This window comes from Parasteatoda tepidariorum, chromosome 6 (genome assembly GCF_982258835.1).
Source record: "Parasteatoda tepidariorum strain Cologne lab strain chromosome 6, Ptep-v5.0, whole genome shotgun sequence".
NCBI lineage: Eukaryota > Metazoa > Arthropoda > Arachnida > Araneae > Theridiidae > Parasteatoda > Parasteatoda tepidariorum.
The window spans coordinates 68849206-68921294 of NC_141760.1; positions in this window are offsets into that span (position 1 = coordinate 68849206).

Here is a 72089-nt window from a genome sequence, read left to right on the forward strand (position 1 = left end):
AAATATGGTTTTACAATATGAGATAAACTTCGGTGAATGTAGTAAAATTAAACGATTTTAACATGTATTAAAGCATGACGTAAAAAAACAAAAATGCGGTAATTAGAAGTATAATTTTGAAAATCAGAATTTCTGGTCTATGATTCAAAAAAGGATGATTTTAATACCGTATAGTTTGGTTCTTTATACCAAAATTATAATATTTTCTTACCAGAAATATCATTATTATACAATACGGTAATTTTACCAGATATTTTTTTCTCCATGTACTTTGTATAATTTTTTTGAACATTTTATAAAAATGTACAGTCATAAAATTGTTTTTACTTCAGATTACACAGACAAATGTTAAATTGAGTTGTAATGAGCTTTGAAGTTTTTGGCACAACTTTTCCATGTTCCAAAATTACATAATAACGTTTACTTTTAATGCAATATTGAAGATATTGCTTTCCATGCAGTTATGCTCCATTATCTACTTCATTCATATAACTAATGAAGTAATTCATTGCAAATTTCTTACGAACGTACAATAAAATCTCGAGTAAATTATTTTTGCTATACTAAAACTTCATCATCATGAAATTTAAAAATGTATCCCTGACACTGTATTATCATATTCATACAACTTCTAACCAAAACACATACATTATAATTATGATAATGATTTTTATGATACTTATGTAACAAATATTCTTTTCGAACATTTTTTCTCTGTATTTAACATTGAAGAAGCTCACAATCTCTTTAATTTTGCAAAGAAACTGCTCAATTTATTCTCTTGAAGAAATCTTTTAATAAGTTGATTGAAAACTTCCGTAGTACAAAAACTATTTTAAAATAAATTATAATTTTAGCAACTATCAATTTCCATTTAAAATTTTTAATAGTTTTTAAAGTTATATAATGATACATATTTTCAGTTTCTTGGAATATTAAGATATGAATTTATATCAGTATAAGGGACAGAAAGAAATTAAAAATATTTTCAGAAAAAGCGTACAACTTAAGCGTTGTAAATTTCAAATGCATAATAATAATAGTCAATCAAAGAATTAGTTAAGAATATATATAATTTCTGTCTATTTTCTTTTCTTCAATTGAGCAATGAAAAGCCGTTCAAGATTATTGCACTTTTTTGAAAAAAAGTGATAAATGCACCATCTGAATCTAACAGTTCGATATTTTGTCACAATTGAAATAGGGATGGAAAATGTTTACTACACTTCAACGTTTTCTTGAATCAAATAGAAAATAGAACAAATATCCGAAAAGGTAAAATAAAATAGAATCAGTTCAGTGGATTCTTTTAGATATATTGCTATGTAATATTTTTACCAAAAAACTTCACCAGTCTCATTCAAAAGTTTTCAGTTATATTAACTCTCTTTATATATTATACTACTGTTTCAAAATAAAAGTACTAGTCAAAAATTTTATTATTTTTGAAATTCTGCACTCTATTTAAATCTTTCGTATTTTATTCCTAAAGTTTAGGGATATATCGAATGTGCAAATTTGTATTTCCTAAGTGTCTGTATTACATATCCTTTCTAAACGCATACAGTTGAATTTTGATGTTTTTAATAAGACTAATTTTTAAAGTCACAAAAATGAGTCTTATTTTTTATAAAATCATAATAGTCATTAAGATAACTTTTTTCAAACATATCAAGCGAAGAATTCTATCGGTTTTCCTTGAATATTATGCAATGGAGTAACTGTATGTTTGACATAAAATAATTAAATATGTATTTATACCAAAACCGAAAATATGAACGAATTAAGATAATTTTCTGCGTATTCATAAATTAACTATGCGTAAAATTAGATTTCTTGTTTGACACATGCACGTGTAATTATCTTAATAATTTAGAATATTTCATTTTTAATGTCTTCGATTGGGTTAATCAAATCTCTTTTTATGATCATTTGAAATGACATTAATAATTTTTGGTAACCTTTTCCATGATTTTAAAAAACTCATTTTAGGTACCTAAATTAAGCTATTGATTTGTATATTTAATATATATTTTTAATAAATATAACAATCATAATCCAATACTTTTATTTTTCCACTATTATTAGATAGTTCATAATTTTGTTATTCAAAATTTTCTCTTATATTTTACAGCTGGATGTTAATTAGATTGCATGATGAGATACTTAAAAAAATTATGTTTCCATATCTAAAATTTCGCCGATCGACCTAGATAGGGGTCATTGAACTGGCTTTGTATCAGAAAGATTGTTGGTTCGAATCCCGGGCAGGGCATAGATGTTCTGTCATTCTCTGTACTATCTATCCTTACTGTGGAAACGAAGTTGACCCATCTAATATGGCCCCCCTGAAAGAGTGGCCGACTTATCTGCTCGTCAGATGGCTGTATGACGAAGGGTCATTCTCCAGGTGGGCATTGGAAGAAATATATCTAAAATTTCAAGATTCCAAATATTTTTATACATTCTGCGAAAGGGACAGTTATAATTTTTTTTATTTATTAAAATTTTTTGGTAAATAATTATGTCTTCACATACGGTAATTCAGGCTATATACATTTTCAAAAATACTTTTTTAGGGAAATACAACTATATTCTATCTCAAATTGTCAAAATAATGGAATTGCTCTCTGAATGCTGATCTGTTTAAGGAATTGCATAGATTTAATTAATTGCATTAATTAATCGTATAGTAAAATTTTTATAGACCAAGATCTGAAAGAGTTTAAGCAAGCACGGAAAAATTTTATTCCTGACAACTTTATGGGTAAAATAGATAAATAGTGAAAAATAAAACCGATGTGACCGTCACAGAACGTGGTCACGAGGTTCGTAGTGTTTAAGCCACTAATTGGTGCAGTGCTTTAGAAATTAAAAACCGTAAATAATATGTGATCAGAATTATTTTAAAAATCTCATATTTGTTCTAAACTTAGTGAAATTAGATAAAAGTTACCCATTATCTGCACCCTTTAAAATATCTCCTGTTTTTATTTGAAGCCATAGAAGTAGGTAGAGTAGTGAGGAAATTTTTAAATTCTTTTACAACTTTTACTTTTTAAAAAAAGTATTGATCTAAATCTTCAGGGCAACCCTAACTCCTGTGTTCTAAAAATTGTTGAAATGTTCAGTGCATGGGATATAGTATACTAAAATGATCATTATTTACGAATTAATTTTGATAAAGCCATGGAAAAAAATCATCTCAAAGAGGAAAATAAGAACTTTTTTAAAACGAATAGTGATTACACATATGTTGTAGTTTTATTGTTTGACGAATCCTTACTAGATCTTTCATAAAATATTGTTTAATTCGTCAGATTGACCAGATATAGAAGGTGGTAGAACAAGCATGAAATAAAACAGTTTTATTTTTCTGTTGTTACGCGCACTATAATAGTATTAAAACCCATGTCGTCAACCCCCTTCTCACGATAGAAGCTCACGAATTGGAGAGAATATGAGCTTCAAACAATCAGCTAAATACAAAAAAAATAAGAAAAAATGGGGAGAATTGGTAATAAATTCTAGAAAAACCTCCTTCAAGAAGTTACTTGGAAGAAGAAGTACGTTAAAGGTATTATGTCTTTTGTATTTTTAACATTTATTAAATTAGATAAAACCAAATGGATAAAAATAAGAATTAAATGAAAATTATCGCTGTTCAGAAGTAAAATATTGTGAATCAAATAAGTAAAATATAGAAAAATACAGATTTCGACTTATACCTAATTAGGCTTCTGATATCTCTACCCATGTAAATGAATCGTAATTTCCTATGTACTCCTGTTATTTTAAGGGAAATAGAAATATTTAAGTATAAAATTAAAGTTTCAAGTATCCTAATAACCTGTTTTTATTATTATTGCTTGTTTTAATTAACTATATGTGACATTGCAAAAATTCATTTCAACAAAAAAAAGCATTATAAATGTAGATGTATTTCTTTCACAAATATGAGGTCAAAATTTTTTTAATAAACAACACTTCCTGCAGCATTTAAAAAAATTATTTAAATGGAACCATTTATAAATTGAAGAGGAAACAAACACTGCCTACAGGGTAATAAGTTAAGAAAACACAGAGTGAAACCGTCACAGTTTTCAGAAAATATAAACTTCTTAAGGATAATTCTAGACTGAACCAGTTGCAAATTTGAGAGTTTTACCTCTCAAATTTACTACTGATTATAACTGGTTACTGAATGCTACTGGTTTAAAAATACAGAGTGAAGCCCGTTGCAATTTTATGAAGAAAAAACAGACTGCTTGAAGAAAAATATAGAATGGACCAGTTGCAAATTTGAGAGTTTTACCTCTCAAATTTACTACTGATTATAACTGGTTACTGAATGCTACTGGTTTAAAAATACAGAGTGAAGCCCGTTACAATTTTATGAAGAAAAAACAGACTACTTGTAGAAAAATATAGAATGGACCAGTAGCAAATTTGAGAGTTTTACCTCTCAAATTTACTACAGATTATAACTGGTTACTGAATGCTACTGGTTTAAAAATACTAGAGTGAAGCCCGTTACAATTTTATGAAGAAAAAACAGACTGCTTGTAGAAAAATATAGAATGAACCAGTAGCAAATTTATGAGGTAAGAAGAAAAAAAACACAGTCTACAAGTTAACAAAAAGAGTGAAACATGTCAAAAATTTTATAAGTAAAAAAGCCACTACTTACAGAAAATTCCCGACTGAACCACTCACAAATTTGAGAGACAAAACGAAAAAACAGCACAGCCTACAAAAGAATAAAAAATTCGAGAATAAAACCAATTTGCAATCTATTCTCGGTCGTAATCATTAAAAGAGCTTCCCATAAAGAAGATCAAACTAAATCTACCAATCTCCTAAACCTTATTATAAATCCCCTTTGATCTTTTTCGTCTACCGCAACGTAAGCCGAGAAATAAATCGGATTACTAAGTGACCAGCAAATTTTTAAACTAGACTTTCTTCAAAAACATCTTTAAGTTTTAAGGTCCGTTTCACTATACGAAGAAATGAAATGGTTAGGTAACCTTTTAGGTTTAAAGCAATTAAAATTGTATTCTGCAGAAAATTGAAATAAGAATTTCTTGTAAACATTTTACATAAACAGCAAATGTTCTTAAGAGCTGACTTTAATGCGACTTGTTATTATCTTTAATGCGAATTGTTATTATCTTTAATGCGAATTGTTATTATTTTTTATTGAATATCGGGAGAATTATTAAATGTAGGCTAAAAGAGCTGTAATGTTCGTAAAACTTTCAAACTTTGGTGTTCAGAAAAATAGTGAGTAATTTCTTGTATCATATCGAACATATGGTATACCTAAAAACAAATTAATAGTTTTAAAATTTGCATGCTATAGCGAGAAATATCTGAAAAAATTTTAAAAAACAAACAATTGCATGCTAGGTTATAATATGGGCCCAATTTTACAGATCTGAAGGCTCTGTGCTCAAAGACACTTGGGGGACCTCTTAAAGGGTCAACAAGTTTCATTTATCATGCATAGTTTTTAATTACAATATTAAAAGTCAACTTTTTTGTATATATATATATATATATATATATATATATATATATATATATATATATAATGTGCATGCATTTATTTTTCTAGACTTCGCACTGACAGGATGAGCTACTAGAATCTTTATGTAATATTTGCATCTCTCTTTTTTTTTTTGGTTTTAGATAATATCTCTCTCGATATTTTTTGCAAATTTGTGCATTCGACGATACGTCAGAGTTTTTAATACTTCCTAACTCTTGATCAGTTATAGATATATCCTCGGAAAGTTTTTACTCATTTTCATTCTTTTTTATCCTTATCATTAAGAGTAGGTATTAAATCAGATACTTTAGCAAAGAATCTTTATTCAAAAAGGCCAATCTTCAAGTCGAATGACGAGACGCAATTAACTCCAAGGAGTTTTATTAAACCCATTTGTAATTCATTTCAGTCAACACTGTCAAACGCTTTAAAATCAAATTCGAAGCTATCAGTACATTTAATTTGATTTAGAAGCATCTTGCAAGTCACCGATTAATTACCGAACTAGTTGTTTAGTGTTTCATTCTATAAATGGTTGGCTAATTCTAGGATTCAAGTACTTAACTAGGATTCAAATATTTGAAAATTTCCATCTCAATTCTTACAATTTATGCTCCCATACTTCCTTTAACCAGCATTCTCGTCGTTTTCCCCTCCCACCATGATTATTGTAGTGACTTATGGGGGAAATTTCCTCTCATAGACAAAAGGAAAAGATGGAATAGAAAGAATTTTAAAGAAACTAATAGACAAGTCTCTTTAAAAAATGTACTGATCTGTTAGTAAAGCGTAAAAAGCGGAACCTTTTTCAAGAAGGATGACGTGAAATCAGGGTTAATTAAGCATTATCAAAGTAGGTAATTTTAACAGACCAGCATTAAATGACGTAGGAAACGGGATAAAGTACAAAACGGTCTACGCAAAGCGGGGTTTTACTGCTTATATATTTCATATGTAACTTGGGAGTGAGGGCCTTTCGCCAGTTGGAGACCTAGTGCGCTAGGCTCGACATAAAATAATAGTTTTATAAAAAAAAGCCTTTAATGTTTCGGAATTAAGGAAGAGGCATTTAGTTCTTCTTCTCTAAATAAAATTTAGTATTATTATCAACATTTGCAGAAGGCAATATCCATGTAAATATAATATGTTATCCATTTGCATAAGATTAATAAAAGAAAGCAAAACTACCTACAAGCATATTATTATTCCTGAAATTAATACAATGTATTAATATATATTTACCGAAGAGAAAGTAAATACCAGTGGCCAAAAATGAAAAGAAAAATATGCACGTGGTTATTTGAGATAAAACTTGTACAAACGATTTCAAAATTAATTAAGCGAAAAAGGCTGTTGTCGTAGAAAATGTAAAATGTCCTTTTACTGAAAGAGAATGCCATTAAAATGAAGTAATAACAAAAGTTTTTGAACTAACGTGTGCCATTAAGTTTAGGATAAAGATGTTGATAAGTTTCAGATTTACACGCAGTTATCCCTCCTTGAAAGCTGGTACAATAAATTTAAAATTTTCGCTGGGCTTTGAAGTGGAAATTAAAACATGAGTGCATACTTGTTTTAGAGCCCATAAAGTTTGTGAAACAAATAAAATCTAATTTAATGCTTTAAAAAACAATTAGTATACACTTATGTTAAATGACATTGTCTCGTTTCCGCACATGGAGCTAAAATATACTTTAGGATATTAGGACGTTATTTTTTTTAATAATAAATTGTTATTTATTTGCTATGAAGCAATATTGTATAGTAAAGAATTAATAACTAAAATAAACGAAACAGTATTTTAATTCGTTTGAAAAATCAATCATTTCTGTTTCTAAACTTTCGAATGTAAATATTTACGATTGCGTCTGATTTACTTGCTTAAAGTAGTTAATAATGCATAGTTATTTAATACAGTATAAGATTTATAATAGTAGATATTTTTAGCTTTAATTTGTATTTTATAAAATTCCAAGTTTAATATATTCTGAATAATTTATTTGGTACAGTTAAAACGTTTTTAGAACTATAGCGGAATTAATAAAATGTATTTTAATAATTATGTAATAGTTAATTCTGAAGAGTTTAGATATGTATAAGTTCCGTTTTTTCAAAATTTTCCGTTGAGTATTTTTATGATTAATGTCATGATTAATGTCATGACAAAACAATAAATAAGACTTTGATGCTAACTCTGCTATCTAGTGGACGCACCATAAGCCTCTAAAGTAGTTATGTGACAATAATAATAAGGAACTGCTTAATGAAAAAATATGGCACGTCATTACTTTGTTGCCTGCTGCAGGCTCTTTCGTACATGACTAAAAATTTCACCACTGAGGTTGCGTTTGAGTAAAACTATGTAGTGCTGCAGAGTTTCTTAAACTGGGGGTCGCGGGAATTACAGCAGGGGTGTCAAAACTTTTAGCAATTTTAATACTTCTTTAACTTGTTATAATAATTTTACGATTACCCAATAATTTCCACAATTCATCAGAAAATAGATAAAGTTAATACAGACAAACTAAAAATTAAAACGTTTAGACACATTATTTTTATTATAGAAATAAGTGAGTTTTCTCTCTTAGCCTTCTAAATGGCCGCACTTAATAGATAAAAAATATTAAAATAACTTTAATTAATCTTTAAATTAACCTAAGTGTTTTATTTCATTTTTATTATTTTACTACATTTTTAAGTTTCATACTTATTTAAAATATCCATATTCTTCGATGTCTTTAAGTTAAAAGTTTAAAAGTTACGTTAAAAGTTTTTGTATTAAAATTAAAAGATAATAAATTAAAACTGAAAAAGTATTTCACGGTACTAGTGAAAAGAACTGACAGTTTCACTCACGCTTGTGCCGAATTTATTCATTTTTTATGAGGTCCCATAAATTTTCGTAAATATTATGGAATCTTCAAGCTGTTAGAATTTCCATTCTGAAATTACTGTAAAATAACCGGTAACAATCTGTCTATACAATTAGCCTGGAGGTTACAGTAAAGAACATTTTTTACCGTTTACAACTAATATGGTTTTAATACCATGGATACAAAACTATAGCTTCTTTTACTGTTTACAACTAACATGAATTTTAAACCATAAAAAATAATTTTAATTGGATATTGTAACTTGGTTTTTCGTTAGGTCAAGGGAATTGGAGTTATTTTTATCATATATTGTGGTGTTAATGCTGGGATTCGAATAACCGTTCAGTCAGTCATGAAATTGACTGTTTAGCTCTTTTTTTGCCATAATGTCTACCCACCTAAAAGGAATCAAAATAGTTTCAGTAGGTGGGCCTAACTTATGCTATAGAATTCCAGTTATTTAACCGTAATAGGTGAAAGCAGTAAATAAATGTTTTTCTTACAGTTATCAATTTGAATACCAACTTATTTACGGTTATTTGACTGTTTTGTTTGAATATGGTAAAATAGAAATTAATTAAATTGTTACTTAACCATTTTTCCGGAAAAATTTCTTACAGTGCAACCCAAAAATGTTGAGAAATACCGTAATCATGTCAGTATTTTTATGAAGAAAGCGGTAGAAAAATAAACACTTAAGTCAAGTTAGTAATGTATTAACCGTCTTAGCTTAAAAAATATTGAAACTGCGTAATATCAAATCGAAAAAAAATTATATCTGACAGTAATAATCTATTTTGTTAAACTCGAATGTCCTTGTTTTATCGAAATAAATTTTAGAAATAAAATAACGGGTTAATAACTGGTTAATCTCTCTTTTTGAAAATAAAATAAAAACGTTCTTTAGAGAGCGAGAGTTTCTGTTGTACATGTGTAAAACGTCATGCAAAAGTGCATATTTAATTTTGATATTTAGAAACATGTAAATGTCTCAAAATCCAGCGAAAAATGTTGACCACTGATTTTTATGATTTATAATTAATTAATGATTCAAAAACGTTTGAATTTACATTAATATGCACAATTTATAATATTTCAAACACTTTTATCAAATACATTTATGATAAAACTATATTTGTTCCTGCAAATTGAGCTATATATATATATATATATATATATATATATATATATATATATATATATATATATATATATATATATATACATACAAAATTTAAACTTGTTACACAAAATCCTTAACTAAATTAGTACAATGAATAACTACACATTTAATACAAATTTTAATTGCTCAATTCTCCTCTGTCATCTATACTTAAAAGATATTACTGCTTAGTTATTTTTCGATGGCGTTGCAGAAGAACCAACCCCTAAGGGAATATATCTCAGTGATTGAGTAGAGTGATTGATCAAAGGAACAACTAACTCAGCAACATCTAATTGATTGGTAAGGGAAAGTTGCTTAGCAATTACTGCTTATACACGAAGCTAAGCCGCATTACCTGTTGCGTCTTTTAGAGGAATAATTACTTGTTCTTTTAATTATTTACTGTTCATACACATATTCTAAAATCATCCATGTACTTGATTGTATAATTAAGAATTAATTTTGTTTACGTGAGAAATAAATTTTTAGATACATGAAAGTGTTTATTATATATATATATATATATATATATATATATATATATATATATATATATATATATATATATATATATATATATATATATATGTGTGTGTGTGTGTGTGTGTGTGAAACGAAAGTAAGTTAATAAGTTATATATATATATATAACTTATAGATAATATCAAGCACTAAAGCTGCTTTAAATATGATCACTATAACATAGCACAAAAAAAACAAAGAAAATTAATAAATTAATAAGTTTCATTAACTGCGCATGAGCTGCAAGTATATAGAACTCATAAAATAAGCTAAAATATTAACAAAATATGGAAAATAACAACTTCTTTTTGCTGATATAATCATGTGGGCTGATGAATAGATTATATCTTTCCTTTCTTTTGTTTTGTTTTCCGGATAACTTTTTTTTAAGAAATCAAAAATTATATTTTCTTAAAAATACTTTTGAAAATTTTTTTTGATTGCTTTCTTCTCTTGTCTTTATTTTTTATTTTTATTATTTTCCATATTTTCTCAATATTTTAGCTTATTTCATGAGTTCTATATACTCAGCAGTTAATAAAACTTATTAATTTTATTCGTTTTTTTCCTTGTTTTTATTGTGATATATATATATATATATATATCACAATATAGTTCCATAGTAGCGCTATTAATAAATGTAAAAATTTCATCTTCATTTTTAACAGTTTTCAGCTCTATGTCTCTTGTTTGGAATTTTTTTGCAAAGAAATATTCTTCTTCATTAGAACAATATTTGAATAAATTTTTTGATCAAAGTTAAAATTCTTTATAAGCATTTAAAAAATGTAAAAATTCAATATCAAGAAATATAAAATATTGTTAACTTATTTTGTTATAAGAAAAAAATCAATCTTAAGTTACAGACTCAGTACTTGTTACTTCCTATAATCCTCAAAAGAAGGAAAACAGTCCCAAATCTCAGCAGCGTTGTGCTGGAATAACCTAGTTACGAATATATATATATGTTTCATGCCAGTCCTTTAATAATGAATCACAAGTTTAAAATAGATTTCTCATAGACAATTTTAAACGTAAAGAGCTATTCTTTTACAAAGAATCATAAATATTCAAGATTCCAAATAAATAGTCTAAATAGCGTCATGCATTTGAACAAATCAAGATTTCTAAATTTTTTGATTTCATGTTAAGGATATTCTTGCTAGTAGTTGCATTTAAAAATCGCTAATTAAAAAGTGTGAGCCTCTTAAAATACGTCGGTTTTTTTACGTAACTGCAAGCAAAACTGAACTAACTGGCCAAACCCCAAGACCCTGTCTGGGAAAACCTCTTCCATGAAGAATTTATTATTAGATGCTAGATGAAACTTAAAAGAAACCAAGTTTTTTATGTCTATGGAAATTTTCTCGTTTTCTTCATATAAGAATAAGGTGACTTTAATTATATTTCTAATAATGTAACCTGGAACACGTTTCAAATATTTTTGTGCAACAAAATCTCGCTTAAACTTTTTACAGCAGTCACTTTTTTAAAGCTGTAAGCATTTGTTTTTTGAAAATTCTGTTTTCTAAAAAAAAAACTAAATATTGCTCACATTAAAATTAAAATGTAATTTTCATAGCAAAAAAATAAATTTAGTGCTATTTTCCTAAATAAAAAAAACTCTTAAAAATCATTTTCAACAAAATCGTCTACATTGTTATTTACAAGTGTTTGCTGTTACTTTGATTGAAATAATATTATACAGCAATTTTATTATAAGGCAGTGCACTGAAATCACTATAATGTAAAATTCTAAACAAACTTTTAGTAAGTAATGATTTTATTGATGATTTCTCATAGTTGGCTTTTCCAATAGCACTTCCATCAAATGACGATATTATTCCATAGTTGATACCTCCATGAAATTATGTATAATTGTAATGAAAAATTTAAATTGCCTTTCTTAAAAAGAGTGAATGCGTATTTCTTTCTAAGAATTTAAGTACGCTAAATAATATGAATAGCAATATAGTGATTAATATGTATTATTCTTTAATGATACAGTTTCCTTACACTCTGCTTGCAATTTTTTAAAAATATAAATATCCAAATTTGAAGGTTTTAAGAATTTTAAGGTGCAATTGCTTTAATATGTATGGTTCTCATTATATTTCATTTCTCGTTACATTTTGAAATAACGGAAAATCTAATTTTTTTAAAATTTAGAATAAATTGAATCTTGAAATTCATAACAGAAAGCGTTATTAAAACAAAACTAAATGACTCTGCTCAAATTTAACAAAAAATGTTTTATTTATGTTCGTTATAAATAAATTAGTTGGCAATTATTAAGTAGATTCGTCTTCTAAACATTTGAATGTATCTACTAATCAGGATTTACTTTATTTAAAAAAAGTTCCATTGTGCTACAATTGAGTAAGAAAGAAGAAATACTTTATAATTATTTTCATTAAAAGGAAAAAAAAAACTTTATTTCTCAAGGAAATAATGAGCATCAAATTTAATATTTTTCTTTTGAAATTTTAATTACTTATGATGATAATATGGTTCGGTAAATTTTTCAACTGAATCTACGCAGCTGTTTTTATATGTAAAAAATGTATAAATGATTAAAATAAGAAAAAAAAATGAGTTCAAATGATTAATATACTTATTTATAAGAGAGTCTAATTGGGTATAGCGATCGTTTGAAAACGTAAGGAAAATAAGACAAAAGTAATTTCATCAAATAATTCAAAAAGGCTTGAGGAATGATATTTAATCCAGTTCCATTTCTGAGAGGCAGCTCAACACAGCTTATTCATATTCCGTAATGCTGCGAAAATTATTTGTGATAAATACTTTTTTTAAAAAAGGGCGCAACTATTTAGAACTGACTAGAAGCAAAAGCTTGATGTTTTTCGGGCAATAAATGCAAACTCTTTTTTCCATTGATTTAAAGTGAGTTCAGCTTAAAAGTTTATTAAATTTTCCTTAGAACTTTAATAATTGAACTTATACGAGAATTTATTAACTCGTAAAAAGCTTTACAAAACACAGATAATTTTTTAAATAAAAAAGATCAAAATACTGAATGAAAATATTGATATTCATATAATCTAAATGTTGAATGTAATGACAGACCAAAATTTAAGTTTATTTCATTTTGGTTTTAGAAATAAATTATTTTTTACTATTAAATTTGAGAAATTTGCTTTGAAAAAAACATGTAGTGATGGTGAAAAGTAACTTCAGTTTTTCAAAAGCCGTAAATATTTCTGAGAGGCAAATGGAAAGTAAAACAAAATTGAAAGAACAAAGTTGATTTAAGGTTCTTAGAATCTGGTATTAATGATGAAGAGAAAGTGGAAAAGCTAATTTCTTGTTCAAAAATGTGAAACGATGAATTCCTCAAAATGTTCTCATTTATTCTTTTATGTTATATAAGAGTTCATTTTTTCTTATTATTTTACGTTTTCAATGTACAAATCATTTGAGAATTTACATATTTTTCCAAAAACTATTGCAACTTTGTAAAATTAAATAAAAATTAAATCTATGATGCATCGTCGTTGGTAGTAACGCATCAATTATTTACATTGTTTTCATATCTATTATTTAGCATTGCTCAACCGTAATAATGCATCTTATATTTTGCTGTAGTTACAGAAATAGAAAGTACCAACTTCAACTAATCATTTTGCATATTTTAAATTATTTTGGCTTTAGCTTTATGTAATTAAATAAAAGTTGCAAATTGGTTTTCTTTCTTCTAGACATTAATAAATACATTTGAAAGAGAAAATAATTGAGATTATCATTTCCTTATCTCGACTAATTACTTCACAATTATTAATTAAATATACTGCAGAACTGGTAATTTTTAATTCATTGAGTCATTAGCATGTGTTATCAATTTAATATTCATTGATTCAGAATAATGTTGCTCCTCTTAAATTGTTTTGATTAGTTGTATGTAGTTCAGTACTATCGCAAACGTATTAAAGTTGATTTGGTGGTTTTTGAAAAATATCCACGTTCAAACCATTGCGTTAAGTATATTTAAAAGATGCAAATTCGAATTCTGCAGAGTGTTTAATTATCTTAATTAATAACTTCACTAAGTTAATTTGTATCTTATTTTCTTAGTGACGACTTAACGTGAAATCTTCAGAAGTTATTATCACAACTTTCATCAATTAGTTACTCTCTTTGAAGGAGAGAGTAAAAAAAATCATGAAATACCAAAATGCTTAAATCCATGCTTGTTTATCGTTATTTCGAGAGCCTAAATTTATCAAATGAAAAGCTTTGTGAAATTATTTGTCAATTGTTAAGTTGAAATCATTAAAAGCTTTCCTCTGCTACAATTGGTAATACCTAAGCAAACCAATATCCAGACTAAACTTGAAAAATTGTGGTGAAGTTTTTAAAAGGACATTTAGAAAGATACATCAACTTAATGTTACAATTGTTTAAAAAAAAGTTAGAGAATCTCTGTCAGTATTCTCCGTTTTTAAAATATTAAATTTTGAAACTCAAAGCACTAAATTTTCAAACAAAATTTCCTAAACTTTATTATTGGTATTTTATATATGTAGTGTATATATATTTTACATTTATAGTGTATATACATTATGTAGATTATTATCTAGATAACTTTTTAAAAATCCGTTAGTTTTGTTCATCATAATTTACAATACTATTCAAATATTCAATACTACAACATTTACAAAAAAATGTATTTGAATTAATTTAACAGTTTTTAATTTCTTTTCTCTCCATATCATTTTCATCATTCAGTTTTGCATAAATTAAAATTTTAAGGTTACAGTTTAAAGAAATATATAATAAAATCTCTAAAGTCTTATGATGCTTTTTTTAACACTTATTTATAATTTAAATATTGCTGTTGACATACATTAAAAACAAAACAAATAGTAGTAGAAAATTCTCACAAATTTATGCTTTCAATCTGTCTCGTTTAAATTCTATATTTTATCTACAAACATTATAGTTTAGTGCATTAGTGTTATAGTAACGAAATATTTTGTGTTTCGATAATTTGTGTGTTTATTTTATTACAATAATACAATAACCCATTCACGAGGCTAGATATTTTATCGATAGCAGTAAATGAAAAGTTTCTGTGAATCCTTTTGCAACACGGAACTATGGACGCTTCGATTTCCCCTTGAAGTCATTCGTTATTTTAATGGTCAGACTTGTTTGAGCACCACGTCATTGTATGTCTGCGTCAATTCAGAATTTTGTCAGATGTAAAGTGAGTTCTGTAATACGTTTTCTTCGTGCAAAAGGTTACTTTTGAGCAAGGTCATTAAAAGAGTATCCAAAAGGCATGCAATTCAAAACAAACGCAGGGGCTTGCTGAGAAACGGAGTTTGATTATTTTATGACGACGCTCATCTTCACATAGCGCTTCAAACCAAAGCACTACTCAACAGTTTAAATTTAAAATGTTTAGATCCTCCGTCATACAGCCCGGACCTAGCTCCTAGAAACTTTCGCTTATTATTTTGAATGAAAAAACATCTAGAAAGCAAAACTTTAACGACGATCCAAACAGAAGTTAAAATGTGGTTCTGACAACAGGCAGAAAAGTTTTATGACATTTTAAAGCAAAATATTGTACTCAGACTTAATAAATGTTTTGAAAATGTTGACTACTATGCTAAAAATAATGCATGTAAGTAATTTTTAATGCTCATTTAATACATTTGTTAAATTTTTTTTTACAGTTTTTTTTTATTGAGTACACAACATTGTTTCTTTATTTTTCGAAAATGCCTGGTAAATTGGTAAATACTAACAGAAAGAAGGGTAGAATCGGCGTTCGCAACTCATATTAAATACATTCAATACTCACACTGCATCAATATTCAGCCCTTATATCACCTATCATTAACGGTATCCATTTCAACGTCTGAAACTGAACTTTTAACTTTGCGCTTACAAAAAAAATGAGAGACAATACTTGATTCTTGAAAAACAAATCGCAATTATATTGAAACTGAAGATGAAAGATATGATCATACTATTAGTAAATTCGATGTTGATTCTCATTTGAAAAAAAATAAAATCTTGCTCATTTTAATATGCTCTAGTAGATTTTTCATCCAAAATAATTAGGAAAGAACTCCGATCTATTTTCATCTTCCCTTTCATTTATATTTCCATCTTCTCCATTCTTTCATCAGAAGATTAAAACCTGCTGTTTAAGATTTCGATGCGAAATGAACTCATTATATACTTCTTAATGAGAACAGATGTTCTATCTAACCTTAATTAGGACTCATTTATAATCAGTGCTCTTAACTAATTAGTTTTTTTTTACCCTCATTCATTTTTTAACTGAATTTCCAAACTTTATAACCAATTTTTTTTTTTTTTTTGCTTTTTAAAAAAGTTAGGAATTAGCATTAATGATAAATTATTGCTTTTTTCCCACTTTATCAATTCATAATAAAATATTTCATTTCCGTCTTAGATATACTTTTTACGATTCAAAACAACATGATATGATATAATATGAAATATATATATATATATATATATATATATATATATATATATATATATATATATATATATATATATATATATATATATATATATATATATATATATATATATATATATATATATATATATATATCATAAAAATATTAAAAAAAAAATTTGATATTATTGATATTATTAACTTGATATTATTAAATACATGAAAATAAATAGAATGCATTGGATCGTGATTCGAATGAGTGACGACAACGCAATTAAAAAGTGGAGTCTGATTTTCTGGCAATTAATGAAAAAAATTGGAGATCAAAGATAAATCGGAAGTCGTCGTGTAGAAATCTTCAGAGGAAGGCATTGGCTCACATTGGGCTGTCTGGCCAACTATGATGATGATCAGTATTTAAAATATCGTGTTTTAAAAACGAAGTAATATTTTAAAAACTGAGTGGAAAATCAAGACTTTCAATCACCTAATCGCGAGCTCACCTTGTCAAAAAATGATTGCTCAAAATTGAAGGTGTATGTATCATCATTTGAAAAACAATGTAAAAAGGACTTTACGACGAAAAAATAGTCACGAGAAAAGACTTAGACTAATTAATTGCTATCTAGCTCGTCAAAAAGGGATTATTGAAATTTTGACTACCAAATCAAAATTATAAATAAAGAAAAATGTTTGCACACAGAGAACGAAATGACTCCTGAAAAGCCGTGGTGGCTCAGGTAATAGCGCCGTATTCCAGTGGTGGCTGGTTGATATAAAATCTGCTCCTAGCTCAAACCGACTACGGTGCTGTTTTAAATATCTAAAGTGACAGACCGATCATGGGTTAGAGTCCCCTTGCTTCCGCACTAAGCATGGGTGGAATTTAACTCAAATGCGGGTAAGTTCCACTAATGAGTGCTCCACGAAATGTAGATGGTTTCTACGCTTTCAATGCTTCAATGCAATGTTCGGAGTTGAGCATTGATAGTCAGAAACTCAAAATTTGGTGGGCAGTTCTGGGTGGGCAACTCCGGAATTTAATTATTATTATAGAAAATATTTATTATTTATTGCATTATTTTCAGCTCTAGGTCAGGAAAAGTTACCAATATAAAGAGTTAGTAATTACATTTTAAATAATGGAAACTGCTCTTGCATTTTCCTTAAATGCACGAACAATGCAAATTAGATTTAAGTAAGTCTGGTAACTCAAATAAAAAGGGGAATAGTTTTGTAAGGAACGCTAATGAATTATCTAGTTGTGCATTAATCTAAATAATGTTAAAAAAAATATACGAAGTGTGTTTTTTAACTAAGGGTCTTTCGAATATAAAATCAAAATGAAACAAATTTATTTTCGGATTCTACATGCGATTTTCTATGCGTCTGTGATGCCACAATTGGCATACTCATATTTATTTTCTATCTTTTAAATATCTTTCATTACTTAAGCTGATTTTTTATTAATAAAATATTTTTAAAATAAATCAAAAACTTTTTAAACGAACATAAAATATTTATTTCTTCTCTTCTAGATCAATGTAACGGATACTTTTTTTATTTCATTACTAATGCAGACTTATATATTCACTGTCGCCTTTAATCGAAAACAAAAATCTATTTATAACTTTTTATTCTAATTTTCCAACGGCTAAATGTTTCGGTTGCATGGTTGTAATAATTCTCACAAATTTGTTGGCGACTCGTGATCGCCAAGGTATTAGCCCAATATTGATATGCCGATTGGCTTTGTTTTGGCTATGCTATATCTTAATAAATCGCCAATTTTGGATCTCCTGCCCATGCTTCTGTCTCCGTTGAGAACAAATTACATGTACTTTTTAATTTGGCTTTTGACTAGGCAGGTTGTGGGGGATTTGTCTCCCATGGCCTGTCCTAATTAATATTATTATGCAAAATTGATTCAACTGAAATTCTTATGAATGATTTTTATATTTTGTAACTGGAGCTCTGCATATATACTACTAAATAAAAGCCTCTTTTTATTAATTCTAATCCGGCTCAACTATTATTTTCATCACCCTTCTGTTTTCATCGCAATCTTCAATTTGTCATTACTATCTTCAACTTAGTTCACTATACCATTGCAAACTCCATCCACACTGGAAGTAATATCCTTCACCATAAAATGGCACCCTGATGATTTCTTTCTCCATAGCGTCAACATAATTACAGAGTTTGTTTAACCACTTATGTCTTACAACTATAATTCGAATACCCTCTTCATGAGAAACTTGCCGCCAACTCTGATAATGAAACGGTCACGGCCGTTTTCATGTCTTCGTTATCGTTGTAGTGGTTGCCGCCAAAATGATGTTTGAAATATCGAAAAAGATGAAATCACTCGGCGTAACGTCTGGGTTACAGGGGGGGGGGGTGCAAAGCTTTCTGGCTAGAAGAATCCAATAAAGCTCTGATATGAGCTGTTGGAGAGTCATTGTCAGGAAGTAGCAAAATTCTGTAAGTTCCATAAACTTAAACGTTCAGTAGCTCAGCACATTTCACAAATTGCCAAATATTTGCGGGGCCTCCCTGGCCGAGCGGTATCGCCGGTCCAAACGCTCTGTTAAGCGTTGAGGTAACGGGTTCGAATCCCGCCGTAACCCTGGATGTATTCTTTGTGATGTCTTTCTCTGAATTGTTCTATCTGTATTTTCTACTTGACAATGACTTATAAGCCTATATTGAGCACACAAGTCAGCAAATGTATGTAATTTCAATAAATCAACAATAAATCAACCAAATATTTGCAGCAGACAGGTTTTTTGCCAGTAAAAGAAAAATGAATAAATAAATGAAATAAAAAATGCATCACTGACAGTACGTCGAAAGGGATAGGCGATTCAATCATCTTAAGCATTTTAATGACGAAGAACTGATCATACTGGTTACCTACACAGCTGCAACTGTGTACAGTTGTTCCCAAGGAATGTCAGACCACTGAGGAGGAACTCATTTCGTCGTTTGCGGCATCTATTTGTATACAAAGCAAAGCGGTCCGTACTTAAAAAACACGCCTCGTAGTACAACATCATTGAATATTAAAGCCGTGTTGCACTTTTATTAATTGTGACATTAATCTTTGGGTAGCGCATAATATTCAGTTCTAAATTATAAGCACATCAATAAAATAATAAACTAAACAATAACAAAAAAAGGAAAACAAAAATCATCAAGGAAGTAAAAAAATTGATTTTTAAGTATAAAACAAATGTATACTTCAATTACTACCGGTAGTATCTAACTTGATAAATTAACTTTCTAGATACACATTATCATTCTTTTGGTGCCATATCAAATTAAACTGGAGACAAATTTCTTAAAATAAAAATAGTTCTGCCAAAAGTTTTAGAATTCCACGCTATTACTTTCACAGAACGAAGTTTCCATTCATTTGGTATCGATTCTCTTGGTTTCCAATAAGCGAGTAAAAGTGGATTTCCTTTGAGGGTATTCTTGAGTTATTCCTTTTTATTTTTTTCTCTAGTAATTGTCATAGAAAACTACGCATTAGAGGCTTTTAAGCTATGTAAGACCCTGAAAGAAAACAGAGTGTTCTTTGAATCAAGTATGGCTCTAAAAGTGAATCAGCTATTATGTCTGATCAAATTCTTTCCAAACTGATTCAAACTTTAAACTATTGCTAAGCTATTGAGTACGAGTTAGTTTTATGTCCTTACAACAATTTAGTCATTAATTTAAAAAAATAAATGAAAGGTATAATAAATTGAAGACTTAATTTCAACATCAATATCGCACATTAGATTGAGAGATAATTCCTCATTAATTTAAAAACAAAAATTAAGATTTTCGATTTATCTTCTAGATATTAAGTTAATTAAGATTTTTTATCTAACTTTATGATTTTTGATGCTTAAAATTTGCTGTGTTTCTTTATTTTTATTTTTTAACTACATATGTTATTTGACTGACTCAATGTTACAGATAATAATAGTAGTAAAAATGACAGTAATTAATTACCATTTTGTAATTCTGAAAAGTAACTAAATACGTTTATCGTAAAATGTTGCTTAAAAAGATAATATCATTGGACTATTTTATAATACAACAATAGTTTTACTTTCATAACTCTAATTTCGGAAAAGTGTACAAAATTGGAAACTTAATGTTGTAACGACTAATATTAAGAAAATGTTATCAAAAAACGCACAAATAAATGCCGTTAAACATTAGGTAAATAAATAATTTACTGGTTAAGGTATCTGCAAATTTTTAAGTTGAGCTTGTTATAAAATTAGAATCCCTGTACATTTGTTTTCTTGAAATACGTTACTTTTGTTTGAACTCTAATTGTTTACAAAGTGATATCAGTTTTTGTGCAAGGATAACAGTGAATAGACAAATGATTTTAAATCTTTAAACAAGTTTATCTCAAAATCAGATCCTTTCACATTTTGCACTCTTTTAAACACGATATCTCATGCTGTTTTCAAAATAATTGTCTACAATTGTTCATGAATCATTTTGAACTGCAGATTAAAAAAAAATGTAGAGTTTCATATTTTATGCATGTTTTTTAGCAAAGACATGAGCAGAAATTTTTAAAAATTCCCTTTTTTTAGCTACATTAATCCTTAACCAAGTATTATATGCACTAAATTTTAAGATAATACTTAAAAATATTGTTGAAAGAGTTTTAAATAAAATACTCAACGCTTTTTTTTGCCGTATAAATAATATTAATCATAATATTAAAACTGATAATAACAATGATACCTTCATGTGGGGCTACTTTGTGCAACGGGGGCTACTTTGTGCAAATTCAAATTTGGCACTTTTCAAGCGCTGCTATTCAGTACTATGTATTTTTTTTCACATTAAAAATTTGTGAAATTTGAAGATAGAAGTCTCCTCTATTACTAAAAAAATTTTTTCGAATTTTAAAACAATCTCTGAGTGTGTTTTGTTTATTCAATGTCAACAACTTTCCGAGAACGTCGGACGTCGAAAAGTGTGTAAGGAAACTTTAGCTGTGAAATGCAAAGACGTTGATAAAACAATTGTCGTAAGTGCAAAATTTTTTACTTATATATTAATAAACAATTATATCATGTTAGCGTTAAAAAAATTTGAAAATTAATAACAAATAAACGGAAAATGAAAATAAATGCACTGTGGGGCTACTTTGTGTAAAGCCTCATTCGTTTTTTTTTCGACGGAAAAATGGTCAGACGTTGTAAAAAAAATACCTGGATCACGAAACTACCGTGATTACACTTTAGAAAATCTGCAACAATGTTTGCAAGCAGTTGCTGGTGGTATGTCGATTGCAGAAGCCTCTCGGAAGTACAAAATCCACAGAATTACTATCTCTAATAAAATTCACAAGAAACACGTGAAACATGCTGGTAAACTATTATTTTTCTTCTGCATTGATTTTTCTAATGAATTAATTGAACGATTTAACACATAAAATATATTTTATAGGACATCAGGTGATTTTGACAGAAACTAAAGAGCAAGTTCTGTCATGTTCATTCAAGCATGTTATGTTCAAATTTATCAATATAATAAATGCTAATGAATATGTAATAATTATTATTTTTGAAATTTCCTCCATTTCAATGTTCAAAAATGTATATGCTTTCCTTTTGTTTAAACTCAAATGTTTTGAAATAGACATTCTTTTTAAGAAAAAATTCTTTATAAAAATGGTTTTCTAACGCTGAAAATTATTTTTGAACTAATATCTTTAGATATCTTGATGTTTTTGTTATTAAAAATGTCAACAATTAACTTTTTTAACAATTTTATATCAATATTTTACTAAAAACATGATTATCAAACTGAATTCCTATCACTGCACAAAGTAGCCCCACTAGGGGGCTTCTTTGTGCAGTGAAAGGAATCCACTGACGGTTCTGCACATAAAGAATCGTATTTTAACCTGCAGTCTTCTCAGCACAGCAAAACCCGTTTTGCCATGTACTTTGACAGAGAAATATTGTAAAGAGAGAAACATTCTCCCAATTTTAGCCTTTCACGAAACCGCCAAAGGGTTAAATCATCCTTTATTCTTTTTTTTCGAAAATACTATATTAATATTTAATTGCCAATAGTTTTGATAGTTTTTAGAACTGTTGAAAAACTCTGAAAAATATTTTAATGCTTCAAAAAGCTTGTTTTCTTTTATATATATATATATATATATATATATATATATATATATATATATATATATATATATATATATATATATATATATATATATATACAGAGAGAGAGAGAGAGAAATAAAAATTTCCCGTTCATGTAAGTACACTTTAATTCGCTACTAGCCTTATGTATAATGTTTTATGTTTTATTCTGTTTTTTCTTCTTATTTTATTTTATTTTCTGTTTTCACGTGTTATTTTTACCTTCTGTGTTCTATTTTATTTGTTGTAATATTTGTAAAAATTTTTTTCAGTACTCCTCATACTATTGTATTGATATATTTTGCTTTGGCTATATTGATACAATATCAGAAAGCTCTCATTTTTGCGGATATAATTGTGTGGGCTGAGGAAAAGTTCATATCTTTTAAAAAAAAATTTGTTTTTTTTTCCAGTTGTTTGCTATTTCTTTATTATTTTTTTCCTTTCCCCCCTTTTTTCATATCCGTCTTAGATATGCTTTTTACGATCCTGAACAACATGATATGATATAATATGAAATATATATCCTCATACAATATATATATATATATATATATATATATATATATATATATATATATATATATATATATATATATATATATATATATATATATAAATTATTGAGAAGCTTAACCTCCACTATTTTATTTTTTCTTTAAAAATTGAACTTTTCTATCATTTTCTTAGGTTATTTTTTGTTTCAAATTTCAAAAAAAATTTTTATATTCCTTAAAAAATGTCAATTTTCGAAAGATTTTCTAATCTTTACGCGTTTTTGAAATATTTTCAAACTTTTTTTAAAATTATTTTTTATTTCCTAAGTGTGAGAAGAAAGCGTGTACAATGTTGCTTATGGCCTGCTTAGTTATGAATGAGTTTAGTTGATTGATTGCTCGTGATGCATACAATTACATATGAAATCTTGAAAAAAAAATTCGGTGGTTAAGATACAACACAAAATTTCTGTAATTAGATAATACTAATCGTATTCAAACAACACAAAAGTATTTTGAAGATTAAAAGAGTCTACTAACTTAGGATAATTTAAATGTAATTTTATATCAAAACGTTGATGTTCTCAAACCAAATTTTTCATTGAATTCCAAATACTGTTTTCAATAATTTTTTTCAATAAGAAAGTAATAAGGTTCGTGTAACAATATTTCGAAAGAAATTTCTACAACCGTTAAAATATATTTATCCGAAATCTGACGAAGGAAAAAATATGAATGAATCTCACTTGTTTCCAAGATAACGCATTTCAATTTTCAATGCGAAATAATTCCCTGTTTTGGATTTCTTCAAGCATATTGAAGACAAATTGAATAAAGTTGATGTTCTAGTCAATCAGAACTCAATAAAATGTAGCAAAATTTTCAATGATCTAGGTTTAAAAAAATGAATGTATCTTTATTTCGAGTTATATCAATTTCTATTTTCTATTTTCTATATCTATTTTCTATTTTATAACAAGTTCACTTTTATGAATTCAGTTCCTTGAAAACTTGTCATGAATAAATTGTGTATTTCAGCTTAAAGTAATGTTTTTCTTTCTAAGAATATTGATTTGAAACAAAAAAAATTAATATTTATGAAAAAAGATGCTTAAGTAACTAATAAAACAAAAGTTTCTATTACTAGCATTGATTAGAATTGTTTTAACAATAACTTGATGTACCACAAACTAAATAATGATACAATAACTTAATGTACCGTCAACTGGGGCCACTTTAAGCCTTTTCCTCAATCTTACATATTCACTGATAAAGCAACAAACAAATAAATTAATGAAGTTTAAGGAATTAAAACCACTAACTTATTTTAAGGGAAATTTAAAACGATAGGCTATTTGTAGCCAATTGTTTGTTTGACCATTGTGACACCTCACTCAAGAATTTACTAATAAGATTATGCTAGAAATTGATAAATAAAAAAATTTACGTGTTTAAACATAAAAAGCATATTTTTAGATTTAAAAAAAACACGGTAAAAACTTCGTTCTTTGTTCTTATGACTTTTGAAGGCTAAACGTTTTATTATCACATTACAACCTGCCACATTTGAAACACTGAAGTCTCTTCGTTTCATTAGCTTAAGAGGGTCGACTTTTTTCTTAAGAGCAGCCCGTCCCCCTAAACATGAATGTCACTGATGGCTCGAAAAATGACGGTCATACAGCATCTGCAGTGGTCACGCCGAACGAAATCATCCCTGAAAAACTGCATCCATCTTGTTCAGTTTTTACATGCGAAGCTCACGCCATCTTATTAGCTCTACAATTTATCCTTACCCAAACACACAAAAAATGGTACATTTATACCGATTCTAAAAGTTGTCTGGCAGCATTAAACAATATTTCCCACAGGTCTCATTCAATCATAATTAATGTTGTTTATACTTATGAAAATTTACGAAGTCTGGGTTATTCTGTGATGTTATCGTGGATTCCTGGGCACTGTGGCATTCTGGGTAATGACAAGGCTGACGAATTTGCTAAATTGACCCAAAACCTTTCAGTTCGACCATTATCATATTCAGATATTAGAAATGCGATTAATTTTACACTACAGTTCGAAAGGCAAAAAAGTTGGAATGAGGAAACAAATAACAAATTACACAGTCTTATACCAAATATAGAACCAGTAATGAAACAAAGTTTGCCGAGAAAATACGAAGTTATATTGAATCGCTTGCGCATTGGTCATACACGTATTACACATAGACATCTCTTACTAAGTGAACCTGCACCAGATTGCTCTAGCTGCAATGAACCATTAACTGTTAAACACGCTCTGATCCAGTGCAATAAATTTAAATTTCTAAGACAACGCTATTTTGGCTACAATAATCCTACTTTACATTTACTTATTGGCGATAAACCACACTATAATCTTCTGTTGTACCTTAAGGACATTGGATTTTATAACTCAATTTAATTTTACCTTTTATTTAAACCAAGCACTCGTTCTTTAGACCAAGTTCATGGTGCGGTATAGCCATTTCTGGCTCTTGCGCCAAAAACACTAAATAACTAACTTATCCGACTTGACTTTTAGGATATAATTACGAAAACTTTAAAAAGAAAAACTATAATCACTGACCGGTAACAAGTAGTATTGTGACAACTACCTTATTTTTATCACATAACTTGATTCATTGATAATGGAAAGTGTAGAAGTAAACATTTAGCAAATGATCCAAAAATAATTAAAACACTCAGATAACGTAGAAACTATTTTGCAAGTGTAAAAATATCCACATGACCTGTTTTGTTCATCCAGTTCAAATATTGATAATTTGTATTTTGTGTTGCTCCAAAGTAACCAAACAAGGACAAAAATAGCCATTGTTGACAAAAGAATTAAAAGAAAATGACATGTTTTAATAATTTATAACTTAATGACTTTAAAATTCATAGAGTAAATTTTATTAATTTCCAAACCTAGAAACCTATCAGTAAAAAAAAAAAAGCTGTAAATAAAAGTGTCAGCTAGGTTAGGTTGTTGTTGTTGCTTGTAATGGCACTATAGGCATTACGTTTTTCATAGCTTTTAAAATTTCTTTTAATATTCTAAACTTTTTTTTAAATCATTCTTTGAATTGTATTAAAATTAAACCAATTATTTAATTTTTATTTTATTTTATAAAAAGGGAATGTAAAATATTTTATTGTTTTCTTATCGATCAATGCTGAAGTAAGACTCATTAACTTATTGTCGTGACTAATCGAAAACAAAAATCTATTTATAACTCCCACAACTATGTTTCAGTTGCATGGTTGTACTAATTCTCACAGTCTTGTTGGCTATTCGCGATTGCCAAAGTATTTTCAAATATAATATTTTTTTTTGGGAGGTGGGCTTCATTTTTTGGCTATGTTTTCTTTTGATAAAATCGCCAACCTTGGATCTCTTCCCATGCTCCTAACTGTTCGTTAAGAATAATTCATTCACTTTAATCCCAATTCTTGATGCGAAGAGATGTCATTTTTCTTTATCCCTTTAAGGGGTTTTTCTATATTTTTATATTTTAAATATGGCCATTTTTAATCTACTAGCATTTACTTAATAAATCTAATATTTCTTAAATGATTTTGTACATTTTCTCTGAGATAATTATTATGTTACATCCAAATTAAGATGCATCTGCAACAACTAAAAATATGCTTAAAACAACATTTGTGCTCCCTGCACGAATACACTAATTGAAAACGATCGCTGCCCCAACATTGCTTATCCCCTTTGGTTTAGACAAACTAAACTAAGTCCAGGAGACTATATCGCTCAATGAAATCAAAAACTACTTCCCCCTCATTCAACAGCTGCCCCACAGAAGTACCAATACAATAAAAGTAATAAGACGGAGAAGCATTGGCGGGACAGCGTAAGTCGTTTCGTTTCCGTTATATTAATGTGACCTGTCTAGATAGTCTAGATAGTCTGACTAAGTCTAGATGGAGTGGTCTGAGAAAATCTCGGACACAAACACCGCAGGGGTCTCAGCGGCATAGATGTTTGGGCCGTGTTCTCCAAGATATTTTTGTTATTCCTCTAGCAAACAGTTCCACGCTTTACAAAAATAATATATTACTAAAATGTTTTAAATCAGCCAAGATTGGGAGTTCGAATTCCGCCGCAGAAGAAACCCCAAATATTAAATAGTAATTGGTAAAAGTTAAAGCTGTCAGGTATGAGTGTGGTTAAAATCGTATTGTTGGCGATAGATGGCACCACTGAAAAATGAGAAATGCACCCTCTGTCTTAAATTCAGGGTTGATGATATTGGCAAGTAGCAATAGAAACAACGACAACAACATGTTTTATGAAGTAATGTTTGTCGTTCTCGGCACCAGAAATTTATTTCGATATTTTTCTCAAATTTGCGAAATGCAAATCAAATTATATTTTATGCTAATAATAAATAAACTATACAACAATTGATGAATTATTATGTATGATTAAAAATGAGTTTGATTAAAAAAATTTCAACTGAAATAAATTTGAAATAAATCTGAAGAAAACAGAAAACTATGATCTCAATGGTTCGCATCTTTTCGTACATTTTATTTATTCAGCAAAGAAGAAAAATTTAAAATTTGGTTAAGATTTCCCATTTTGCGCAACTTTTGTTTACGTAAAAGGTTAACTTCGTTATCATCATTCCATGAACTACTTGCGAGGTGATGGTTTAATTTTGAAAAAAAAATCACTTAAAGGGAAAATATGTATACAGTATATTTTAGCTATATAGAACTCTTACTGTTCTGACATACTTCTATATACTTCTTACTATTATGAAATTATCCCACCTTGTTTTTTTTTTCTTTGTCAGTTATCTTCTTCGTTTTGTTTTGTTATATTAGTTTTTTGTTTTGTTAGTCAGCTTTCTAGCTTTGTTTATAATTTTACTTATAAAAAGAAAAAAAAGTGTTTATTTGAACGATATACGCATTATTTAAAAGCCTTACCTATTAAAAATTCACAAAGAATTTATTTGTGAATTTTGGCATTTTTTTTTTTTTAAGTTGCTTTACAAGGAGTTTTTAATTTGTTATACATTTCACATACCCTTCCATTTCGGTGTCATGCAGATTCCAGTTTACGTAAAATAAAATAATGATAATTATTTTAGTTGAAAAAAAAATTCGTTTAAGCAAAATTCCCCTTTTCATAGAAATCGTCTTTGTGTTTATCATTGTAGTCTATTTATGATGTTTCAAACACACAAAAAAGCAGGTTTTTGTTTTGGTATTTTAAAACGTTGTTGCTTATAACTTCATTTTTCAACCATTTTAACTGAATTTATTATGTCTGATATATGCATATTCAAATATATAAACATTTGTATAAGATGTTGGAAACTTTAAAAGTTAAAAGTTGCATGCAAATTTACAACTTATATAAAATTTGTGTTTCAATATATTTTAGATAAAACATTTTAAATTTGGTCAAAATTTTTAAAAGATTCATAACAAGTTAAATACATGTTTAGCATGATAATAATTGGGCACAACCAGACAAAAAAAGAACTATTTTTCTTACTCAAATTTTCACTTATCAATTTAAATTTGTCACTCAAACTAAGAGCATCAGTTCAAATTTGTCGCTCAATGTTAGAGCTGACAAAAGTAATATTTGTAATAGAATTCTGTTAGTCTGAGGTAAAAGACACCATCACAGGAATGTAATTCTTGAGGAGAGCAGATTTTATATAGTATCTTTTATCTCTCGAGGAATTTGGAGATGGTGTTTTCCCAAACTGTCTACTTCACCATTTATTATGACAGGACATTGTGTCTTATATTATTAGATAGAGTAAAAAAGCTACATCATGGACATGATATGAACTCAGTTTTACACGGTGTCCTTTACCTCCAAAATACAGAATTTAGTTTAAAATGCTTTGAACCCGGGGATAAGTTTTAAAATGTTGTTATAAATCTTGCAAAAAGGGAAAATAATTCGAATCAAAATCATATGCTTAAAAATTACTTACTTTGAAAAGAGTATATTATAAGAAAGTTTTCGCTAAGTCAAACAAACTATTTCTTTTTAAAAAGTAAGTATGCTAAACTGAACACTGATGGTTTAAACTACATTGGTTTCTCTATAAAAAAAAGGTGAATGGTACCCGTAATCATGATACAGGTACTTTTTATCACACTCTACTTTTTACCGGTACATGTAAGGGAACAAAATTTCTGTTACACAGTAGATATTACTTATATTATTTTGGCAATAGAAATTATTGCAAAATCTATGAATTACTTTCATCAAATAAATATTATTGAAATATTTTGTAATTACTAAGCAGTAACAACTTAAATTAAGTTATACGTTTTATTAAAAAGTTTCGTTATATTTCTTGAGCCAAACCCATGTTGCATCAACAATTATTATCGAAAATAGTGCTGATGTTTTAAAAGTCAATACAAAGAGTTGGGAGAAGCCGAATTTATTGAACTGTCGAATACGAAATCAAAGTTTTTAAGTATTTTAAAAAATTTCAGTATCTGTCAAATTGTCTCTTTGCATAAGTTTAAAATTGATTTACCTGACCACGCGTGATTCTCAGAACTCTTCAACTAATTATGTTATTATATTTCTAAATGTTTCTGCTTCTTTATGCGATCATGTAGATTTTTTCAGATAATACACTAATCTATTTTGTACATTCATTGCTATCGTTTTTATTGCTATTAGTACTTGAAGTTTTTATTTAAATTAACACGCATTCTAAATGATTGTGAAGTCTCAGAACTATAGTAGGTTTGCTGAAAAGAATTAAAAAAACTTTTTGCTATATAAAACTGTTTGGACCAAAAAGTCTGACAGATCATCTTGATTAAGATCACCCTTTAGCTCAAAATTTATTGTTTCCTAGTTGTGAAAAGATTACATATTAGTGTAACTCAAAAAACTGCATCTGTTTACTCTGTTTCATAAATGAACAAATTCGAAATACAAAACTATTTTGATTCTTCATTTATCTTCAATCGTTAACTTTAAGAAAGCTGCTCCTTTGAAAAAAAGATGATGATAAAACAATTTACTTGCAAAATTTGTTGAAATTATTATTTAACTTATGCACAATTCTCAAGATATTATTGCAATATAATTTGTAATCAAAAATGCATCAAATTGTTAAACAGCAAATATTAAAAATGGAAATTCGTCAAAAGATAAAAAAGCCATTCTGTTTTTAGAATAATCATTTCAAAAATCTCTAAATTTAGGGTTTTTTCTACTAAAACCAGATATATTAAGCCATTTTTGAAATACAAGTTATTTTATGGTTGCAATAGGTATTTTCAGTTAATAATTTTTAACCGTCCGTTGCGTATATCTCGATTTATACGTGCGAGATTGACGTCGCTAAATTTGCGCAACATACGAATTTCTGAATTTTTCTAGTCTGTTTAATTTGGTACTAAGATTATGAGGTATGACTTTACTTAATTTCTGATAAATGTTTTCTAAGTATTTTGCATTAATTTATTTGTATACAAATTCAACCTTAGTATTTCATAAAATTTTTATATTATTTTTCATTAATCTCCATTTTTGAACAACTCTTGTGATCCGATTCGATGTTTAAATAAAAACTAACTGTTATATAAAAATATCTTTGAATATTTAAAATTTAAAAAAAATATATGAAGATTCGAAATACGTATACGCAATTTTTAAACCTATCTTGATTAAAAAAAAAAGGTAACGCAACGAGAAGGTTAATATACTTACTAAAGAATATATGACTAAAATATTTTCTTGTACTTCGTTATAAGTGGATAGGAATGCTATTGTTGCAAGAAACCTTGTTGTTTGAAAGCGAAAGCGAGAAACAATTTAGCTACTAAAATTTATTAAGCTTATCCCATTAATTTGTGGATAGCAAATATGAACAAATGGATTGGGTGACCCGTTTACTATACTATGGATGCATTAAATATTATAGCCGGAATAATTTTAAAAAAAAGAAAGAAAAGAGAGAGGGTGAAAATAAACTTTATTAAAGTACGTTCTTAAGTATACCTTAAAGCAGTGGTGTCAAACTCGCGGCCCGAGATGAACATTTTTGTGGCCCAGTCAGTATAACCGACGCAAAGTAAAAATAAATTAGAAATGTGAGTTAGAAAGGAAACTATCATATGAAATTATAATATATTTTATTTATAAACTATACGGATCATTTTAAATTGTACGCGCGAAAATGTAAAATTCTACTTGACTTGCTGCACCAGCCATGCTAGGGATACTGCATCGTATCAAAAATACGCAGAAAAAATTTCAAATCTTAGAACGGAATTTGAAACAAGGTTTAAAGATTTTAATTCCTCGGAAAACAAATTTTGTTTGCTTTCAACGATTTTCTCAATAAATATAGACTCCAGTAGTATGCAAATGGAAGTGATTGAGATTCAGTGAGATTCAAATTTGAAGGCAAAATTCGTTGAAGTGGTTATGCCTGAATTTTACAAATATTTACCGGCAAGGTTTGAAAATACTCGAAAATTCGCATATGAAATTATTTCCTGTTTGGAAGTACTTATCAGTGCAAGCAATAATTTTCTGTTATGAATGGAAATAAATTTTCCGTCCGAAACCGTATTAATAACGCTCATGTTGGGTCAATTTTGAAAGTAGTCTCGGCCAAAAAAATTTCTCCCGAAATAGGAAAGATAGTAGCCGAGAAGAGATGTCAAGTATCAAACAATAATTTAACTTTATATATGTTTATTACAATGTGCTATTCAAAATAAAAATATTTGTTTCTATGAACATTGATATTTTTTTCTCTTGCGGCCCACCTAAAGTTAAGCATTGTTGATTTGGCCCAAGTTAGCTTTTGAGTTTGACACCCCTGCCTTAAAGTATATCTAGAATAAAGATTGGAATCGTAAATAAAGAAATAACAAAAACATTTGCAAACAATTTCAAGTAAGATGGAGAGGTTAACTTTTCTGAAATAACATTTAACTATTTATTTTTGATTTCTGGAGCTGGAAGACATGCCATTGTTTTATTCGACTTTAGAAATTTTATTTGTCGTGGGGATTTTCTGATATCTTCAAAAAATGTTTTAAGTCTACCAGTAAAAAAAGTACACTGCATTTATTTTTAGAAAGTTGTAACTAATTATTATTTTTCAATCAAATTGCCTATTTTATTACTTTACGTTAGACTAGTTCGAATATTACTTGAAGTAATTTAATACACTCTGTTACTAAATGAATAATTCCAATAAATTGAAGCGATACGACAAAAACTTTAATAACTGCAAAAAATCGAATATGATAATAAAAGTAGAAACAATTTAAGCTTTCAAAAATTTACGTCAGAATTCAATACCACTGGGCGTTTCTTGAAAATCGGCGCCTACTTATTGAGAGCTTGAAACACGTCGACTTTTATTTCCCTTTTCATATTTTTCTGAAGCCAATGAAGGTTTTATCATTGGTTAAATTGTGTGGCATTTGGTATTTTGATAAGAACCTCGTTTTTAGTCTTTGATAACATTCTCGTTTTTAGTCTTTTTGAAGCTCATTGCCTTCAAGACTCGAGCAAATCTGTAGAAATTATTTGCCTTACAATTTTGTATACTTTTATAATTAGCTATATGAATTTGATTTTAGTATGAAATCATCAAATCTCTCTATATAAATTCTCAACGCAGTCATTACGTTTCACGACTCTGCTTTTTTGGTTGTATGGCTATAGTGCTTTTTTTATCATCATGACAACCAGTAATCCCATCGATTGTGAAGTTCATTTAGTCATTCGGCTTTAAAGTGCAGAAAAAGTTCGTTCTGCCGAAATTCACTGACAGCTCATAAAAGTTAATGGTGAAGGTGTAATGAATGATGAAAATGCGTGTAAATGGTTTTGACTTTTTACTGAAGGAAGAACAAATGTTCATGATAAAGAACGATCTGGACGCCTCATGGTCATGAATGGGTAGTACTGGTTCACCCACCATACAGCCCTGGCATAGCACCATCGCATTTTAATCTGTTCCCAAAACTTAATGAATTTCTTGGTGAAAAGAGCTTGGAAAATGATGGCATGTTGAAAGAAACTGTTATTGACGGATTTAACGGTCAAGCGGTGGAGTTCTGGGTAATGGGATTTTAAAGCTGGTGCCACGACTTGACATTTGATTAAATGCTAATGGTGACTATGTTGAAAATTGAATAAATTTTTAAAATTTAATTTGTGATACAATTTTTGCCCATTAATAAAATTACTTTTACTCCATTACTAAACTGTTCTTGCTTAAAAAATAACCCTCATTCATAAAAATATTTTTTTTAAAAAAAAGAAAATACTTTTTGACCTATGTAAGTAATTTCTTTATAGCGAGTAATCTTGGATAAATATTAGTAAAGACAAATAACCGCAGACTAAAGTATTTAATCTTATTTTTTATTTAATCCAAATGTCTAAGAGCAATTTTTTTTTACAACTTTACAGAAAAAAAATATCTTTAAGAAGACGTGATAATTAGAGTTATAATTTTCTTACCAATAAGAAAGAAAGCAAAAACAAGTAACAGCTTTGAAAGAATTTCTTGACATTTTTCTCTCTCAATTTGACTCCAGAAAAAATGAAACATGTACATTTTTTCTAGATTTTTTTGTAATGTTTTATCATGCCACTGTCAAGCTTTCTGAATTGTTGTTTCCTTATTATTTATGATCAAACATAATTGGTTGTTAGTACTAAAGAAAAGTGATTTTTTGTCATGAAATTTAACCACGACTTTTGTGCGCAGATTTAGTCATATTACTAAACAACAAAAAAAAATGAACGAAGATTAGAGCCTGCCAGTTTTTTTATATGCTACATTTAATTTATTTTTATTATTTTTCCCTTATTAGTAAAGGATTAAAAATTCTCGTAAGCCATTTTGTACTCAAATGACATTCAGTGTTCAAACAAAATATTATAATTTATTTGTAATTATTTTAATTAATTAAATCAAGGAATTAAAGTATTTTACATAATTTTAGGAATCTTTTAGCAATTTTTAAATCAAATCATACGTTATTGGCTTATTGAACATGGCTTAGTTTAATACTTTGATATACAATATTCAAAAGGTTATATTATTGTTGTTTGACTTGTTTTCCCAAACAAATATGGAACAATGCAAATGATAAAAAAAAATTTAATTCAATTATTATTTCATGCTCTTACACATTTTATTTGAGGAGCAATTTACCCTAGTTTCACATAAAAAAAAAACTCGCGACATCGTATATTTTTAAGACTTCGCATATCTTTTAAATATTTGAAACTTGCAAACTGCGATGGATTCATAAGAAACCTTAACTCTATTATAATTTTTAGGCAAATTAAAATGATTGAAAAAAATTTTTATTTTTTTTTTTAATTAAGGGTATTATCAGTGAATTTTTATAATTTAAATATCGGTTTGACTTTTTACTTTTTGCGTATCTAATGCATTCCATCTATCTCATCCTAGAATATCTTCTGTAGATTAAAAATGCAGTAAAATATAAAAAGTTTCAAAACTTTTAATTTTTCTTTTTTTTGAAAAAACATCACTTAATCAAAAGGAAATTAAGGGTAGTTATAAATTTTCAATGAAAATTGCTAAAGCCTTAAAATGTTTTATTCTTTTACTAGTCGATGTTACTTGTCACTGAAAATATGATAGTAGTATTTTTTCTATGTATATTTCTTATCTATTTAATTTTGTATTCCATTTTTATGTACACATTTCTTCCTATCGCTATAATCAGAATTATTATTTTATTAGTATATTTTTAAAAAAAGAAATACAATTTTGGCATGAAGACACATGAACATATTTTTTCGCTAAATTGGAAATAATGATATACTTAAAAATATGAAGAAAAAAAATTAATAAAAGGTCTTTCTTATAAGCTTTTAATTTAAGTTATAGTTAGTAAGTATTAAGCATTAATAGAAACTTAGTACTAATACTAATTACTTGCTTTAATTAGTACAATTTTTTTATGTTTTCATTAGAACTGCTGAATTAATAATTAAAAGGTAACAGTTTTAGTTTTTTAGTTTAAAATGTTAATGCCCTCATCAATATATTTGTAAAATAATTTTTTTTATAAAATATGAAAAATGCATTCTGTTCAGAAAACTAAAATGTTAACTTAAATTTTCCTTCATTCTTTTAAAATTATGTAAATTTGATGTATTCGATAGTTAGGCGGAGATCATAATTAAGTGACAATTGGGAAACAATCTCGCTTTCATTATTCATATTAATTGCTTGGGGATTCATTAGCATAACTTTTCTTTGTTAGCATAGAATTTCTAAATAAATTGCCTGCCTTAAGTGTCTAGTTTAAATTTCATGTTTGATAGTTGCTTAAAGATTTTCATTTAGATACTTTTACAGTATAGTAAGTTTACAGTATATTTAGTTTACAGTATAGTAAGCATATATTTAGGTTGAAATTTATGAATTATAATTCTTTTTGAGCTCAGTAATTTGAACGAAAATTTTACTACTCATTTAAAATACAAAATAACATATAATGCTTTAAAAGAAGGAATAATCTTTTCATTCTATTTTAGTAGAACTCGGTGTGAAAATTTTGTAACGTCAGGGCGTTGTTTTAACGTTTTGAGTTTTTTTGGTTTCTTTCACAACAAGCTCACAACAAGATTCTTTCTCACAACAAGTATATTTCGAAAAAGTTTTCATTTTATTTGATAATAATTTCAGCTTCCCTCATTTTCTCAATTACTTGATTTTTATATTACTTTTAAAATTGAATTTAATTTTACAATGGATTTTACGTTACATTCATTGAATTTCGTATTATATTTTTATGCAATAATTAGCAATGAGTATCATGGTAATAACATTTGTTAATGGCTTATCAAAATTATGTGATGGAGTCTTATGCAGCCTCCTATCTCCCCTTATCTGAGTACATATATACTGTGAGAGCTATGTTGTCATTCTCATAACTGACAATTTGGGGCAGCTACTCAAAATGTGTACACTCGTATTTCCTCCGTTAACACTATACATGGGACGCTTATACTTCCTGAACTCATATATTGATTTGGAATCGGGAACGCTTAACTCTCTCAAGCAGATATACTAGCTGGCAGCACAAAAGCTCTGCTCTTCATTATGCGATTCATTGGATGACAAACTCTAGTACCATCCATCTTTCTCACTAGATGACGCCTCTGAGTAACTGATCAACATATTATGATCAGATGTGACTTGAGGAAATCGAGCTCTAAAATTAAATCTAATTGAAATTCAAATGTCCTAGTTTTTTCAGAATTGTTGCCGATTCTTAGTAGAAAAATTGCAAAATTCTGTAGAAAGTTTTTAAATTAATTACAAGAAAGTTATTACTATAATTCATATCAAATTGATCAAATTGATTTCAGATTAAATACTAAAAAATTATTATACTTCAAGAGTAATTTTTTCTGGGCAGTTATAAAAGGTATGCTGTCTTTGATGAAACGTCACTGGTGTATATAAATCATTGTTATAACTAAGGCATTTGAGAAAAATATTACAGAAATCTTTTTACAACAAAATTATTTGAGCATAAACCTCATTGTAAGTTATTGCTATATTTTTCAATATTACGCAGTACAATGACTATTGTAGGTTCTCATGATCAAAATGAAGCCACAAAGAGGTCAGTTCATGAAGAGAAAGAACTTTTTGGTGGTAATAAATGTCAGAGGTGAAATCATGAAGGAGCAATAATTGGAAACCAGAGGTGGTGAGTTTTGGTATAATATACCATGCAAATTGGTAAAGGCAAGGTAGTAGATTTTTTCAAAACAGCAATGATTTTATTCGTGCAATGTATTTATATACATTGATGCAATTTGTTTATTTTTTAGCTGCAATGAAGATAATAAGATATTTTGATATTAAATCCTACATTTTGTACAAATAATCATGATTTGACCATCGAGAAACGGGTTTTACCTAAACAAGATTTCAAATAATTCCAACATTCCTTAATAAGGCTTAGGTATGGTAAATTTCTTTGCAAGTTAATCAACATTTTGTTTTGGTTTTTCTAGTGTGGATCACTTGACCATGTTTCAATTGCGAGAAGAGACGAAGTTATGTTGTAAGGAAACAACATCTGCATGTGTGTATTAATCTTCCTCCGTAATGCTTATTTATATATTTATTTATATATTTATTTATTAATTTACTCGATTTATCAAGACTCACTATAGGAACAGCGTCATTTTCTAAGTAAAAAAAAACCTTTGTTAGGTTTCCTTCTTCAACTAAAGACTAACTTGAACACTATCGTGAGTCTAAATTGCTTTTACGGAATACATGGTGAGTCTGAATTGCTTTTACGGAATACGAGGGTGCATTATCCTTCCAGTCGAGCAATGATTACCAGATTAAGTCTAGAATTTCAGAATGGTCTTACAATAGGTTTGGAAAGGAAAATAAAAGCTTCTAAAAGTTGCAAGATATGATATGATAAAAGATGACAGAAATTGTCTAAGTGGCTGTAGTGTTTATACCGACATGGAATAGATAGTTTCATGCTTCGAAAGATTGTTAATGTTAATTTAATGTTAAATTTGTCAAAATGTTAAATTTGTCTGCGGTTAAAAAAAATTATTTTCTACCGAGATCTACAGCAGTGTCCACTGACACATCGAACACTTACTTAAAAATCCCATGTGCCCACGGAAGTAAATATCATGTACAGTAGGTTGAGATTGCATTTTTACTCTGTAAAACCTGAAATATTTTTATGGACTGTATTTCCGAAGTCTAACAATAGTTTTTGTTCATTAATCATCAGAAACCGTTTAGATTAGCCTATCATTGAATTTTCCATACTGCTCGTTTTCTGAACAAAAATTTTTTTTGGCCATTGCTCATATCACATTTCACGCTCTCGCAGCTTCCGTTATGTTTTCCTACATAATTATTTATAATTTTTTTTGTACTATTTCGTAAGATGTCTTCTTGAAAGTCAATAGAAAGGGTGACGTCGAGTGATGGTCTCACGCGAGGACTCATAATAGTGGAGAAACGTTCAAACTAAAATAAAAATGAAGAGGGAAATGAAAATAAAAAGAGAAATAAAAATAAAAAAAATAATAGTTAAGAGGATATTAGAGCTGAAGTAAGCTAAAAATGGCATACACTTACATGATGAGTTGATAAAAAAAATCCCGATCAACAATGTGTTTTGTACCCGTTATATTTAATATTTATACTTCTAATAAGATATCCCATTTAAAAAATGGTTAAAGCAGCAAGGGAATGAAATAAAAATTTTGCATTTTTAGTTGCTGCATCGACTGGCAATGATACACTAAATATATTTTAAGTTTATTTTTGATTTTTTAAATACTTATCAGATTTTAAAAATACATTTTCCAAAAAAACTGCGTAGACTGTTTGTGGTGCTTTCATAGGTGATTAATCCTCTCGAGGGGTTTTGCTTCTTGAAAAAAAGGCGATATAATATAAATTTCAATCAAGCGAACAAAAGAAAAGTAAATATTTTTCTCAAATTTTATAAGCTAGATATTTTATATAAATATTTGCTGGAAAAAGTCGAAATGATATTAAAAAAAAATGTTTTTATTCCATGCACTATCGGTTTTAGTATAATTTTTCAGTATTTTCGTATTTTTTGTCATGATAATTTTATATAAATTAGTTTATCAGACCATTTTCAAAGAGATATTGATTTGAAAAAAGCAATATTCGTTAATAAATAAAATATTACTAAATGTCAGCTAACTGAAATTATCATTCAGACAGGTTTCTGATGTTCAGACTGTTTTAAAAAATCTTTATTCAATTATGCTGAAAAAAATGTATTAAAGATAATTGTTTTTGACATTTTGTTATGACCGTTGTCAGAACTATAAAGCAGTTTCCGTTTTATATCTCTCGTATTTGACAGCAACAGGATGATTTTTTTTAAAAATACACTTAGGAATTTTTAATATTTGACTTGGGAATTTCTTTTATTTTTTTTTCAATTTTTAATCCATATTTTTTTTCAGTATTTTACATCTATTAGTAATATTTATGTTATTTAAGTAACATTAATAAATTTATTGAAGGATTTCTGTATTTTTTTAAGGCACGTGGACGCTAGTGCAAAAGGAATGACCACTTTCGAATTAAAATTTTTAAAATAATTTGTTGTAATTTTATAAATTTTCAATTAGTAAGTTCTGCTGAAAATTGCCATTTATTCTTCTTAAAAGTTCTGAATGTTTTTCTTCTTCAACACTGTTTGATTGTTTAACCCCATTGATTGTTTAACAAGAGTCTTAAGGCACTAATTTGTCATTGAGGTATTTTTTTTTGCATTAGACACATAATTTATTTAAATTAAATTGCATTTACGGTTGAGCTGCATAATCTACTCCAATCTTTGTGCCTTTATACCGCACATAAAACTCAACTCAAAGAACTTAAGTTAAATTTTATTCTTTCACATCTCCCTACACATGTCAATGCACTTTATAGATTACTAATGGAAGTGTAGAAATGATCGTTCTCCGTTTTTTCGATGTTTTATCTCTCATATTCTTAACTGACATTTTATTAACTTAACTAGAGCAATCTATGTCATGTTTGGCTAACTATAATGGATTCTACCACTTATGCAATTAAATTATACATCCATTCAATAGAATCCTACAACCATAGTATAGTTATTTGTTCCTTTTTCCTGGCATTTGTCTTGATTAAAACACTATTTTACTTATTTGAATTCAATGTTGCTGGATGAGTAATGGATGAACAGTAAACTTAAATTAAGCATAAGTTTTAACTAATAAACTAAGTATAAATCTCCAGAAAATTTAAACTCAGTTTAAGCATAAATTTGATCAAAACAAAAATTTGAGTGAATAATAACTAGTTTAATAACTTATAAATAAGAATAACAAATAGGAGTGGATAACGATTTAACTAGATTGCTCAAGATTGTGGAACTGCAGATAATAAATTACCCGCGTGGCTTAAACTTGAAGCCTATATTAACTGAAGATATGTGAATTCAATTTCTAGTAACAATCATAAAAATATGTAGAACTAAAATCTTAATTTTATTTCAATAAATTATTACATTGCGAAGCTAGGGAGAAATTAATCAATGCTGTTAAATTAAATATAAATCTTGTACCTTTAGAGAAGGATGATAAGGACATATAGCTTTAACAGATCTTAGGAAGAATAAACATTCAGTGATTTAGTCCCAGCTGTGACTTTCCCATGTTTATACAACAGAGAGTCTCGTATTATCTCACCGCTAGTGTGATATATTGATTTTCTAATTTTCCCATGGTATAAACATAGTTTTTGATTTTGTTTGAAAGTCTAATATCCAAAATTTTGGTTGGGAAATTTATTAACTTTTGTTTCATTTATTAGCTTAAATATCTAAATCTCGTATCACTATTGTGTTTTCCATTACGCGCCGGAAGTTTTAGAAAAAGCTCTAGAAATGACAATGAGCTTAGTTCATTTTACAGCCATCGTAGAGCAGCCGATCCTTTTTTGAGTTCATCAGTACCAATGCTCAGATCTGTAGCCTTGTAATTTAGAACCCAACCCAGAAGATAAGGGAACTCCTGGATTAAATATGCTGCTCCATGTGCCTACTAGTGAAAAAAAGGAATATTTTTTCTAAATGTGTAGCTAAATTAAGAGCTATAATTAAGTGATGAGAAGGATCCGAACGGTTTTGTTTGGCACAGCAACCAAAATCTGCTATACAGTGCCGAAAATTTAATGATAGCGTAGATCTATTACAAAGAAATAAAATGGTGCTATAAACTGAGTATGACATTATAAACTGGAAAATTGAAAAGATCATTTTAACTTTATGTCACTTTTACTTGGTAGAAAGTAAATACTTCTTTTTGCAAGTTCGTTGTGTATAGGCGTACTCTGTTGAAATGTGTCATTCCCATTTGCTGAAGCATTAGCAATTGGAACACACATATTTTGTTTACACTGTAACGGGATTATTAAAAATCACCTCACATAAAAATATTTACTTGAAATAAATTGAAAGAATAAATACGTATATTTCCTTTTTTTCCTGCATTTTACATACACACATAAAATTTAGATATAGATTATAAAATTAGATAAAGATTATACATAAAGATTTGACAATTATACAGTTTGATTAAACTATTGATAATAGATGTAGGAGAAAATGCCATATTTTGGACTTGGAGATCTTCCATTGTATAAATTATATTTATTCAACGGCATCATTTATCTTCGAAACTGAGATAATTTCCCCAGTAGTGACCATTAAAAGTCAAAAATAAATGTTATTTTATTCTGGAGTTAAAAGACGCTCGTTATTAGTTTTTGGACGTTAATTAATTAAAATTACTTAACCTTCACTTCACATGGCATTAACTCAGATATTTGACAAACAGCCAAATAATGATCTTCTCTTAATGATCAGAGGTTAGTATCTCGTCCACATTATTTAATTAAATTTTTCAATCAAGAGTCACAGCGGGGATTGGGATAATTAGCGGATCCACCTATAACATGCCTTATTTAAATATATTTATTTGAAGTACATATGTTTCACATTTTCTATTTAAAAAGAAGAAAAATGAATCTGAACTATCTCCCGAAGATTCCAGCAGGAAAATATTTTTTTATTTTTTATTAAAGAACAAAAATGTATGAAAGATGTATTGCTGTTGTCCATTCCCAAAGAATATCAGGGAAAAATCAGACACATTACTTTGTTTAACTGGAAGAAATCCATAAAAACGATGTATTACAGATAAAATTATATTTGGAGAATACGAAAGATGATGCATTATAAAACGTAATTGGATTCATTTTGCGCAGTATATAAGTTTTTCTTCATTATCCCAAAATTGCAAACTTGAAATCTTTTACACGGCGCAAATATTACCTATAGTAATAATTAAAAAAAGAAAATTATTTCTTGACAATCTCTTCTATACTAATATATCTCTAAGGCATTATCCCAAAATTGCAAACTTGAAATCTTTTACACAGCTCAAAATATTATCTACAGTTATAATTAAAAAAAAAGAAAAATATTTCTTGACAATCTCTTTTACACCAATAAATCTTTAAGGCATGTTGTAATTGCTAAATTATACAGTTTTAGTGAGGGCTAAAAAGTTAACATTAGCTTAAAAAGTTAAATTGCTCACTTTTTATGCATATTTCTATGTAATTAAGATGTAAACTGTTGAATGTTAAATTTAACATCTCAAATTTAAAACCGGCTATTCTGTGCAATAATCAAGATAAAAAATTTATTTTCGAAGTTCTAAAAGTTATTAATTAAGACTTTGTAAAAAGCTATTTACGAAATAAAGGCAAACGGAAGAAAAACAAGTTAAAGCATGAAATAATGAGAAATCAGTTCAAAAAGTTACATGCATTCCTAACAATCCTCTTCTCGCCAGCTCAGACATAAAGAACTCAAATCTCTTTACTGAGGCTCGCCTATCCTGAGCTACTCATCTTGTCTCCACCCCGTCTACCTAGTTTTGCTTCGCTCTGATCTTGGTGCATGTATCTTTGCCAAGTAAGTCTCGACCTTCATCTTTCTCGTTTTTCATCCGTTGCCCAAATAAGGGTAATGTTAGCAGAGCAATCCCGTTTTTGACGAAGGATATGACAAAAAAAAAGAAACAAAAAACAAACTAGAATACAGCAAACCACATGAATAAAGATACAAAACTGCAATTAGAAATTAGGTTAAATAAATAATTACTATTTGTAGTAACACAGTCAGTAAACAATTATTTGGGTAACACATGATTAAAAGTAAACATATTTACGAAGTACTTTAATTTCAAAGAATTTTTATTGGTTGTAACACTATGCGTTAAACTTACTATTCTACAATGTTTTTTTTAAAATCAAAATAAAATCATTTCGGCACATAGTATTTTGCTATTAGTATTATTAGTTTAATAAATTTTATTCAAAAACCATTTTTTTGTTGTTGCTACAATAGGTTCTTCAAATCTCAATATTTATTTTGTCGTTTACTGTAATTGCTCACTGTAAGAATTTGATGCATTTGGACATTAAAACTGTTTCAAATTGCTTTTAGAAACACTAGGTAATGGATATTCTTGAAATGATCCCGAAAGTCAAACATTACGTATTCTCATCCACGCTTAGTTACAAAGTTTCGATTGATTATTCGAAAGTGCAGAAAACATCAAAGTTAGGAAAAGAGATTTATATTAGAATTTAGTTTGCTTTGTAGAATTTTAAGATGACATTTCATAACTTCGCACAATGGGACTTGAAATAATTCTTTAATCACGTGTAAGTGTTCTTAAATAAATCATTTTAAAAGTGTTATTTTTTTAGTTAATATTTTATTTAACACAATTGCTATATCCTATTTTATTTTCGACATTATTGAGTAACATTAAATATTAATAAAAATTCAACTAAAATAAGTACTCTTCAGTTAAAAGAAAAGCAAAACTCAATTTACAAAACATAATAAAGAGATAGTTTCGTGACCCAGGGATGTTTTTCGAATATTCAGTATTTAAGCAAAAAAAAAAACATGCTATTCTTAAAGCTGCTGCTTATTTGCAAGAGTTATTTATTGCTGTTTTTAAGTTTTTTTTTTATATATTTTTCAGTTATCTGATTGTATGCGTGTCTTATGGTATTTGCGAAATAAAAATGTCAACTTGAAAAGAAGGTGCTGACGTGATGAGAAAAATTGAAAATAAAATAAACAATAAACTGAGTAATAATTGAAATAAAGTAAAATAATTAAAAAAAATAATCTCTCATCTTGTTTTCCTCTCATCACACCATTAATGTTTAGAGTGCTTAAAAATAAGAAAACATTTAAGTCTATTAATTGATTTGAATAAGTTTCTTCTAAGTGGAAAAATCTCAACAGATTAGGAATTTATTTAGAGAAAAATTAAATATTGTCTATTTAAAATGTATTCTATTTTTCAATTTTTAAGCATAAATAAGTCTTTTCATCAATCTAGTATGTATGATTGAAACTTGAAATTTTGCTTCGATGTTAAGGCAATTAAACTGGTTTTGTTTTTCTAGACTAAATATCATTAAAAAATACATCTGAAACTATTTTAAGACATAAATTCCTTAAACAAAATCAGAAGCATGAGTTCTCTCAAAATAATTTTCTAATTTCTACATAGTTAAACACATAAAGTATATACAGTTCAAAATTGAAACTTCGTTGTTATGGCGCTCCAACTGATTTTATTTTTCTTGGCTCTTGGCGAAAAAGTATCTAAGTTACTTTTATTAGTACAAATTTAAGATTTCTTTTCTTTCAATATAATGAGAAAAAGGTTTTTTGTTGAAGTAACTAACTAATTTTAGAAGTGCAATAAAACTATACGTTTTTTAATAAGTTATATTTTCAATATTTTGTTCATTGCAAATTTAAAAAAAAACATGCATAAAATGAAAAAAAAGCTAAGTTTGATACACAAACAAAACGTAAGGAATAAAAAAAAATACTAGGGCCTTTTGCTTGAATTGTCTTCTGACTTTAAGATGTTTTTAAATGTAAGTTTATTATTATTTAGGTCATATTTTGTGTGTCAATTTGTACGAAATGTTCATTCGAATAATTTATTTTACTTTTAAGATAAAAATGGTAAACAAGTCTTTAGTGAAGGTGTTCAAAAATAAGTTATGTAAGGACTTTCCAGAAAGTGATTATAATGAGTAAACGACTTAATGATTCCGCTCTGAGGTAATTCAACTTCGAATATTCATTTTACGAGAAATGCGCTGGCTGATTACAATTTATAAAGGATAACTCATTAATTTTAAACTCACTATTGAAGTTTGAAGTTAGTCCGAAAGTAATTAGTTAGTTTTAAGAGTTGCCTTCTAAAAATATACCCTTGTTAAATTTAGATAATAAGTACCACATACGTAAGTGTTGATGTATTGACATGAAAACTGATGATATATGGAATATTGTAAAAGTTTTATACTTGTCAACATTTTTCATCTTTTCCTTCAAAATTTGCGAGGAGAATGTATACAAGATTCTTTATTCGAAAAGTAATTAGTTAAATGATTTTGAAGGTATAATTCATTTGGGCATGCGCGTCCAATATGTCTCTTTACTCTATTTTTATAGTAATGTTGTCCCAAAATGGACTGATCAAATGGCACGGTTTCCTGCAGATTATCGAAGTCAAGCATCAGGGGTAGTAGTCAATGAGTGGATTGCTGATCACATTTGAGAAGTTTGCGAATGTACCAAGGGTGTGTGGTATTGGCCCTTTTTAGGAGAATGTATACAAGATTCTTTATTGGAGAAGTAATTAGTTAAATGATTTTGAAGGTATAATTCATTTGGGCATGCACGTCCAATATATCTCTTTACTCTATTTTTTTAGTAACGTTGTCCCCCAATGGACTGATATCATGGCACGGTTTCCTGAAAATTATCGAAGTCAAGCATCAGTGGTAGTGGTCAGTGAGTGGATTGCTGACTACCTTTGAGAAGTTTGCGAATATACCAAGGGTGTGTGGTAATGACCCTCTTTACACTGCTCTACCTTAAACTTCTGAGTTCACGCGTGAGCCGTCGGGATACCGAAGCGAAAGAGCCATCCTCACTGCAGAGGATCAAAATTGCGATGTCATTGGATCATTCTCAGGGATGTGTCCCAGACTGTCTCCAATAACCCATCATACAGTTCTAGTGGTGTGACGTTAACAAAGCAATTCTATTTGCAAAGTAATATTTTTCGAATTTCATTTTCATTTTACTAATTATATTATGATCTAATTAACATTTGTTAAAATTTATGACTTAAGGTAACTGAAACAACTTTTTTGCATCATTACATACCCTATCAGGTCAAATAATAAATTATTACTAACAATAAAAAATATTACAAAGGGCTCAATATAGCAAATGAATCATACCAATGAATGCCAATATATCAAATGTATTCCAAAGAGATATATTGCTTCAGACGCATTCTCATAGAATTTGTATCCTAGCATCGACTGGTCACAGCATACGCACCTTCTGCTAGCAATAGCTTTATGATCGAACTCAGTGTAATTGCGAAATAACTCTGCCGACATCTGGTCCTCTGAAAAACATACCGTTTATGTGATTGGAATAAAATTTTGTAAGTAGGTATTTATGTTAGCTCTTATAAACGATTGCGTAGATCTCACGGTTACAGTTATAATGACAAAATTTCAAATTTTGAAATGCCAACACCCTCTTTTATTTAATCAGATGTTATTTTCACAGTAAAAAACATAATATGGATTTGGAACGGTATTTTTGTAAAAGAAATAGTGACGAACAAATTTAAAAAGCATGAGTTGTCGCTTGAAAATTTCGAATATTTGTCGCTGCAACCATTAAAACTACTCAATCGCAGAGCATGATTCTTGAACTTATAGATCATAATGCCTAGGTACAAAATTTTCATTCCATTTACTTAAGCTCATTAATACTCTCCAGAAAATCATCCCTTATGTTCAAAGTTATTTTATAAATTCTGTATAATAAGTAGCATATGGATCAAGGGTTCCATTAACGGACTAAACATAAGATTGATCTTTTCATAAAGCAAAGTAATTTATTTTATTTAAGTTTTGTCACCATTTGTCTGAAATATTCCCTTATCGCTTAAGGCAGCTTTAAATTCTCTTTAATGTCGTTTGATACTTAGTATTTAGAATCATTATGTATGTATTAAATGATTTTACATAATTTATCCCGTAATATTGTGTCAGTCAGTCACTTTTAAGCTAAATAATAATTAAATATGTAATACGTGCAATTACTCATGCATTTAAAATTTTTGTAGCTTTATTCAATATTAAATTTGATCTTTATAGCGCCCTGAATAATTGAAAGCAACAGAATTTACTTGACAATCTTTTTTTCCCTTATTTATTTAGTATTCATTATGCACTATTTGCGATTTTAAAATATTAGTTGCTATTAATTATAATTTATACTTAGCCCCAAGAGAGAAATCAGCTCATTCTCAAACACCAATTGCACATGAAGATCTTGGAAATCAAAGCTGCACCCTTACTGAACTATGTATGAATTTTTTTTAACGTTTTACTCACAATAAACTCAATTTAAAGACAACTCGATTTAAAGACATTTTAAACTAAAGCTATCACTATCCCGTTACGGATTATTTGTGTTTTAAAATGGATAAATTACTAGAGCTTAATATTTAAAAAATGTATTGGCTTAAATATTAAATAAAATTATTTTCTTAAAATTTACGCCAATTTGGCGAAGTTTTCTAACGCTAATAAAAACAATGAAAGTCTTACATTAATTATTTAATTTTGAATATTTTTATGTGAATCCGTAATAGTAATTTTCTTAACAATTAATGCAGTGTAGTAGTAATTTTCTTAAACCATGAGGACTAGCACCTTTTGAACAAACGTTAATATGCGCGGGGGTCATGGACTGTTTTCGTTTCGAAATGGTCCTCAAAATGAATAAACTACAGTTCCAGGATTGTTGAATCCTCAATAGAGATAGTTTTATTTCTGAGAGTATAAAGATGAAGAAATGGCAAAAATTGCTGATATTTTCTTCTTGTCAAGAACATAGTATATTTCATTGGTTTTATGAAATATTTTACTCATCTAATTTTTGCGTAGAAAATAAGAAAGAAAAAAAATGTCAGAAATAACAAAATCATTCAAGACATAATTTTTAAAAATTATAGTATTTTCCTAAAGAGTAAGCTGAGTTCTAAAAAAAGTAGCATATGTACCCTGTTATCTTTTTCTTTCTTTTATTTATGACCTATTTGTACATGTTTTGAAGATTACAAATGTAAGTTTGTTTTTTAGTTTCCCTTTGTTCAAACAAATGTTAGATTTTTACGTTAAGAATGCTTTGGGTAGAATGTTTTCGAAAGCTTATGTTGCTGACTGTGAAACATATCTGTAAAAAGGATGTTCTTCAATATTTGGGATGCATTTCTAAGTTAATTTGCATTTTAAAACAGGACAGATTTTTTTGCTTTTCTCATGCTAGAATATGATGCGGAAAAATGACTTGAAGAAAATATGAGATGTATGTAGAAAATATAGGATAAGGTGTTTACCTTTAAGCTAGAAAAAGGATTTGAAAAATGTATACTTATTTTAATATTTATGTTTACTTTTCTCTATAGTCCATTATTCTGGACATAAAAACCGTAAGTAAAAAAGTGTTTCAAACAGGTAAATATTTATAAAGAGCATGATACTTAGAAGACATTAAGAATTTCAGGTGTGATTTGGTTATTTAAAGTACTTTTACTTTGTTGGATGAGAAAAAGTAGTTCATTGAAAAATATGAAGCATATATGTTTCGACAATAGCATTTAAAAAATTCATTCATTATTTTTTCTTAACTTTTTTTAAAATTATTTTATTGATATTTTTTGGGCCAGAAACGAGGAACATTTTTATCTTTTAAAATAATTCTTATAATTTTGAAATATTCTAGATAAAGGTAATTCGTATGTAACATTAACCCATTGAAGCAGGTGGAACTACGATGCCTCTTTACATATATTTTCTGACGCTCTAACTGCAAACAAAATATATTTCGGTATTTTTTTTAATTTCAAAAAACAGCCTAATAGTTACTAAAAATATCTGTTAGATAATTGAGTTATATTTGTAGGAAAATATCCAAAAATGAAATTTGCTCGAAAAATAGTTAATTTCTTTTCTTTCATATGCAAATTATAAATAATTGATTTTGTGAAATTTTAAATTTCTAGGACAAATAACTGCTTCACTTAGATCTAAATAACTTCAAATTACTGAAATTCTAAAGTTAGTGTTTTGAAGTGGATCGTGCTTAGAAGATTTTACCTTTAACACAGAAAAAAACACACCAATATTCCATGCTGTAATTCCTAAATATAAATAAATAAAATGTTAAATATAATATTTTTCTCTTCCTTTGCAATAATTACGAAATAATGAAAAAGTATGAAAAATATGTTTAATAAAAACTTTTTCTCAAAGGGATAATTTTCACTGCAAGATGATAATTTTAGATAAAAATACTTCTAATACGTTCTAGAAAAAGATATATAACTTAACAGTTAAGATATTTAAAGACATAACTTACAAAAAAAAACATATTTTTATTATTATAAGAAAGATAGTTTTTAAAAACACAGTTATTTCTACCTCAGTTAAAAAGTCATTACAAAATGTAAAAATTATTACTTAAATTATGTGGTCAGATTTACTGATGAAAATGATTTAGTATGTATTTTGAATAATATATATATATATATATATATATATATATATATATATATATATATATATATATATATATATATATATATATATATATATATATATATATATATATATATATATATATATATATATATATATATATATATATATATATATATATATATATATATATATATATATATATATATATATATATATATATATATTCTCTGAATTTCGTTCTGAGAATATTTTCTAAATTTATAAAATTAATTCTAATGCAATCATTATACCGTTAGTAAACATCAAGCAACTCTGTTTTCCCCATGGTTAAAATTTACTAAAACACAGAAATGGTGTAGTGTTAGATACCAGTGAGTAATGATTCCACGAGGCTCGTAGTTTGCTACTTCGATACGGGAGCTACCGAAACTACAGCACGCGGTAGTTCTGATGAATTGAACGGTCTTTATATTCGCTGCGTTAGTGACGATAGGGGAGGGGCAGTTAGAGACGAAATTCGAGCTAGGGGATTAATGCGATAGACCTAGTGAAATTTGCGCTCCATACTATTTGTCATTGAAACTAACTAATGAGTGTTGTTAATCTCTAGGGTGAGCAATGAAATCACTTCTGTGTTGCTAAATACCCAAATGTAAATTTTATTAAAATTTTTCCTCAGCTAAGTATGGTGTTGTGTTAATTGAACTGTTTTGCAAAATGATAATATGTAAAGACCTTTAATCAAGTAATGTATTTTTCAGTTAAAAAACTATATATTTTTTCAAATTTCATTTCTAAGTTTTTACTTTAACGAGAAATTTTATATCCTTAATAATCAAGAAATGCCAAATTTATATTAACATTCAGTTCTTCAAGAATTAAAGCTTTCTTCTAATAAAAATATGTCTTGGGTTCAAAGGTGGTTCTGTAATGTTTCCTGTTCTATTCCTTTTGTGTCAGACATAGTTTATAACGCTCTTCTGTTGGCCTAGACTGTTGGCCCAGACTACACAATACCGTTTTTTTCTGCCCATTATAACCTCTCTTGGCCCATTTACTATTAAAGTAAAAATTTCGGAATTACTACACAATATTTTCTTATATATTATTTCTCTTTTTTAAGCTCGTATCAAGGTGCATTATTGAAAACTTATTTTTCTATTGTTCTTTTTAAAGAACTATTTTAAAGGCATCAATCATTAAAGAAGAAAAAGGAATTTTATTGGAAATTACTGACTTTCATGAATATTTAAAGCTTTCATAACTATTTATGCACTGTTACTATTTTCATCATTAGTCAATAATGTTTTTTCCATAAACTCCAGATTTAGAGATAAAAGCGAGATTATATTCAGAAGGGTAGAACTGATATTCACGTATACTTAGCGAAATTGGCGATTATTATTTTTTAAATATTGTTGTTCTTATACTTGAGAAAGACTGGGTAAAGTAGTCATAATTGCTTTCATCTATCTGGATTTTATGGTCAGCTGACGTTGGTTTTTAAATCTGATAATGCCTACATGTTAAATTTCAAGCAAAAGTGTTTGAAAAGAAAAGTGATTGAAACATCTTTTAAGCTTAATTTCCCGTTGTAATACTCTAAGGTATACACTTTTTTTGCATCTTTTTACAGAATATAATTTAAACGGCAAAATACGAAATTTTAGAAGAATTGATCGAATAGTTTCTGAGTAATCGAATTTCAAATGTTTGACTTTTTTTTAAATACCTGACTTTTTCAAAATATCTCACTTTTTTTACCATAATTCCCCGATTGCGGCAATCCCCTACATTTTGGGGGTCAAAAATCAGAATCCGTTGAAAAAGGGGTATATTTTTTCGAAGTACGTTTTTGCTCCTGATTTTGCAATTTAAAATATGGTTTGCACTTATTAATTAGCATATTTGAGGTCACCGCCTCGAGCCAGTAAAACGAGTCTTAGAACGAGAAGATCTGATCATTAGACCAAAAGTTATTCAGAGTAATCCGTTTTTCCTTATATTTTTTTCTGCTTTTTATCTAGTTATCTACCAAATTTTTCAAACAGAATCAGTTAGAAATACTTACATAGTTTGATCAGCTTACCTAAGTCACGTTTATTTCATGTTTCGTGCTTTTTATGGAATCCAGTTCTCATATGCTTAAACTCTACATTCATTTAATTTTTTCTGCACTATATTTTTCATAAATTAGTTTTATTAATCAAATCCTGCGTTAATGTCAAAAAATAATAATGCTCATAAAGTTTTTTTTTGCAAATCAAGTTGCAGATAATAAATAATCTCCCTTCAACTGCTCTTTTATTGATCTTTTTGTAGGTTCTCTTTCATAGCTGGAGCTAATAAATAAATAAACACTAAACTTGATAACAAACACGTCTCAATTACTCTCCAGGGATCTTGTATAATTCTTTTCTTTCTTCTCCTTAACCTGTCAAGACGGAACCTGCCTAAGGTTACATAGCCTTAACTACGAACAGACTGCTGCGAAGAAAGCTGATATAAAAAAATTAAAAGCATAACGTGCTAAGTTCGCTCTAGCAAATAAAGTTCCATTATAAAAGTACAGACATAATCAATACATTTTTCTTGTTTTTATGGTGTGGTTTAGGAAATAATGTGTTATATTATTTCCTTCTTGTTTCACACTTTTTTAAGCTTCACTTGTCACGTCATATTGAATATTGAGTATAATATTTATTTACCATCGTTATCTTTATGTTACACAATTCTACAATTTCTCACATTTGTATGTTTCCAAATATGAATTATTTTAGTGTGCTTAAATTTGAGAAAAAAGTCATTAAACAAGCAGGACAGCAAAGGTTATAGAGTATTTTTTGGCATTTGGATTAGTACGAAATTTATACTTCTATAAGATATCCTAGTTTCTGACTTTGAAATTATTTAGTTCAGATTTTTGGTAAATTTAAAATTATTACTTAATAATTGCATGCAATTGCAGTATTTAGACATATAAATATTTTTACGTATAATAATTTTTTTTTTTGCTTTTCACAGGCAAACGAGTTGTGATACAGTCACCAAAATAGTCAACTCTTGATTTTTTTTTAAAATTTATATTTTGACTGGTTTTTTTAATGATTTTTGATTAATTTGATTTTTTCATTTATATTTTAACATAAAAATCTTTAAGCATGTTTTTTTAATTTCATTAAAATTGTTTTATTTTAGTAAACCATGCAGTTGTATTGTGCATTGAAAATAAAACATAGTATCAGAATAATATTTAAATAATAATCATACACTTTTACAGGAAATACCAGCTTTTCAAGCTAAACTGTAAAGCTTCGCAAGAAAACATAATTATAATGTTTAACTGTAGCGCACTAGAGTATTTCTACGGGCAGTGTCCGTTTATATAAGCATGAGGTTTAAATCACCAACAAAGCCATTTTTTCACTTTCAAATACCTTCAATTGAAAACTTGCTAGTGATACCATGAGAGAACGTTATATATTTTTCTGTTGCTAAAATCATATTTATTAGTAAAATTTCCCCTTTCTTTCAAACGTTAGCAAACCTCTGAAGATTACTACTCAATATTCTGTGGTTTACTTTGTGAAACACTCGCTCCTCTGATATATCCAATTGAAATTTAACTTAATATAAAATCTTAATTAGTCAGATCAACTTTAAAAATATTAATGTTTTGTTCTATTTTAAGACAAAAATTGAATACAATCAAAGTGTTTCTGGATCAAAATTTTTGCAGCTCGTTCTTTAAAAACCAACATTGATTACGCGCCACAGGTATTATTGCAAACACTTAACAACATAAATAACTACAAAAACTGTATTGCAACAGAAATATTTGCAAAAATAATTGTTAAAGTAAAAATGTTGTTTAACGAAAGTTCCTACTGAACATTATTATGATTATTATTTGGAAAACACAACTATATATTTCCGGATAGGGAGCAATCTCCTTATAAGGCTGTAATGACTCAACTCTTGACTGTATCCGTTTTTCGAATTCGTCTTCAATGTTTTATTCTATTCCTTCGGGCCCGTTTTTTATTACATATAAATAGCATAACAACATGACTAATATTCATTTTTCCGTTTTAAACTAAAATTGATTTTTAGCTAAAATTGAAGAACCAAAACGAAGAGCTTTTTTTGCCAACTATGATTCGGACATACAGTGGTATCATGCTGCTACAATCGTCAAACATGTTTCCAAACATGTTGTTGCTGAGTTTACAATCATCAAACATAGCCCCTAACATAACAATTTATAATCAGCACTATGGGCTATATCCATAACGTTATGACATCACGATAGAAATACCATTGCAGTGTTTTGAACAACCTAATAAAAAAAATCTAGTCGGGATAATTTATTCCCCTGATAACATTAAAAAAGGGAGAAAAGCATTGCGTCATAGTACAGAAATAGTTTCCATCACATATTTTTAGTTAGCGAGTGTATGCCTCTGCATAATATTATGCGGATTTGCAATTGAGATAAGCTTTCATGATATTAATCAAAAACTTTCGGAAAAAAAATAAAAGCTAATCGCTCATGGAGTGCAATAGTGGCACAACTGAAAAACACGCGTTGTGGACTTAGAACAGGTGTAAAAGTGAAAATACACATTCTTTTCAGCAGCAATACGAGCGCAACGAACAACCCAACTTTAAGGTAATCTTCTTTGAAGCAAACAAAAGCATTTCTTATACATTTTCCTTAGCAATGAAAATCTCAAACCCACTTATCTAAAAACAGGATTTTTTAAGTTGTTCCGCTATTGCAGCCCATAAACGACATATTTAATTTTTTTCTCGTATATTTTACTACTTAATCATAATGTTTATGCTAGTTATTTGAAAAAGTAAATATCGCATATCAGTAAACATCAAAATTTATTTACTAATTCTTTCTTTGCAAATTTTTGTTAATTCTTTACATTTAGAAAATTTTTTATATTTTTTTTTTAAAAATTACGAAAAATTTTATTAATTCTTCTTAATTTAAATTGAATGTCCGTGATTGCTCAGTGGTTAAACCCACAGAGCTGTAACTGAAAAGCCACCCATCACCAAATCTATCAGCCTTTGCAGAAATAAAAATAATCCGCACGTAGTCCTGACCGCATTACCACAATCATATCGTTTGTCTCAAAAGTGTGGAAAATTTATGTCCTCGAATTTCCTTAATAAAGTGATTCTTTTCTAATTTTATGGACACTGATCGTTCTTTTGAGAGGGGTATTTATATACTTATTGTATTACCTTTTAGACAATATTCATTCTTGTACATCGGGGATAATTTCGCATCAATTGTTATTTTATGAACAATGCTTCTTTTTTTACAGGATGAACTTATATTTGTTAAAAATTAAAATTACATGTGATTCTTACTTAAAAGTCTGAATATTATTTTACTGACTTTGACTGGAACCTCTGATGTCGGTCTTTGTCCGATATTTTGGATAAATTTTTTTTATAGTGTAGCTTAGAAAAACGTTATTTTTCTTTTTTAAATTTATCACTTTGAAAAATTTTTTGAAATTATAAAAAAACGAAAAATAATGAATATTTCAATCTAGTGATTCTTACATTTTTCGTCAGATTATTCATATAATTTACATTATTTTTCTGAGATCCAAGAGTTGTATTAGCTTTTTAAATTCAAATTAGTAACACAATTTATATATTTAACGTGCAGTAATATGATGTATCACACTGCTGTATGTATAGAAACTAAATTGATGTTTTGCCGAAATCATTAGCTAACAAAGTTCAATAACTGAACTTCGAAATGATATCAATTAAACGAGATAGAGTTATTGTCATTAAAATAATTGTAAATGTATTTTTTATGAACTTTTTGGTATAATATTTTTTCATTAACTTTCCTTACATGATTTGTAAATAAAAATATTCTTTTCTGTACCAATATTTGTTCTTCAGATGAATTTGAAGAAATATGATAAACTTAATTAAATCCTTATTATAACCATCAAACTTGAAGACTTTAAATTCTGTGGATGTACTGACATATATGATAAATAAGCATTAGCCTAAATTACAAACTTCTGAAAGGTCTAAATAGATTCTGATTAGTCTAATAGTCTTATATGTATCTCTTATGAACTTTCCGGTACAATAGATTTTTTCATTAACTTTCTTGCATGATTTGTAAATAAAAATAATGTTTTCTGTACCTGTATTTGTTGTTCAGCTGAATTTAAAAATACATGTTAAACTTAATTAAACCCATATCATAACCTGCAAGCAAGAAGACTTACAATTCTGTGGATGTACTAAAATATATGATAAATAAGCATTAGCATAAATTATAAATTTCTGATAAGTCTAAATAGTTTTGATCTAAGTACAAAACATTCTTCTTCTGTGACACTACAGCCCTGAGTGGGTCTGGTTCTTCAAATCTTTTCCAGTCGTCTATCCAATGACGAAACATTAAATACGTCTTTGGTTGATATTTTATTTTTGCTACTTAATTGCATTCAAAATACCATAGATTTTTTTTTTCCAAAATTGCCCCTAAGCATTAAAGTATTCTTCAACTATACCCGAATACATTGTAAATAGAAATTTGTACGGAATAAGTTATGCATAATTATGATTACTTTCTTACGAAATTTTAATAAATGAAATTATTTTTGACATATTTTACGCATTAAAAAGAAGTAAAAACTTTCTATGCACGTCTCAAATTTTAATTCTATATTAATTAGAAAACGCACTGAAAATCGCAGGTCTTAAACATTTGTTATGTGTGGTGCATAGGGGGGAATTAAAAACAACTGCTAGCTAACTTTTATTTTATTGTAAACAACATGACTATGGTTAGCACTCAGCACATTCACAAACATAACATATAAAACATATATGAAGAAGAAGAAATTAAGGAGCTCTGCATGGCAGGCTTTCTACCGTTCGTTCACACTCTCTCACTGTCTCTGAGTTTTTTCTAGTTTCTCGCTAGGGGGCGTTGCTAGTTCCAGTTTCTCCACACATTGTTTTAATAAATTTTAAAGAAATTTAATTTTGTAAAGATATTTAAACGATCTGTGGTTTTAAAAATTCTCTTTTTTTGGATTGTTTTATTTAACTTCCATTTTTAATATTTCTTCATAAAGAATAAATTTAGATCTTAAATTGTAAAAAAAAAGAATAAATATTTATGTTTATAACTCTAGTAGTTTGAGCTCCAGGATAATTTAAGTTCAGGAAGGATTCATATATATCTCAAATGCTAGTTCCAGGAATTAGGTTTAAAGGGATGATTTTTTTTCACTTTCTCTTAAAAATTTATTTTATTTAAAAATCAACTATATTTTAAAAAGAAAGTTTTCACAGTTCAAAGTTATTTAAAAAGTAATGCTTAAATTCCTTAATTTTCTTAAAATAATGTACTTCATTTTTCTTTTTTTTGCTTCAATACCTTCGAAATTCTTGAGGCACATCAACATTTATAATTGCCTCAACTTTAGTATGCAATTAACATGGTTCGGTAGCAGCAAGATTTCTTAATTCGATATGAAACGTTTTATTTTTACAATTTTATTGAAACTGTGCAAGGATATAACTTAGAAAAAAGAACTTTAGAAAAATTTAGTCCTTTCATAAGTTTTTAGCAGAGGTATGCATATTCACGTTAAATACATGAAAACAATTTTAGTTTACAATACATTATTTGAACCAAATATACGCATAAAACTTGTAACATTTATCCTTACTTTTTTCCTTAGATTCCTTAGAGCGTGAAAATAATTTACTGAGTATTAATATCATTATGATAGTTATAGTCGAAAGTCAGCAAAATAATTTTTTTTATCTTATTATTTGCTTAATCATCTTCTGATTTTTTGTTTTGTTAAGAAATCATCTTCAAGCATCGGCTATATTTTTTATTATTAATTAAGCTTAAATTAAATATCGATGTAAGAGTATTCGAGACAATATAAATAAAAGAAGCTTCAGGATGAAAAATTTTAAGCTCTGAAATATTATCAAACTTATCTTGAAATTTAAAGTTTTGCCAAAATAATTTAAAACAGCATCACTTTTTACATTTAAATCAGGGAAAAAGTTGTATGAATCTTTCTCATTTATGCTATCAGGAGTTCTTTGTTAAGAATATTAGATTTTTTCTTTCTTTTTTTCTTTCTATCTTAATCCTGTGATATTTTCAGTTTTTTAATATTTTTTTACGCGAAACTTCATTTATTGTACTTTTTTTTAAGGTTATCTGCATTACGCTTGGTGTAGTACATTCGTTTCACAAAGCCGAAGAATAAAAAAATAAATATACAACTAATAAATAAATAAAATAAAATAAAATATCAGAGCCAGGAATATTTGAGCCAAACAACAACTTCCTTAAACCATTTCGCAATAAAATCATCATAACAATATTACTTTTAAGCATAAATGTTCTGCACAACTTACATTATAACTTACATGGAGCATTCGCAAAATACTGTGCAGTTAGAATGGGAGGTTAGATGAAATTAATGATGTATTAGTTTGACAATTGACGATTTCTAACATATTACCTGCTCTTGGTCTTTATAAAAACGGGTGTAATTATTCTCCTGGCATACAGTTTTCTAAAAGATCAAACTACAATATGCATAGTACAGCATAAATAGTTCTTAATGTTTTATAATCATTTTAGACTTCGGGAAAAGTGCATCACATCAATAATGTAGCATAAACAGACTGATTAAGGGAAACAATATTGTTTTGTTGTCGTGATAGCTAAGTTTATGTTTTAATGTATGATTCGCTTGTTTGTAAATTTAACTTGAATTAATTCCACATACCTTTGCATTGAATAGATGCGAAAGATAATGCTCATAAAATTATCAAATATTTTAAGAGCTATAGATTTTAATTGCCTAACTCTCTATAAAATATTTCGCAGTAAAAGTAGCTTTCGGCGGTGGCCCTGGGTGTTAACCAGTTAGTTTTGAGGAATTTACGCTCTTTTAGCCTCATGTACATGCCCCTGAGGGGGTTTATCTTCTTTAGGTAAACACAGGGAGTCACCCCCCGGGGTACCCTAGTCCTCCCTTCGTTTTCCTCTCCCTTTATTCCTACTTTCCCCTTTCTCTTCCCCCTTGTCGTGGTTGCCAAATTTACTGGTGAGGGCTTGTCATCTGTGTTTGATTACCACTCTATTGTGTTGGACATAGATGGGAAGAGACCACCCGCGTATTTGCCGTGCGTGGAGACCCGTGTCCCTGGAAAAGGGGATCCTGGTAGTTGAGGGGAATCCTGGTACCCCAATACACTGCTTTGGCCCCTGCTTCAGGTAAACGGGAGGTGCATATTGGCCTGTATGCATCAACCGGCTAACCACGAACGTCATCTGTTGGTCAGGGTCAAGCCTGCGGATACTTACTGGGCACTTCGTTAAGGGTGGAGGCGGCTTCAGGAGTGACTCGCGGGCGTATAACTATCAGTCAGCATCGGTGTTTAAGTATCGGATTGGTAACAGAACCAATTCTTTATTTGCATCCCCTTAGTTGGACTCCGTGGTGGGTGGTGCCGTTGGTTGTTGAAATGGTTGAAATTTTCTCTGGCTGAAAGTAGTAAGGTGTTCAGTTCCGCACACCATAGCAAAAACAGCGGAACAGCCCCTACACCGTATGTCTATGCTCGTTTTTTCATGATAACTTTAAATAATCCTTCAGTACCAAATTCATCTTTTAGTAAGATATCGCCAATTTTGATACACAAAGCGCTTCTTTCAGTTTTGGGAGAAGTAGCTATGATAAAGAAACTGCGTTCAGGTGATTTGCTAATTCAGGTCACTTCTGAAACTCAGGCTACCACATTGTCAAAATGCACAAAAATTTGCTCCTTTGAGGTCACCGTTATGCCACACAAGTCTCTTAACACTTCTTGGGGTGTTATATCAGAATTCGAACTTCTGAATGATGCCGAGGACATGATAAAAGAAAGTCTGCAAGATCAGCATGTTGTAGAGGTCCGCAGGATAAGGATTCGCAGGGATGAGAAACTCATACCCACGAAACATCTTATCCTCACGTTTGACACTCCAACGTTACCACCTGATGTCAAAATCCCATGGTTTAACTGTCCTGTCCGACCCTATGTTCCAAACCCCTTGAGGTGCTTTCAGTGCCAAAGGTTTGGACATTCAAAAGCATCCTGTCGAGGTACATCTGTTTGTGTTCGCTGCTCTTCTCCCGGCCACTCGGATACTTATTGCGAGTTATCGCTCCATTGCATTAACTGCAAGGGTGACCATGCGGCTTATTCCAGGAATTGTCCAAGATGGTCGCGGGAGAAAGAAATACAATCTGTTAAAGTCTCACAAAATCTGACGTTTCAGGAAGCTCACCGGATAGTTTCTGCCCGTACTCCCCGTCCGGGTACGTCCTATTCTATGGCAGCTAAGATTTCCTATTGTACAGTTAGTACGCAAACAGATACCTCAACATCATTTACCTCACAACAAACAAAACAGAAGTCGCAATTTAATTTCACTGGACCATCCACTTCTCGCAGACCTGTATCAAAATCTCCTCCCCCCAAAACCTCTCGTACCTTATCCCCAGAAAAGTCTCGGCCTGCCCTTAAGCAGCGTTCGAGCATAAAACTTCCACCTAGCCTGAAACCTGGCTTAACAAAAAAGAAAAAAGACCCAAAATTCTCATTTCAGTCCGCTTCTGATGCTTTACAGAAGATGGACGATTCTGTAACTTTACATCCATCGGATGATGAATCCATTTTCGATGATTCATCGATGGACGTCTCTTTGAAACCAAAACCTAAAATAAAGTGATAATGACAATTCCAATTATTTCCTGGAATTGTCGTAGTATCCGTAATAAGATCTCTGACATCAGAGATATTGTTTTTGAATATCATCCTTCATGTCTTGCTCTTCAAGAGACACTTTTAAAACCATCTGACAATTTCAACTTGGGTAACTATGTCTGCCATCGAAATGATTGCGTTGATGGTAATCGAGTTAATGGTGGCGTTGCGCTTTTAACTTCGACATATTTCCCGTTAACTCGCCTTTCATTGTCAACTTCATTACAGGTCGTAGCAGTTCAAATTCATATTAATATCTCCATTGCAATATGCTCTGTATATTTACCGCCGAATGATCCAGTTTCCCAACATGATTTAAACATTTTGATGAGTCAGTTACCCAAGCCTTTCATTTTACTTGAAGATTTCAATGGTCATAACGTACTGTGGGGCAGTCCAGACACAAATGCTCGAGGGCATCAAGTCGAAACACTCCTCGTGGATCATGATCTCTGTCTACTGAACCAAGGAGAGGACACTTATTTTCACGCTGCAACTCAAACTTTTCACTGCATTGATTTGGCTTTATGTTCACCTTCACTTTTGCCTTTCACACAATTTTCAGTCGATGATGATCTTCATATTAGTGATCATTTTCCTATCATTGTTTCCTACTTCTATACTTTTAATATCACTCCCAGACCATCTGTTTTCATATATCATCGAGCGTATTGGAACCTTTTCACACAACTTGCTGAAATAACGAACGACATGGTGTCAGATGATAATATTGAAACCGTTGTTGAGACAGTAACATGAATAATAATCAGTGCAGCAGATGCTAGCATTCAAAAAACATCCAATTCTATTCCATGTCATCGGAAGCCTTGGTGGAATACAGAATGCTCTAAGGCTCACAAAGAACAGCAAAAACAATGGAACTATTTCCGTCATTATCCAATAACTGATAACCTTGTGGCTTTCAAACGGGCTAGAGCCCTTGCTCGCAAGGTTCGGCGCCAAAGTCAGAAAGACTCTTGGTCACGTTATGTTTCATCCATCACATCTAGAGCATCTCCCAGACAAGTCTGGTCGAGAGTAACGAGAGCGAATGGTACATACCGTGAATTTCATCTTCCGGTATTTACTAGAAACGGAACCACGTTCTCTGACCCTGTAGATGTGAGTAACATCCTGGGTGAAACTTTTGCAGCCGTCTCTAGCATCGACAACTATAGCCCAACTTTCCAAACTCACAAGAAAATTACTGAACGCAGTACCATAAATTTTGAATCTCGCCGAAGGTTTCAATATAATAGAGTTTTCACGTCTCAAGAGCTAGAGCAAGCGCTGGCTAAAGTTCCAAACACCAGCCCAGGCCTCGATGGGATATCCTATCGAATGCTACGCCATTTAAAGCCTGCGTCTCTTCTTAATATTCACTTGCTCTTCAACAGAATATGGACAGAACAGACATATCCAACTGGTTGGCGTGAAGCTATAGTTATACCGATTTTAAAGCCAGGTAAAGACCCAACAGAACCTATCAACTATCGCCCCATAGCACTGACTAGTTGTTTCAGCACGGTTTTAGAACGTATGGTTAATTCACGACTAATTTATTATCTGGAAAAGAAACACCTTATTCCGGCCTTTCAAAGTGGATTTCGTAAAGGTAGATCGACAATGGACAACATTGTTTCCTTGGAATCTCGTATTGGTAATGCTTTTGTCCGGCGTAGCCATATTGTCTCTATCTTTTTCGATATTGAGAAGGCTTACGATCGGACATGGCGATACGGTATTCTTAAGGCTTTGTATGACATGGGCCTCCGTGGTCTTCTACCTATTTTTATCAAAAACTTTTTGCGGCAAAGATATTTTCGAGTTAAAATTGACAATAAACTTTCTGACCTATACGTTCAATCTGAAGGTGTTCCACAGGGTAGCGTTTTGAGCGTCATTATTTTCATCGTCCACATATCTCTCATCTTGCGCATACTTCCACCCACCGTTTTTGGCACGTTTTACGTTGACGATCTGAATATATCTTGTGCAGGATCTGATATGCGAGTAATTGAGCGTCAACTTCAACTGACAGTAAACAAAATTGTAGAATGGTGTAATCAGAATGGTCATACACTTTCACCCACCAAAAGTTCTTGTATACATTTTTGTCGGCTACGCAGGTTACATAACGATCCTGTTATGCTCATTAACAACACTGCAATACCTATTGTTGAGGGAACGAAATTCTTGGGAGTAGTCTTTGATAAAAAACTGACTTTCCTCCCTCATATTAAACAACTGAGAAAACGCTGTGAGAATGTAATGAATATGATGAGCGTTCTATCAAAGACGTTTTGGGGAGCAGACAGTATCGCTTTACTGCGAATATACAAAGCATTAATACTGTCCCGTATTGACTACGCTTGCATGGTCTATGGTACTGCGGCATCTTCTCACTTAAAACGATTGGACACAGTGCACCATACGGCCTTACGTATATGCAGCGGCGCGTTTCGCACCAGTCCAGTAGAAAGCGTGAATGTCATCTGCCAACAATTACCTTTGGATCTACGTCGCATGCAGCTCTCTCTGACATATTACTATCGTGTCATGTCTAGTAAATCACATCCTTTAAGGTGTGAAGTTTCTTCATCAAGCTTGGAGAGACTGTATGTAGCTAGACCTTCTCATGTCCGACCATTACATGCTCGTGTTCGTACATTCATACAAACTTTAGACATTTGTGAATTACCCTCGCAATCAGTGAATCATTTTCTCATACCTCCATGGACCATCTCACCCTATCAGTTTCATTCACCGTTTATGATGTACAATAAGTCTAATGTTGTACCCAACATTTATCAGCATATCTTCACTTCTCATCGTCAGCAATATTCGGAGTATCTGTCTGTTTTTACTGACGGATCAAAATCTACGGGATATGTCGGCTGTGGTGTCATCATCGCTGATGATACTTATAGCTATAAAGTCCCAGATATTTGTTCTGTCTTCACTGCTGAAGCTGTTGCCATTTTATTGGCACTGCGGCAGATTTCCACGCTCTCTACGCGGAGGTATTGCATATACTCTGACAGTATGAGTGTCTTGCGCCAAATAGGAAATTTTCGCAGTGATAGTCATCCAATTTTGTGTTTTATTAACCATTTACTGATTACTCTCCCCAAAAACGGTTTTGATATTTTATTCTGCTGGGTGCCAAGTCACGTCGGTATCCCAGGAAATGACTTGGCTGATTTGACTGCACGATCTGCCACCACTGTTTTAACCATATCCGTACCTTTCTCAGACATAAAACGTCATATACGGCAGTGTATCACATCTCTCTGGCAACAACAGTGGAACCTTAAAATTAATAACAAATTGCACTCAGTTAAACCAGATATTACCCCTTTACCTGTATTACGTCTTCGTCACGCAGATGTTAAGCTAACCCGTCTCCGAATCGGCCACACTCGTTTGACACATTTACATTTACTGTTTGGAGAACAGCCTCCCCAGTGCGACTCTTGTAATGTTTTACTCTCTATTAATCATATTTTAACTATTTGCTCATGTTTTAACTTTTACCGTCTTACCTTTTTTGGTAGTTCTATTTTATCGCTGGAGGATTTGTTAGGAGACACCCATCACCCTAACATTTTTGCGTTTCTACGCGCAATTGGTATTTTATACTGTATATAACTGTTTTATCCTGTTTACACTTTTATCTGATTTTATTCACTTTTGATCATGTTTCATCTGGTTTTATAGTATTTATATTTAACTGATTTTATCACTTTCGAATACTCTCGGTATGTTGTGTAAAAATCTAGTAAGAAAAATAGTAGGATGAGTTTACCTTTGGTTCGTTTTAAAATCGCATGTTTGGCGCAGCATCTCCTTTTGTGGACCTTGTGCCAGTAAACCCTACATTCAATTCAATTCAATTCCTCATGTACACGTATATATATATATATATATATATATTGCTATAAAATTATAGATATTCTCCGAGCATGTACAAAAGCCCATTAAAACAATTCAAATCTTGCATAGGCATTATTTTCTAACAAATATCATTATAAATTTGAAAACGAAGAAAAGTCATAACATTGTAAAAATTGGCAAATATTCCGTACTTTTTATACAGCAAATACGCGTGAGCAAAAATTGTAGTTTCAATTCAAAATGACTGTTTATTACGTTGAATTATTTATTATTTCAAAAGCCATAGACATGTAATCTTTAAAATTTTTCAAATTTTTATAGCTATATTTTTTTCAGAGACTGTCAAAAAATAGTATTTATAAGCAAATAAATGATTCGTGCAATTTTTTAATAAAAAATATGTATTTTTATATATCATACTCTTGAAGGATAATGTTGGAAGATCTTTTTGAAAGCTCTTAGTTCTTGGTTTAAGTAACTCAAGTTAATGTTACGTAAGCCGAAATATCCATTTTTTATCCTATTAGAACTATTTCTTTTCTTTACTTGGCGATATAACCCTTCAGCTGGAGAAGAAAATTAAGACTTATTGTTACTGCCAGCTAAATGAAGACAGAAGATCTTTCTTTATGTCACCAATTCAGTCACACGTTTTAATGGTACCGAAGAAGTTAACACGATATTTTTGTACTCTTTATTTTTCCTTTATTATATCTTTAGATTTTTGATCTCCACACAAGTTTTTGGATTAATTTAAACCCTCAAAACAAAACCTAGAACTATTCTGAGATATATTTTTTTTTAAAAACAGAAATGAATGAATGGAATAAAGGAAAAAACAAAGGAAGGTGAAGAGAAAGTATTTTTAATTTAATAAGAAATGAACTACGGAAGTGAAGTTGCATTTTACCACTTTCATCGGGATTTTTTAGTTCTTTCAGCATTTTTGTTTTAAGCAGAAGAGAAGAAAATCTTTACAGATCGTTTGGAAACGGTGAATCGAAATGCATATTTTATTAAGAGTTTGCAAGATTTAGAAGACAAAAAATTCTTCATAGGTTGTTTAGAAATGGTTGATCAAAACGGATATTTTTGAATAAAAAAATAGAGTAAAATAAACTCAAATCAAGATTAAAACAGTTTATAATAAAGAGTAAATTAAGAATTCAAGAAAAAAAATAGTAAAAAATGGAAGTACTAATAATTGGCAGAAAAGTAAACAAGAGCAGCAAATTTATATTTTACTTTTGACACTTTATCAAATAGTTTATGTAGCATTTTAGTTACAAATGGCATAGCTATATAGCTTTAAATATGAAGGTATACCTCTGTTAACTAACATGCTGCAAATATCAAAGCAAACTTATATATACATTTTCATCAAAACACTTTTTTTCTCATTAATAGAGGAAGCAACATTGTATGTTTCTTCTCTTGAAATAGTGCAATAATACGCAAAGCAAAATTGGGACTAATGCATTCTTAAATCTTAAAAAGAAAAGCAGTATGCAAAACCTTAAACCAAAGATTTACTATGTTCATTTGTGGCATCAAAGCTAGATCGATTTTTTATTTTTTTATGATATGTATAATTTAAAGTAAAGGGTAAATATAAAAAAATATAACACTCTGAATAGTTAAATGAAACCAATTTAAGAAAATCCAGTACAATGTAAAATTTAAAAAAAATAATCCACAGAAGATGTATTTCTAGACTTCAAAATTACTCATTAACATAAGATATAAAAATAAAACACAATCTGAAAATCTCGAATTAAGTGATAAAGATTTCTTTTTCTAATTTATTTATTTTTTCGTACTTTCCCTTATTCTATAAAGGAGGTATTCATATAACAGCAATCTGCGGAGCGGGAATACTAGCAAGCCATTAATACTCGTTGTTGAAAACAGGGCTTTCAATAACCATTTTACATTTTATCGATCTTTTCATTTTCAATCAAACGGGTTTTAAAATTTTCAACCCCATATTTTTCAGTGGAATTTGGCTGGATTAGTACAATTTTTTTTTCTTTCTTGAATATATACTTGAGACCACGAGTTTGTAACGGTTTTTGGTATCATTTTTTAAGGGTTCTAAGAACATACATTTCGAGCGGCTTTTATGAAATACTATTTATATATTAACCTCATTTTTTTTAAAATTAAACCAAATTTTTTTTTTACTGTCTTAATTAATGTCGAAAGATCAAGACTCTATCTAGTTGAAATTCGGGACTAATATTCCGAGAAAATGTATGAGCGAAACTACCAAAATATGGTAAATTTTCCATGTTTTAGGCTCTCTAGGAGCATCAAAAAAGAGAGTACTTTTTACCGAAGTAGTGTGGTAATAATTTTTTTAAAATTAGATATAAAATTTAGTTTCCTAATGTGTGATAAAATTTGGCAAAAATTTAGTAATTTTTTTCATGATACCATTAAGCATAGTATAAAAATCATTTATTCGGTTAAAATTACTTTTTGTACTTGTATTTTTTACTCAATGAGAGATAATAAGAACTATTATTTTAAAAGCCAGAATTGTTCATAAACAGTTGCCATATGAAAGAAAGAACTACAAAATGATTGGCTTGAATACAATCTTATATGAACATATTTTGGTTTCATTTACCAGAATTATGTTGTTGTTTTTTAACCAGAAATTTTAACATGCAGTCTTTACTAGAATTTTTTTCTTCACGTGCGCTTATTAAAAAATTAAAATCATGGATAATTATTTACTTTCATATTATTATCATTATTTTATAAATAATTATTTAAATATTTTTTCACGAAAATATTTTAATAAATATTTCCGATGCAAATCCCTAAAATTTAAAATGCAAATATTTTAAGTATAAAAGAAACCGTATACAATAAATAAATATTGCATTAGAATAGATGTTTATTTCCATGATGATAAATAATACTTTTGAAGTGAAAAACAGATTTTTCCCCTCCATTTTAAGACATTCGTAATTTTTATGACAAAGATGTTTCTTTTCGAGTTTTCTTCAAAAAATATTAGTTTACTAAATAATTTGTAGACAAACTCGTCCCTTTTGAAAATATTAGCAGTATTATTGAAAGCCATTTTTGTTTTGTTACATAAGAAAGAAATTTATTTGTTAAGAATTTCGACGAATATTGAAGTATTCTTTTGATTTGAATAAAGATTTTCCAATTAAAAAAATTTTTATTTTCAATCGAAAGAGAATCGAGAAAAATATTTATTCAATAACTATTTTCGAGGAAGTGCTTACTTGCATATATGATCTAGATGCGAGTTCTGGAGTTCTGTTAGTTTTCTTTGTATCTGAAGATTATGTCAACTCCTTGCTTTCAAGACAATTTATTCTACAAATTTTTACTTTATGCGATAATACAATATACCACCATATAAATTGAATTTAAGAAAAATACATTATTTTTTATTTACCACAGTATTTTATTTTTTTGTAAATAGTTATTTTACTTATTCGTTATTTCTTTAGTTTTCTAAGTGTTACAAATGCCTCCTTCAAATTTCTAAAGCTTGAATGTTGCTTCAAACAGAAAAAAGATATTCCCAATTTCTATTGAAACAGCAGTCACATATATTTGACTATAGGCATTTCGATTCATTTTTCAGTCTGTATAAATAAATTTTTGCGGTTAATAAAAGATAAGATGAGTAAATTTTAGAGAATTAAAGTATAATATGTTTTAAGATGAAGTTACTGTATCTTCAAAGAGAAATATTTTATAAAAAATAAATCTTAGCTTACTTTTTAAAAATAAATCTTAACTTACTTTTAAGATTTTAATATTACCAATTAAATAATAGTATTAAAAATGAAACTTCAAAATTCAATTTGCAATAATTGCTAAAAAGTAGTTATAACTAACTATTTAAAAATTTGTATTACAAAAAATCGAAACGCTTATGAAATTTAGTTATAAAATTAATATAAATTTTCTACAATTAAATGGTAAAATGGAGTAGGTATGAATTTGGATAATGTAGCTCAATTTTTTTCCTCCTTCACATGCTATAATAACTACACGTACTAGGCCAATAAATACGAAACTTGTAATATTTTTATACTAAATATTCACTACCGTTCAAGAGCATCATTAAGTGGGGCATATTTTGCTGCACTGAGAAAAAAATTATGATTAAAACTCTCTTAAAATGATTAAATTTATTGCGTCAGTGACTCTGTGAAAACACTAGAAAGATCGGTAATTTTAGCGAAGAGCTTTGGCAATAATTTTGGTATGATTGACAATAAAATATGGTTTCATAATATAGATTGAAATGGTATAAATTTGATTACTTCGTTATGATACCTTAGAGCATAGATTGAAAACAATTTAGTTGGCTAAATTTACTCTTCAGTTTTCTATATTTTACTAAATGTGTCGTAAATGGGACTATAATTTTGTAAACAAGAATTTTCTGTAAGCTGCTAGCACATCCATAAGGGAAAAGTTTACAAAATAATTATATATATATATATATATATATATATATATATATATATATATATATATATATATATATATATATATATATATATATATATATATATATATATATATATATATATATATATATATATATATAAGTGCGTTTATTTTGCTAAAATATTTTTCTAAGTGTAGCATGGAGGTATTTATGGTATTTCCAGGGGAAAAACAAAAAAAAAACCGTGCAATACCTTTGAAAATACCGTGCAATACCTGATCAAATCAAGCACATACTTTAGAGTTACTTTTTGAACTTCAAAGATAACGTAAAATTCACGGGCAATTATGCAAATATAGAAAGCGCCAGAAGCGTCTAAAAATAGTTCAATGAACATCGATCTGTTCTTTAAATTATTTTTTTAATATTAATCGTAATATACCCATCTTACTTTTCCTTTTTAATTCCGACTATTAGTTTATGCTCTCTCGATATATATTTATATATCTTGTTCAAATTTTCAATCGTTAATAAAATACTTTTTATTTCTCCACTCACGTTCAAATAAATTTTTTAAAATTTTTAATTTATGACACTTGATGTTAATACAATTTTTTCAAATATTAATTCCTTAATTAAATTTAATTAATTAATTTTAGTTTGATGTGCCCCTGAGGGGGTTTACCTTCTTTAGGTAAACACAGGGAGTCACGCCCCGGGGTACCCTAGTGATCTGTCCTCCCTTCCGTTTCCTCTCCCTTTTCTCCCACTTTCTCCTTTCTCTTCCCCCTTGTCGTGGTTGCCACATTAACTGGTGAGGGCTTTTGTCTGTGTTCGATAACCACCCTGTTGTATCGGACTCAGATGGGAAGAGACCACCCGCGTGTTTGCCGTGCGTGGAGACCCGTGTCCCTGGAAAAGGGGATCCTGGCAGTTGAGGGGCATCCTGGTACCCCAATACACTGCTTCGGCCCGTGCTTCAGGTAAACGGGAGGTGCATATTGGCCTGTATGCATCAACCGGCTAGTCACGACCGTCATCAGTTGGCTAGGGTCAAGTCCGGGGTCACTTACTGGGCACCTCGTTAAGGGTGGAGGCTGCTTCAGGGGTGACTCGCGGACGTATAGCTATTGGTTAGCATCGGTGTCAAGTTACTCATTTTTGTTACTTGCATCCCCCATGTAGGACTCCGTGGTGGGTGATGCCGCTGATAGTGGAAGTATTTTGAAATTTTCTATGGCTGAAAATGGAGGCAAGGTGTTTAGTTCTGCACACCATAGCAAAAACAGCGGAACAACCCCTTTACCGTTAGAACACGCTCGATATTTCATAATAAGTTTGACAAATCCAACTGTTCCAAACACTTCGTTTGCGAAAGTCTCGCCATTTTTAATCCACAAGGCTCTTCTGTCAGTATTGGGAGAAGTAGCTTCTGTGAAAAAATTGCGTTCGGGTGACCTTTTAGTTGAGGTCTCCGAAAAACAAGCTGCTATATTATCCACATGCGAGAAAATCTGCTCATTTACAGTAACTGTCTCCCCTCATAAAACTCTCAACACTTCACGAGGTGTAATATCACAATCAGAATTCCTCGATGATGAAGAGGAAACTATCGCTGAAGAATTAAAAGAACAACATGTAACTGCTGTCCGTAGAATTAAGATACGTAGGGATGGTAAACTTATCCCAACGAAACATCTGATTCTTACTTTTGACACGCCGAAACTACCATCTTCGGTTAAGCTTGCCTGGCATAACTGCCCCATACGACCATATGTGCCAAACCCATTAAGGTGCTTTCAGTGCCAAAGGTTTGGCCATTCTAAAACATCTTGTCGTAGCAAGCCAATTTGTGCCCACTGCTCTGGTTTTGACCATAGTGACACTTCCTGTGAGCTGCCAGCCCTTTGCAGTAACTGCAATGGCGCGCATGCAGCATACTCCAGGAACTGCCCAAAATGGTCCCAAGAGAAGGAAATACAAAGTGTAAAAGTGTTGCAAAATGTTACGTTCAGTGAAGCTCGCCGGATAGTCACCGCCCGTACTCCTCGCCCGGGTGTATCCTATTCCGCGGCTACTAAAATTTCATATAATTCAGTGAGCACTCAAACAGATAATCTACCAACCCCTCCCTCACAGCCCAAAAATCAAAAAATTCCGATTCCATTGACACAGAGCAGCAAAAAGCCCATATTTAATTTTACTGGACCTTCAGCACCTCGTAGACCTGTCTCAACATCTCCTCCACCTACAAAAGCATCTCGGACAGATTTCTCAGTGAAGCCTCGGCCTGACTTTACGCAGCGCTCGAAGTCAAAACTCCCTCCTAGCGAAAAACCGGGACTCACCCGGAAAAAGAAAAATCCAAAATTTAATCAGTACTCTAATCAATCTGCTTCTGCTATTGCACAGAAGGCGGATGATATTTTAACGTTACATCCTTCAGAAGATGAATCGCTTTTTGATGAACTTCCGATGGATGACGCACCTCCATCCACATCTACTTCTACATCCAAGAAAAAGAAATAATGACAATTTCCCTTATTTCTTGGAACTGTCGCAGTGCAAGAAATAAAATCTCTGATATCAGAGATATTGTATCTAAATATCAACCTGTATGTCTTGCGCTTCAAGAAACATTTTTGGTTTCATCAGACAATTTTAAACTTCGCAACTATGTATGCCATCGAAAGGATTGCGTTGATACTAATCGACCTAGCGGTGGTGTTGCAATATTAATCTCTACAAGTTTCCCATCATCTCTCATTTCATTGTCGACTCCATTACAGGCTATTGCCGTTCAAATTTACGTTAATATCTCCATTACAATCTGCTCTGTTTACTTACCTCCACATGCCGCTATAACTCAAATCGATTTAAACTCATTGATTCATCAACTGCCCACACCTTTTCTACTATTAGGGGATTTTAATGGTCACAGCGAATTATGGGGTAGTTCCGACTCCAATGCACGCGGATGTCAAATAGAAAGACTCATTATTGATCATAACTTATGTTTACTGAATCAAGGAGAGGACACATATTTTCATGCACCCACACAGACTTTCCATTGCATTGATTTAGCTTTATGTTCACCGGCAATTTTACCATTCTCACAACTCTCAGTTGATGATGACCTTCATAACAGCGACCACTTTCCTGTCATCATTTCATATTCATCTACTAGTAATATCACTCCTAGACCCTCTGTCTTCATATATCATCATGCTGATTGGAGTCTCTTTAATCAGCTTGCTGATATCACTGAAGATATGGTTAACTCTAGCAATATAAGTGATGCAGTTGAAAACGT